The 72,089-nt window shown below is 44.5% G+C and overlaps 1 protein-coding gene across 1 annotated transcript; it reads right to left on the bottom strand.

Annotated features, from left to right (window-relative positions):
- Nucleotides 1-45,173: 45,173 nt before the first annotated feature.
- LOC138288234 (uncharacterized) lies at nt 45,174-48,886 on the bottom strand. The gene is made up of 2 exons (XM_069229622.1): nt 47,387-48,886; nt 45,174-46,860 (listed from the first exon to the last, which is right to left on the bottom strand). Exons 1-2 carry the CDS (start codon nt 48,490-48,492, stop codon nt 46,749-46,751), a joined length of 1,218 nt encoding a protein of 405 aa, XP_069085723.1. The 5' UTR covers nt 48,493-48,886; the 3' UTR covers nt 45,174-46,748.
- Nucleotides 48,887-72,089: the final 23,203 nt, after the last annotated feature.

Below are 72,089 nucleotides of genomic sequence, written 5' to 3'. Positions count from 1 at the left end.
GGGTACACTCTAAGATACTTTGGCATATTGTCATAAAAATAAAGTACCTTTATTTTTAGTATAACTGTGTATTGTGTTTTCTTATGATATTGTGCATATGACACTAAGTGGTACTGTAGTAGCTTCACACGTCTCCTAGTTCAGCCTAAGCTGCTCTGCTAAGCTACCATTATCTATCAGCCTAAGCTGCTAGACACCCTATACACTAATAAGGGATAACTGGGCCTGGTGCAAGGTGCAAGTACCCCTTGGTACTCACTACAAGCCAGTCCAGCCTCCTACACCTCATATCCCCTTGTCCCACCTTACAAGTCAGGCAGCCGCCATTTCAGGAGGCCACATGGGATGGATGTTAACTGTGTCACACCTATTTAGGCCGGGAATATAGACAGATACTGGCACATTGCGGATTAATTACATTCCTGAAAATAAGACATTGTGATACCTCAGTGTTGGATGACTCTCTGCTCGCTGTTCTCCTTCATAGGGCACGTCCGCTGGGGCAGGTGATGAGATGGCGGCATCCTCCGGTGTACAGACCACTGGTGGACCTGTCGACAATGGAAGAGAGACACATCCTGGTCACATACAGACTTGATCGTGCAACAATCCAGGAACTATGTGCCCAGTTGGAGCCGGACCTGATGTCAGCTATCGGCCATCCCACAGGAATTTTCCTTCTAGTGCAGGTCCTGTCTGTTTATTTCCTGGCCAGTAGGTCTTTTCAAACAACAGTGCCCATGGCATCAGGGATGTCCCAGCCAATGTTCTCTAACGTGTTGTTTAGAGTGTTATCTGCCCTTCTGAAACACATGAGCATCTACATCATTTTCCCTCAGGTGGAGGATTTGCCCACAGTGAAAGGTGACTTCTATGCCCTGGGACATATCCCCAACATCATTGGTGCCATTGATGGGACACATGTGGCATTTGTAACGCCCCGCAGAAATGAACAGGTGTACAGAAACCGGAAGAGCTACCATTCAATGAATGTGCAGATGGTGTGTTTGGAGACCAGTACATCTCCCATGTCAATGCCAAGTATCCTGGCTCTGTGCATAACACTTAAATTTTGAGGAATAGTAGCATCCCTTATGTGATGGGCCAACTCCGGAGGCACTGTGTGTGGCTAATAGGTAAGGGCAAGGTCCCAATACAGTTGACATAGGTTTCTGGATATGGGGCTGTCCCTAAGGGTTAGTGTGTGTCTAAGAGCTGTCCCTCGACATTTGCAGGTGACTCTGGTTACCCGAACCTGTCATGGCTACTGACCCCAGTGAGGAATCCCAGGACAAGGGCAGAGGAATGCTACAGTGAGGCACATGGGCGAACTAGGAGGGTGATCGAACGCACCTTCGGCCTCCTGAAGGCCAGATTCCGGTGCCTCCATCTGACAGGTGGCTCCCTATACTACTCACCGTAGAAGGTGTGCCAGATAATCGTGGCCTGCTGTATGCTGCACAACCTGGCTTTGCAACGCCAGGTGCCTTTTCTGTAGGAGCATGGGCCAGATGGTGGTCTTGTGGCAGCTGTAGAGCCTGTGGACAGTGAAGAAGAGGAGGGAGAAGAAGAGGATATCAACAACCGAAACAACATCATCATGCAATACTTTCAGTGAGACACACGTAAGAAGATGCCACTGCACATTTCATTCCTTTGTTGAAACTAGCATAAGTGTGTCATTTTCATTTAGTGTATGGACCCTGACTTGTCACTTCGACTTTCCATTTCACAGATTTGGGTCCCACTTTGTACCCTCTGCTATGTTTACTGCTGGCCTACAGCTGTGTTACATTGGTATGTGAACAAGTACATTGACATTGCTATATTCCATAGTTATTGCAATTACACATTTGTGAAAGCACAGACTGACTCCAGATTGTTTTGTGAGTGAAGTGTGTTTATTCCTGTGCTAATAAGTGGAGGGGGTTGTAAAATGGGCTGGGGGGATGGTGGAGGAATGTCCATGGCAGAGTCCAGTCTATTTGTTTCACAGGTGCATTTTCCAAAGGGGCTTAGGAAGTGGAGCAATTGCAGTTTAAGGATGGACAGGGTGTCAAAGTGGGACAGAAGGGTGACATTCAGAGGGGGTCTCATTTCCTGGTTTGGGTCTTGGCAATGTTCTCTGTCTTGTTCCTGGATCTCAGGGACCGTCTGCTGGGTGGTTCTCCATCTGCAGGAGGTGGGGTACTGGTGTCCTGTTGTTCCTGTGGCGGTGCCTCCTGTCCACTAGCGCCGGCGGAGGTGGAGGGCTGTTCATCGTCCAGGCTAGTATCAGGGGCTCCTTGTTGTGCCACTGTGCCCCTCCTGGTGTTGCCCAGGTCTGCCAGCACCCCTGCAGTGGTGACCAGGGTGGTGTTAATGGACTTCAAGTCCTCCCTGATCCCAAGGTAGTGTTCCTCCTGCAGCCGCTGGGTCTCCTGAAACTTGGTCAGTACCGTTGCCATCGTCTCCTGGGAATGATGGTAAGCTCCCATGATGTTGGAGATTGCCTCTTGGAGAGTGGGTTCCCTGGGCCTGTCCTCCCCCTGTCGCACAGCAGTCCTTCCAGTTTCCCTGTTATCCTGTGCCTCTGTCCCCTGAATCGTGTGCCCACTGCCCCCAGGTCCCTGATTTTCTTGGGTTGCTGGGTTTTCTTGGGTTCCCTGTAGTGGTGGACACACTGCTGATTGACGTGTCCTGGGGACAGAGGGATGGGCCCGCTGAGTGGGTGCTGTGCTGGTGTTTCCGGAGGGGGGAGGCTCTGTGGTGGCTTGTGACAGTGTCAGGGGAACCGACTGTCCCAAGGTCCCAGAATGGCCGTGCTGGTCATCTTGATCCAGTTGTGCAGAGCTGCTGTCATCACTTTGGGCCTCTTCTGTGGGGGGACTAGATATGTCTTGCACCTCCTGTCCGGTGACGTTGGGCATGGGTCCTGCTGGAGTGTAAGTGCATAATTATTGTATCTGTGTGTGGCATCGTGTGCAATGGGTGGTTGACCCTCTACTCCAGTGCTTGCATTATTGGCTTGGTCCTTGTGTGATTGGTGATTTTGGGGCATGAGTGAGTCTCTGTGGTGGACATGCTTGGGTGATGGGTGTCCATGCATTGGTGTCACATGCAGAGCTTGGTTTTGGGATGTGTGACTTGTGTTGGTGGGGTATCTGTGGGTTGTTGGGGTGATGGGTGTGAGGGTGAGGGTGGGAGTATGTCATGGCATGCAGATGGGGTGGGGGGATAAGGTAGTAAATATTTGCATTACCAGAGTACAGTTCTCCTGCTAGTCCTGCGAGGCCCTCAGGATGCAGTATTGCCAAGACTTGCTCCTCCCATGTTGTTAGTTGTGGGGGATGAGGTGGGGGTCCACCGCCAGTCCTCTGTACAGCAATCTGGTATCTGGAGACCACGGAACACACCTTCCCCGTAGGTCGTTCCATCTCTTTCTGATGTCATCCCTAGTTCTTGGATGCTGTCCCACTGCGTTGACCCTGTCGACAATTCTGCGCCATAGCTCCATCTTCCTTGCAATGGATGTCTGCTGCACCTGTGATCCGAATAGCTGTGGCTCTACCCGGACGATTTCCTCCACCATGAACCTGAGCCCCTCCTCAGAGAACCTGGGGTGTCGTTGAGGTGCCATGATGTGGTGTGGGTGATGTGTGAGGTGGTGTCTGTTGTGATGTGTGTGGGGGTGTGGTGGTGTGTGTTGTTTGAGGTGCGTGGATGTTGTGAAAGTGATGGTGTTGTGTGTCTGTGGATGCTGGTGTTGTTTTAGGTAGTGTCTTTCTCTGGCGTAGTTTCAGAATTCTGGTAGTAATAATTTGTGGGTGATGTGAGTGTGTGCTTTATATTGGATTGGGTGTGTGGGTGGGGTGTGTGTATGTGTATCAGGTGTGTGTATTGCGAATTGTGCAATGTGGTTGTGTTTTGTATATGTGTGTATTTTGAGTGTGGCGGTGTGTACCGCGGGTGAAAGACTGCCACGTTGATTTGTGGGTCGTGATACTGTGGCCGTATTCCTGTTGGCATGATGGTGTTGGTTTTGTTATCGCCAGTTTATTACTGACCTTTGGTGTGGCGGACTTGTGTGGGTGTCTGTATTGTGGCAGATTCCGGGCTGTGGGTCGTAATACCGGTATCGGAATTCCACGGCCGCAGCGGTATGTTGGCGGTCTTCTGCACGGCGGTAAGCAGGATTTACCGCCAAGGTGTTAATGAGGGCCAGTGTCCCCAATACCAAATCTGTTAGCAAAGTATGTGACATTGAAAACATACATCACAAAATAACCATACTTTGGGATCCATAGTAACCGTGAGTGGTGGGTGCCATGGATGGCCGAATCTTAGCTAAGTAGCTTTGGTGTAACTGCCAATGTAACAGCTCAGTTGGAATATGGTTGCAGCATGTGACACAAAAGCTAATACAAAATAGACACTGTTCACTCATGGCAAGGCCCTGATCTACAAGCATTTGACCTATACTGTAAAGGTTTACCTAGATATTTATTAAACAGTAAAAACAGAAGCTAAAACCAGGGGAAACACCTTACAATCAATCAATCAATAATTTATAAAGCGCGCTATGTACCCGTTAGGGTTTCGAGGCGCTGGCGGGGGGGTGCTGCGATCGTTCGAAGAGCCATGTCTTGAGGAGTCTCCTGAAGGTGAGGAGGTCCTGGGTCTGGCGTAGTGAGGTCGGGAGTGAGTTCCAGGTTTTAGCGGCGAGGTAGGAGAAGGATCTGCCGCCAGAGGTCTTGCGCTGGATTCGGGGGACGATGGCGAGGGCAAGGTTGGCAGAGCGTAGTTGTCGTGAGGGAATGTAGAAGTTGAGTTTGGTGTTCAGGTAGGCGGGTCCGGTGTCATGTAGAGCCTTGTGTGCGTGGGTGAGGAGTTTAAAGGTGATCCTCTTGTCCACGGGGAGCCAGTGGAGGTCCTTCAGGTGCGGGGAGATGTGACATCGGCGGGGTATGTCGAGGATCAGGCGGGCGGATGTGTTCTGGATGCGTTGGAGTCATTTGATGTCTTTTGTTGGGATGCCTGTGCAGAGTGCGTTGCCGTAGTCGAGTCTGCTACTGATGAGGGCTTGGGTCACTGTCTTTCTGGTTCCTGTTGGAATCCACTTGAAGATCCTGCGGAGCAATCGGAGGGTGTTAAAGCAGGAGGATGAGACTGCGTTGACCTGTTTGGACATGGTGAGGGTGGAGTCGAGGATGAAGCCGAGATTTCGTGCGTGGCTGGCTGGGGTGGGTGGGGGGCCCAGGGCGGTGGGCCACCACGAGTCGTTCCAGGCCGAGGGGGTGCGCCCGAGGATGAGGACTTCTGTCTTGTCGGAGTTGAGTTTCAGGTGGCTGTTGTTCATCCACTCGGCGATGGATTTCAGTCCCTCGTGGAGGTTGGCTTTGGCGGTGAGAGGATCTTTGGTCAGGGAGAGGACGAGTTGTGTGTCGTCGGCGTAGGTGAGGATGCTGAGGTTGTGCTGGCGGGCCAGTTGTGTGAGGGGGGCCATGTAGACGTTGAACAGCGTTGGGCTAAGTGATGAGCCTTGGGGTACGCCGCAGATGAGGTTGGTGGCATTGGAGCGGAAAGGTGAGAGTCGGACCCTCTGGGTTCTGTCGGAGAGAAAGGAGGAGATCCATTTGAGGGCCTTTTCTTGGATGCCGGCTTCGTGTAAGCGGGTTAGTAGGGTGCGGTGGCAGACTGTATCGAAGGCGGCTGATAGGTCGAGGAGGATCAGGGCTGAGGTTTCGCCGTTGTCCATTTGTAGTCTGATGTCATCTGTGGCAGTGAGGAGTGCAGTCTCTGTGCTGTGGTTTCGTCTGAATCCAGATTGGGAGGGGTCAAGGATGGAGTTGTCTTCTAGGTAGTTGGCGAGCTGTGCGTTGACGATCTTCTCGATGACTTTCGCTACCTAACCTAAACTACTCTAACTACACATTACCCACAACTGTCCCTAACTAACCTAAGCTAAACTTACTTATCACTTTTAACATAACGATATAAACATCAACCCACCAGCCCCCTTATAAGATGGGACACATGGAGGTTGATGGTCCAGCAAAGGTCCCTGCTACTATTGTTGCCACCTGGGTGGTAGTGGTGGTTCTGGTGGCTGTGGTGGACACGGAAGGGCCCTCTTAGGCAAATGCCCTCCACACTCCAGAGGCTCTTTCATGGCGATAACGTCTTGTCATGTTGTGGAACCCAGACTCCACATTCAGAATGTGGCAGTAACGCATTGCCCTGTGCTGAAACTCTCAAATCTGAATGGGAGTCATATTGGCAGCTGTTAAGACAAATAGAAAAACAAACATTAGGTACTTCATTGTGTGAAATGGCTCAAGAAGTAAATCAGACAAGACATCTAATGTACCTGAAACAGCCCATATCATAATACAGATCACTGATTGTCCCTGAGGAAGTACATGCCAAGCCAGCCTACACATGTCCTATCATCAAACACAACATCAAAACCCTAAAAGATGGGTAACAACTGGACTGACTTTGGCATCATTGTTCAGCCACTTGTCCGGTAAAAATCATGCTGCAAATCCTCCACCACTGACAGGCCAACAAATTACTATGGGGGTCACCTGGAGGGAACCGCCATTCGGCCGCTCCGCGGTCAAAAGACCGCTGGGGCCATTCTAACTTTCCCGCTGGGCCGGCGGGCGCTACCTAAGGTAGCGTCAGCCGGCCCAGCGGGAAAGGGGCCTGCAACACAGAAGCCGGCTCTGAATGGAGCCAGCGGTGTTGCAGGTGTGCGACGGGTGCAGTTGCACCCGTCGCACTTTTCACTGTCTGCTAGGCAGACAGTGAAAAGCAGGCTGGGGCCCTGTTAGGGGGCCCCTGCACTGCCCATGCCAGTGGCATGGGCAGTGCAGGGGCCCCCAGGGGCCCCTGGACACCCGTTCCCGCCAGCCTGTTCCTGGCGGTAAAAACCGCCAGAAACAGGCTGGCGGGAAGGGAGTCAGGGTCCCCATGGCGGCGCTGCTTGCAGCGCCGCCATGGAGGATTCGCCCAACCGGGGGAAATCCGTCAGGAAACCGCCGGACCCGGTTTTCCGACCACGGCTTTACAGCCGCGGTCGGAATGGGCAATGAAGCACCGCCAGCCTGTTGGCGGTGCTTCAGTCGTCCGTGGCACTGGCGGTCTTGGACCGCCAGGGACAGAATGAGGCCCTATGTTCTTGATGACAATCTAGGGCCAGAAGATCTGCGAGTTGTAAATGAAATGGCAGTATAGAATGCAGGTGCTAATCATGTGTGGGTATCCTAGGTTTGGACAAGTGATTTACAGATTTATATGTCTGTGTACTAAACTTGGATCAGCAGTTCTAGGTACACTATTCACAACCCTACGCCTGTGCCTGAAGGGGGGGGGGTGGACAAGTAACTAATAATTTCTAACAACAAGGACACCCAGGAAGCTTTGTACTTCTGTACATGGGTTTGGCCAGCACACCACAGATAAGGAGGAAGTCCAAATAGGATACACCCAAACCTTGGACAATCCCATTAACACATATCTTTGGAAATGCAGACCATTGTCAACATCATTTCCTACCAGTAACCCATTACTTACAACAAACAGATAGATGCAAGCACACCTCTGGCCATGAGGTGCATGCACACCTAAGCCATTGTACTCAAGTGCCTCATACTCGTAGCACAACATGTGGAGCTACATGCTGCTAGGAAGTTAAACATGCAGTCAAACATGTTCGTTAGTGAATAGGGGTCTGACTGGCTGACTAAATCACTAATATGGTCCGCTGCTACATTTTCTGATTTCAAGTTTTATCCACATAACTCATCCCTATTCACATTGCCGTGCCTACAGGACTGACCTACAATCCCAAATTATGACAATACGATAAGGATTGGCCAACTCAAAGATGGGGAAAAAATGATACTCCACTCAAGGAACAAAACCGATCATTGATCAGCGCATCACACCTTGCTATGTGTCCAAGACACAGGAGTCAATCACACATCCTCAGCAAACACAACAGAGAACAGAAATATCAACACTTACTGGAGATGTCTGGGTCCGCAAATCGAGCCACCTCTCCGATAGTGTAGGGTGCAGGTCTACCTGTAAGGCATAGAAGGGAGAAATGTGCTCAATGTCTGCGCACTGTACAACACTTCCAAATACAAATACTATGTGTAATATAAACTCAGAAAGTCAAGCCTCTCAGACATGATGATACTGCATCCTACATACCACTGCAAACATGTACAGACCCGGGGACTCCAGTGGGTGATACACAAATATCTGCACACATGCAGTGGCCCTAACTATCATGTGGTGGCAAACATTTTTCCTTCATTAGTGAGCAGACAAATTCATGGAGTGCATTCCTCTCATCATGTGTATCCATGAGAGACATGCAAAGCCACTTTCTGTGAGGACTGCAATACCAGTCACCCAGACATTGTGACAAAGACCAATTTTAGACACACAGGTACAATGTACAGAGGGCCAGGGACAGTTGTTAGCCCTCAATATGTATCATTTTCTTCATTTGATGTGCCACAGCTATGGTAAGTTGCACCAACCATAGAGATATGAACCCATGTGCACACCTTTTGCCAGGCATCCCTAATTTAAATGTGGCACTACAAACTCAAAATATAAGTCTAAGATGTTACCTGAGGTAAGCTATAACTTGTCACGTATGTGTCAGAATCCAGTTCAGACATGTATCCGAAAACAATTGAGGGACACAATTTTTCTTGAAAAATTCTGGATTTCAAAGATATGTTTCCTGATACACTCACAGACCACACATAAAACATATGTTAGAGCCACATTGCCATCATCAATTGAAGGCAGCACTAATTTACAGTCTCCTGTTGTGTTTTGAAAGTTAGTCTAGCTGTTGCGTCAACAAATGACAGGAATGTGTAGGAAATATTGTATACCTCACAGGCAACTGTGGCCCATATTTATACAAATTTTGCACCACATTTGTGTTGCTGTTTCACACAAAGGCGGCGCAAACTTACAAAATACAATTGTATTTTGTAAGTTTGCACAGCTCTTGCTTCAAAACAGGTCGCAATTGCGGTGCTAACAAAGTGGAAATATGGCCCTGTATGTTTCACTAGCATTCCACATGTTCAAAAACATTGCCGCCAGCATATGAACAAACCAGCTACTGTCACTACAGAGCATTTAAACGTGCACCTTACTCTGATTTGTACTCACCAACAGGGCCACCAATCACAATCCCCAGGTGGTCCAGCAGGTCTTGCTCCCTGGCAACAAGGTCAGCCCAGCAGTGCATGAGTTGGTGGTCATTGCGTGGTGTGTTGTATATTCTCTGCAGATGGTACAACACCTTTGCCCCCCGGAGCCTCCTTGCCTCTGTGTGATAGCCTTGGATCACAAGACCACCTGCCTCTATCATTAAGGGTAGGAAATGGCACACAAGCCAAATAAACCCACCCAGCTCCTCCTTGACAAGGCCTACCCAACATTATTGCACCAAAAAAAAGGGGATAAAGTGGTACAAAGGAGAATAGAGGGAATGTAGAACAGGGAAATGCAAAATAACTAAGAACACAGCCCAACTATACACATAGTACCACTACCCACAACAGACTCCGAACACAACAAAGACAAATGTTGACACCACAAATGACCAAAAAAACACTCAGACAGGATACCACAGACAGTTATGAAACACAAAAAGACAATTTGAAGACCACACTGGAGACAAAATCACAAAATGCACAGAAAGACAAGTCTAAACACAGCCACACAGTGAGGAAATATCACAGACTGCAAAGTGAAAGTGAAAGGACACCCACTATACCACTTCTGTAAACAGGATATCCTATTACATCACTTCCTGCCTCAAATGTGGTGCGTTTTTCTTGTTATGCGTCAAAATATTATGAAACTTACAGTCTGTGCGTCATTTTTTTTAACCCACATGATTAGAAATAACCCTGCATCCATATTGTTAAATATGTTTCATACTTAACCAATTTCCAGGGGTACAGTGTGGGAATTGCCACTCAGGGCCAATGGATGTTTCATGGCAATGTGCATCATATTTCGACGCATATGCAACATTTATTGACGCATGTGCATCTTTTTTTAACGCGTATGCGTCAAAATTTCGGTCATTAACTTGGTTTGGGTAATTTCTCATTTGTAATGGTACGTGACAGTTGTGACAATACAGAGATAGGCTGATTGCACCCACATTTGGCATTACGGTGTATGGGCACATGTGACAGATCATACTACTGCGGACCATGATGCTCTACTTGTTGTACCGGATTTGCACTCTTCACTGACGCAATAGATGGCCTAACGTGTGGGATACAATCATGTATTATCCAGTTTGGGCATGTTTTGCGTCAAGAGAGGATAGCATGGTGACCCAACTCAATACAGTAACTCAATGCCTATAGGTCAATGTGTGTGATTTGGCTACTACTATTGTTGTTGTCCCACTGTGAAACCATCACAAGATGCATTTTTGCAACTCTGCTTGTATGAATGTGGAGTCAATGTGTCCAACCCTCAGATGCAAGTCAGTGTGGAAATGAGAGAGGGCATGTGTTAGTCATACACATAGCAACAACTGCTGTGTGCACTTCCTAGCTTTTTTGGAACATAAACACCACCAATGACAAAGCATGCACTGGATAGATAGCAGACGGTTGTTTATGGCAATGTTCCAAAACTTAGCCATGAAATGTCCTGGAATGTTGGATACTACTTCCTCAGCACTTGTTTGTTTACCCACCATGAGTCAGGCATGGGATCATACTATGTGGATACCGTGTTTGTGACACCGAGTCCCAAATATAATACACAATTGTAATGTTACGCCACAGTTGGAGTCATATAACTGAGCCATGTCTCTCCTGTGGCAGTGGAGGACCAGCAGACCAAGCAGCTCGTGTTCACATATTTCCAGTGGTAAAATGCACAGAGGTGTCTGGTTCATGTGTGTGGGCCAATGTCGATCACCACGGTTTGATCACCAACATCGTGGCCAAGTATCCTGGAAGTGTACATGATTCATTCATCTTCCGTCACTGCACCGTCAATCAACACTTCCAGGATGGACAATATGAAAATGGCCTACTTGTTGGTAAGTACAGAAACCTACTTATATACACACTGCACAGCAACCCTCTAGGACACACAACACATACACCATGACATTGACACGTGGACAGGAACACACTGAGGTTGTGACATTGCTAGGCATGTTTGATATCCTCACCCAATGGGAGACACACCTTGGGACAAATGACCGTTCCAAATAACAACTGGTGCCACTCCACAGACACAAGGGAAAAATGTGAAACAACACAATGGCAAACACATGACCCCAACTGGCAGCACATCTGGGAAGATTAAACTTTCAATATCACATCAATAACACTCAATCCAACACCCTTCAAACCAATATGTACTGTGTAAGGGGTGTTGAATGTTTTTTGCTGCAGGTCAAACACCAGGACACACATAGTGTGATGATGACTACAATGAAGGTCATGTGCAATCATTGAGGCCGTACCAATATCTCATATCACTCCTGCTCTCACATTGCCCACTACCAAGAAGCAAGTGGACTGTGCGAAGAGCACATCTTGATGGAACAATATTGAGAGTGCACATTCCTACGCATATGCATGGCGACAAATTAACACACACACAACAGATGTACTGCCATACTGATATTCTGAAACTCAAAATTACAACCTCACAACCAAGTTAGCCATCAGAACCTGAACATGTTCAGTAGTATAGGAACACGTTACAACCTGAGTCGACTTGGCAAGGGCAGAGAAATAGGTCTGCAGTGAACTTGTCACACATGTGAAATTAGTGCATAGTCAATTGTTAACACCTCAGTGCTCACAACGTACGGAGAAGTTTTGCACATTGTCACCTTGCAAAATCTAAGGATCTCACTGATGCTTAAATTAATCTATTGCATATGTCAAATTGTATGGGATGTCCAGGGTACATAGATGCAAACGTGTTATCACCACTGTCGAATTGATTCTGTGTATGGAAGTATCATCTCACCCCCAGTTAAGACACAAGGACACCTGTTTCACAGGTCACAATGCAAGGAAGTACACACTGTACTGCAACTCTCCAAAAATACTGCTGACATCCGGTCAACAGCCAAACACCCATTCAGATAAGGAAACAACCCAATGCTGATGGTACATCCTAGAAGCCTAGGAATCCACACAATAACACAAACACTAATGAGTCACAGACAACACAAGAGAACTTCTGCCATGCAAAGTGATATTTGTGGGGCAAGCTACATCAACATGTTCTCACTCATTTTCTCTTTCAGCTGATCAGGGTATGGGATCCAGCCATGGAATATGACCCCATTTGCAAACCCAAGCACTGCAGCAGAGCATGCCTATAATGAGGCACATAGGAGGACATACACCATAGTCGAGAGGACCTTTGGCATCCTGAAGTCAAGATTCAGGTGCCTCAACATCACCGGAGGCAGCCTCATATACTGTCCAGAGATGGTGTGCAAAATAATTTTGACCTGTGCCATCCTGCACAAAATATGTGTAAGAAGGAACATTCCCCTATATGAACCTGACCCACAAATGCCTGAAGAGGAGGAAGAGGAAGATACTGGCCATCAACATGAGGGGGACCATTCAAACACAGCTGCAGGATTGCATCGGAGACAACATATTGCCCAAAATTTCTTTTAACCCTACTCACCCATCACCACTGTCTTACCATATGTAAATAAACACCTATGCTAAACACCATATCATGGTCTGGATAATCATTTTTGCATAACATTATCTCTAACTATCAGAATCAGAGTGTAGCCTCATGGAGCATGCTGAAAAAACAATTAGGACACAGATCTTTCCTAAACTAGTTAGATGCTTATGAATGTACAGGCACATTTACTCACACTGTAAATTACATATATCCTGTACATGTCACATTTGAAGGGCAATAGCAGAGGACCACACCTATTTCACACATACATGTTGGCAACATGGTTCATTGCAGCATATGGCACACAACTAAGACACCATCAGCCAATAATGGTAAACAAATGCCTCATACATGAGGCAGTGGATGTGCTATTGCATTAGTAACAGGAATGTATGACCAGACCCTTGACAGCAGTAAGTGTTACATCACCTATCTTTGCAAGGACTATGTGTGACTAGATTTCCATATAAGCAGCAAAGTCATAGCACAAGTGGCCCAGGTATGACTAGCATTGCTCACATGACATCCCCTGCACATGGCAGCCCATGTCCTATGTCCTGACACACACATGTTCCCGGTCTCACCACACCCTTTGTCAGAGGTTCCTGGAATGGTAATATGCGTCACCAGATAATCCCTCCTCTACACACTCCCAGACTCACTATTTAAATACAGTGTGCTACCCTCTTTAGTATGGTATGCCACAGTCATTAAACTTCTGTCTGCGTGGACGTCAGGTTAAATAATGCACTGGCTTGTAGTATCTAACCCTGTTATCACCTGTACATTGCTTCCCATGTGAAAGGTACTGTTGGCCATTTGAACGTGAATCTCACCTACAGCACTTGTGAGAGACTGATGCTGCACACACCTGTGAGCACCTCCATGGACACCAGCCATTTGAACATGCACTGCCCTTGCAGCTGCTTGGAACAGCATAGAAGCTGCCATTTCATCCATAACACTGTTATGCCTTTGCCTATAAATCAGCTGTGTAATACAGCCCTTGGGTTAATGTGTTACTTTCCAACACACAGGACAAACACACTTTTCCATTTCCACTGTCTTGTTCCTCCTTTGACCACTCTCAGTCTGACCACTGTGAATTTACCTTGTGAAATGTTTGGAACCTGATTGACCCTGCATCCTGTGAGCCTGACTGGCTCCTGTCTTAGCGTTACCCTAAAGGTTCCTTGGGCCTACATTTGTATCATAGTTGCTTTCCCAACCCTCATATTCCTCCTGGGGTATTGTGTCAGGTGGGTCTACAATGCATACTCAAATACAATGTATGGCATAATCAGTTTATTTATGGCACCATGGGGGGGAACTTGTCTCCAAATAGCCGAATCCTGGCCTATCCCTTGTCTGGGTCTCATGTACGCATGAGTGACAAATTGTGACAGTGTACCTTGGCTGTATGCATGGATTGGGTATGGTGCCTCCAGCACAACAAACAACGTCAGATATTGTGCATGAAATGTCTACACATGTTAGGACCCTGACAGTCCACATGCTAATTCACATTGCTCCCAACATATTGATGGGGCTTGTGTGGTGAATAGCTGTGAGAGTAATCAGCACAGAGGCACTGATGTTCCCAGATGCTGTGGGAATTTTAAAGGCCAACCTATGTACAAATGTTGTTAGGAAACCTGCCGGTATAAGATTCCTGAGACATTAACTTTGTCAGCACACCAAGGTTGCCCTGTTGACAGTCTCATAACACGTGTGCAGTGACAGGGTTGGACCATCCCCATGTGTGTTTTTAAAATCCCATTGGATTTCCCTCTATTGATCTGCGAAGGATACTTTGTAGATACAGGAAATAGCTCCACAGACTCATGACTGGACCTGCAAGTAACTGTGACAACATAGACCCCAATAATTATACAGGCTAAACATTGGCCTACACACATGAACCAGACACCTCTGTGCATTTTACCACTGGAAATATGTGAACAAGTGCTGCTTGGTCTGCTGGTCCTCCACTGCCACAGGAGAGACATGGCTCATTTATCTGACTCCAACTGTGGCGTAACATTACAATTGTGTATTATATTAGTGACTCCGTGTCACAAACACGGTACCCACATAGTATGATCCCATGCCTGACTCATGGTGGGTTAACAAACAAGTGCCTTGGAAGTAGTATCCAACATTCCAGTACATGTGATGGCTAAGTTGTAGAATATTAACATGAACAACCATCTGCTATCTATCCAGTGCATGCTTTGTCATTGGTGGTGTTTATGTTCCAAAAAATCTAGGAAGTGCACACAGCAGTTCTTGCTATGTGTATGACAAACACATGTCCTCTCTCATTTCCACACTGACTTACATCTGAGGGTTGGACACATTGACTCCACATGCATACCAGCAGGTTAGCAAAAATGCATCTTGTGATGTTCACACAGTGGGTCAACAACAATAGTAGTGGCCAAATCACACACATTGACCCATAGGCTTTGAATTATTGTAGTGAGTTGCGTCACCTTGCTATCCTCTCTTGACGCAAAACATGCCCAAACTGGGTGATGCATATTTGTATCCCACACGTTTGGCCAGTCAGTGATGCGTGAAAATCCAGTACACCAATGAGAGGATCATGGTCCGCAGTAGCATGATCAGTCACATGTGCCCATACACAGTAATGCCCAATGTGGGTGCAATCAGCCTATCTCTGTATTTTCACAACTGTCATGTCCCATCCAAAATGAGAAATGACCCAAATCGTGTTAATGACAGAAGTTTTGACAGATAGGCATAAAAAAAAGATGCAGATGCGTCTAAAAATGACGCATATGCATTGACATATGATGTACAATGCCCTGAAACATCCATTGGCCCTGGGCGGTAATTCCCGCACTGTCCCCCTGGAAATTGGTTAAGTATAACACATATTTAACAATATGAATGCGGGGTTATTTCTTATCATGTGCGTAAAAAAAATATGGCGTGCAGACTGTAAGCGTCATTTTATTTTGACGCATAACACGAAAAACGCACCGCATTTAAGGCAGGAAGGGATGTAATAGGATATCCTGTTTACAGAATTGGTACAGTGGGTGTACTTTCACTTTCCACTCTGTGATATTTCCTGACTGTGTGTCTGTGGATAGACCTGTCTCTTTGTGCATTTTGTGATTTTGTCTCCAGTGTGGTCTTTAAATTGTCTTTTTGTGTATAATAACTGTCTGTGGCATCCTGTCTGAGTGTTTTTGTGGTCTGTTGTGTTGTCAACATTTGTCTTTGTTGTGTTGGGAGTCTGTTGTGGGTAGTGGTAGTTTGGGTATAGTTGGGCTGTGTTTGTAGTTTTTTTGCATTTTCCTGTCCTACTTTCCCTCTATTCTCCTTTGTTCCCCTTTAGCCCCTCTTTTTTTTGGTACAATAATGTTGGGTAGGCCTTGTCTTATCAGGAAGGGAGAGGAGGAGCTGGGTGGGTTTATTTGGCTGGTGTGCCACTTTCTACCCCTGATGATAGAGGCAGGTGGTCGTGTGATTCAAGGCTATCACACAGAGGCAAGGAGGCTCCAGTGGGAAAAGGTGTTGTACCATCTGCAGAGAATATACAACACACCGTGAAATGACTACCAGCTGAAGCACCGCTGGACTGACCTTGTTGCCAGGGAGCAAGATCTGTTGGACCACCTGGGGATTGTAATTGGTGGCCTTGTTGGTGAGTACAAATCAGAGTAATGTGCACGTTTAAATGCTCTGTAGTGACAGTAGCTGATTTGTTCATATTCTGCCGGCAATGTTTTTGAACATGTGGAATGCTCGTGAAACATACAGGGCCATATTTCTACTTTGTTAGCACCGCAATTGCGACCTGTTTTGAAGCAAGAGCGGTGCAAACTTACAAAATACAATTGTATTTCAGAAGTTTGCACCGCCTTTGTGTCAAACAGCAACACAAATGAGGTTCAAATTAGGTATAGATATTATCCACAGTTGCCTGTGAGGTATACAACTTTCCTACACATTACCGTCATTTGTTGACACAACAGATAGACTCACTTTCTAAACACAACAGGAGCCTGAAAATTTGTGCTGGCTTCACGTCTATTGATGATGGCAATGTGGCTCAAACATATGTTTCAGGTGTGGTCGGTGAGTGTATCAGGAAACATATATTGGAAATCCAGATTTTTTTTCATAAATATTGTGTCCCTTAATTGTTTTCGGATACATGTCTGAACTGGATTCTGACACATGTGTAACAAGTAATAGCTTACCTCAGGTAACATCTAAGACTGATATTTTGAGTTTGTAGTGCCACTTTTCAATTAGGGATGGCTGGCAAAAGGTATGCACATGGGTTCATATCTCTATGGTTGGTGCAACTCACCATAGCTGTGACACATAAAATGAAGAAAATGATACAAGTTGAGGGCTATCAACTGTCCCTGGCCCTCTGTACATTGTACCTGTCTGTCTAAAATTGGTCATAGTCACAATGTCTGGGTGACTGGTATTGCTGTCCTCACGGAACGTGCCTTTGGATGTCTCTCATGGATACACATGATGAGAGGAATACACTCCATGAATTTGTCTGCTCACCAATGAAGGAGCATGTTTGCCACCACATGATAGTTAGGGCCACTGCATGTGTGCGGATATGTGTGTATCACTCACTGGAGTCCCTGGGTCTGTACATGTTTGCAGTAGTATGTAGGATGCAGTATCATCATGTCTGAGAGGCTTGACTTTCTGAGTTTATATTACACATAGTATTTTATTTGGAAGTGTTGTACAGTGCACAGAAATTGAGCACATTTCTCCCTTCCATGCCTTACAGGTAGACCTGCACCCTACACTATCGGAGAGGTGGCTCGATCTGCGGACCCAGACATCTCCAGTAAGTGTTGATATTTCTGTTCTGTGTTGTGTTTGCTGATGATGTGTGATTGACTCCTGTGTCTTGGACACATAGCAAGGTGTTATGCGCTGGTCAATCATCTGTTTTGTTCCTTGAGTGGAATATCATTATATCACCATCTTTGAGTTGGGAAATCCTTATCCTATTGGCATATTTTGGGATCCTAGGTCAGTCCTGCAGGCACGGCAATGTGAATAGGGATGAGTTATGTGGATAAAACTTTAAATCAGAAAATGTAGCATTGTACAATATTAGTTAATTAGTCAGCAAGTCAGACCCTGATTTTCACAGAATAGAGATGCCAAAGTCTTACCCACAGACTTCAGCTTCCATAATCGCTAATGAACATGTTGGACTGTATGTTTAACTTCCTAGCAGCATATAGCTCCACATGTTGTGCTACGAGTATGAGGCACTTGAGTACAATGGCTTAGGTGTCCATGCAGCTCATGGCCAGAAGTGTGCTTGCATCTATCTGTTTGTTGCAAGTCATGGCTTACTGGTAGGGAATGATGTAGACAATGGTCTGCATTTCCAAAGATGAGTGCTGATGGGATTGTCCAAGGTTTTGGTGTATCCTATTTGGAGTTCCTCCTTGCTTGTGGTGTGTTGACCAAACCCAAGTACACCTTTCCAAAGCTTCCTGGGTGTCCTTCTTGTTAGAAATGATTAGCTGCATGTCCACCCCACCCCTCCTCAGACACAGGCGTAGGGTTGTGAATAGTGTACCTAGGGCTGATGATCCAAGTTTGGTACACAGACATAGAAATCAGTAAATCACTTGTCCAAACCTAGGATACCCACTCATGATTAGCATATGCATTCTATACTGGCAAGTCTATTTAAAACTTGCAGATCTTGTGGCCCCAGATTGCCATCCAGAACATAGAAAGTTGTTGGTTTGTCAGTGGTGGAGGATATGCAGCATAATTTGTGCCTGACAACTGGCAAAACTATGATGCCAAAGTCATTCCAGTTGTTACCCATCTTGTAGGGTTTGGATGTGATATTTGATGATAGGACATTTGTAGGCTGGCTTGCCTTGTACTTACTCAGGGACTATCAGTGATCTGTATCATGATATGGGCTGTTACACGTACATTATATGTATTGTCTGATTGACTCTTTGAGCCATTGCACACAATGCAGTACCTAATGTTTGGTTTTCTACTTGTCTTAACAGCAGCCAATATGACTCCCATCCAGCTTCGAGAGTTTCAACACAGGGCAATGCGTTACCACCACATTCTGGATGTAGAGTCTGGGTACCGCAACATGGCAAGACGGTATCGCCATAAGAGAGCCTCCGGAGTGTGAGGGCATTTGTACATGGGGGCCCTTACGTGTCCACCACAGCCACCACCACCAGCACCACCACTACCACCCAGGTGGCCCCAACAGCAGCTGGGACCTTTGCTGGACCATCTACAGCAACAGCTCCAGTACCAGTCACAGCACCACCTGCACTTCAGCCTACGGACATGGCACCGACAAGGGCCCATACTTCATCGACTGGCACCCAGAACACCCCTACTGCAGCCATAGACCCTGCAGCTTTTGCCCAGATGCAAAGGAACTTGGACCGTGTCCTACGGAAAATGACCAGACTGCAGCAGGAGGTGGCACAAGTCAACCGGAAGTTGCCTGCCTTTAAAAAGACCCTGAGGAGGGCCAACTTGTAGGCTTCGACTCTGACATGATTCCCTCCCCTCCCTCCTCTTTCCTGGTTCTTTAACTTAGTGGGATTAGGGGGCTTAGTATTAAGTTAGTTTAGGCTGTTAGTTTAGTTAGTGGTAGTGGGTGGGGGGTTCATACTTTTTTCAACTTTTTTTTTATTATGTGTGTGGGTGGGTGGGTGTGTGTTGGCAATGTTGTTGTTTTGGTGTTTAAAAAAATGCAAAAAAAATATTTAAAAAATGTATATAATGATATATATCATTGTTTAGTATAAGATAGTATGTGTTTAGGTTAGTATCTGTTGTCCTCCATGTGTCCCGTCTTATAAGGGGGTTGATTTTTAGATTGTTTCATTAAATGTGATAAGTAAGTTTAGCTTAGGATAGTTAAGGACAGTTGTGGGTAATGTGTAGTTAGAGTAGAATAGGTTAGGTTAGGTGTTTCCCCTGGTTTTAGCTTCTGTTTTTACTGTTTAATAAATATCTAGGCAACCCTTTACAGTATGTGTCACATGCTTGTAGATCAGGGCCTTGCCATGAGTGAACAGTGTCTCTTTGGTATTTGCTTTTGTGTCCCATGCAGCAACCATATCCCAACTGAGCTGTTACATTGGCAGCTACACCAAAGCTACTTAGCTAAGATTCGGCCATCCATTACACCCACCTCTCACGGTTACTATGGATCCCAAAGTGTTATTGTTTTGTGCTGTATGTTTTCAAGGTCATGTACTTTGCTACCACATTTGGTATTGGGGACACTGTGTAAAGTCTGCCTGCAGCCTGATGTTCCAGCAACTCCTTATAAGGTGAGTGGTAGTATGCTCTCATGTAGTATGATATGCATAACTCACACCTATCATTTGTTACAATGTTCAGCATGGTTACCTTTTTGTACGGAAACTCATACATATCCCTTCATGCTGTTTGGTGTGTGTTAGGTAAAAGTTGGCAAATATGTCACATACATACATTTTGACTTTCAGTAACAATTGAAGGGGCTGTTTTCTGGCTTAGACATCCCTTGAGGAGGCGTTAGTCTGTAAAACACAGCATTTTGGTGCATAGTTTCTATTTTGGTATGAAATAACCCACAAGGAGGGCAGATGATGGTACAATCCAGGCCACTGTGGATAGTTATCAGCCAAGAATCGTTCAGGTCAGGTGTCTAGACAATCAATGCTCATTGAACTCAGGTTAGCATCACTGATGGCCATCACAGTTGAAGTGTCACATTACACAGAGACAAATTTGGTGTGTAAGTGCTATTTATTTAAAAGTGCTGTAGTGCTATAGGTACATTGTCCATGATTGTGAGTCCATTAGTGTGATATCTTCCATTGTGATGCTACATAAGTGCAAAAGGACATGTCATTGGACATGCTGGGGTTAAGTGTCAGACAGTGCAGAGGGACAGGATTTGCCAATCAGTTATTGAGAGACATTCACAGGGCAGGCTGACAAGATAAACAGTGGGTTGAAGAACAGTGCTTGAGTGCAGTTGTTGCAAGACTGGCATGTTATAAAGCACAGGACCCTGGTAATAGGTGGCCATGTGGCAGGGACTAGTGCTACCGGGTACTCTTACGGTTGAAGGTGATCTGCTCCACGTCTTCATCTTCTGATGTGTGTGTTGTCTCCTCTGCCCTTGGTGGTGGTGATTGTGACGGGGCAACACACACCTCAGTGTTTGAAGATGTGGAGTCAGACATCCTGGTAGCTGCTAACTGTGGGGGTCTTAAGGGCAGTACTGCAGCAAGAAGGAGCTGCTGGTACTTATGAATAGCAGCCACATCACAATGGTAGGCAGCCAGGTCGGCCCTGAGGGGTTCAATATTGCATTTGTGCACGCGTTGACAGGATTGTTGTTGTAGGTGTAACTCTATTACAGCTGTGCTGATTTCCTTCAACCTTTTTTTAACTTCCTGCATGATTGTTGTTCACCCTTGCATAGCTGCTGACTGTTCTTCAGTTGACATCGTGCACGAATGCATCCCCTCTAGGCTGGCTGCCATAGTTTGCATCCCCACCCACACCTCCTTGGCCAGCTGCCGCTGTACTCCAACTACAGTTTGCTCAAAGCTGGTACCAGGGTTTTCAGAGTCCTCAGCTGGGTTGGAGCTGGCAGGTCGTACAATTGGGGTGGTGGGTGGGTCCTCTGTGATGGCTGCTGTATCTGTGCTCCTCCTTGTGACTGAAGGTGGGCTCTGGAGGGTTTCAAGGACATCTTGGAGGGTCTGGTGGATGATGTTTGTCAGCTCGTCATCCATATCATCAGGGAAATCCATGACAGGCATATCTGCAGGAGAGCCATTGTCTTCTGCAATGAGTCACAGTACAAATAGTGTGTCTGTGTTGTGGGCTTTGTAATGTGACATGCTTGCCTTCCAATTATTTTAACATTGTGTTCTTCATTCCTGTTCATTGTTCCTGTCTTTCATATTAGCACTCTCCCAGGCCTATGCCCCACCTGCATGCCACATGTATTGTGGTCAGTTTGTGGACTTGTCTGCATCACATCCTCTAGGAGTTGGTTCTGGCCAGATTGTGAATTGCCACCTCCTTGTCCTACTCAACCCTCCGTCTACTTCCATTCTCATGGTGAGGCCTTTCACTGGCTGTGGGTGTTCTGATGGCACTTGCACCACACTTAACACTCTGGGACTGACCCAGTCTCAGATATTTCACATCCACCTATATGTTGCTGAGACCTAGCATGTACTATGTATTGCATTGGCATGGCACGATTCTTGTATCAGCATTGGTAGTGTGTACTGCTGATGTTGGGAAATGTGTGCTACATTGGATTGCACTGATGGTCCTAGCAGTGTTCCATTTCCTCCTCTGACTGTGCGGGTGTTTTTCACTAGCCAGTTACATATGTCCTCCTACTCAATGTTGTTGTCTGAGCAGTATAACATTTGGGATGTTGCATGGTATCATTGAAGCTATTGTGACCCAGGCATAGGGTGGACCCCGACATATGCAGCATGGGTATGACATTAGTGCTGTGTACCTCATAATGTTTATGACAATGGCTGATGTTTTTAGCAACTATGGCAATCAAATTTGTCAGGATTGGAACATTTGTATTGATTTCAGGGGATTGATAACATTGTCATCCTGAACCCTCTAATTTGGGTGTGTTTGATCCATGGGGACGTTACTGCCATTAGCTACTTGACCTGCACACACAGCAGAGGTGGTAGTGGCAACTGTTATCAATGTTAAAATTCCACTTGCAGATATGTCCTGAGATTGTTAATTGGGCCCTAGTTCATGTAGGGAGAATACTGGCTGACGTGTGACAGCAGGCCAGTTTAACGTTGTACCCTACACTCCTAGCCTGGCTTTACCTTTCCATCACCTTGGCATGGCATCATACCCCCATGCACAGGTTCTTGGTGTAGTGTAGTACTGTGCCCCAGGTTTCCTCTGAACGTGCCATGCCCCGTGCCATGCCCCTTTACCCATGCCACTCCCTGAATATCATGATTTACATGCATTGTGTAGTACGTATGTCCCCCCCCCCCGGTTGCAGTTAACAATTAGGCATTTTCGTTCCCCATGCGACTTACCCTGCATGTGTGTTGTCTCCTGGTAGTCTGCGCTGTCCTGTCCTTGAATCCCTGTGACCATCTCCTCAGGGATGACGGCTGCCACCATCTCCTCCATGTGGTCCAGGTCCTCCTGCGGTGCTGGACTCCCACCTCCAGTCTGCAGTGCTGCCTTCCTGTTCCTGGCCATCTTTTCCTTGGTCCTGCACTTGCAGTCATGCCAGCGTTTATTGCAGTCGATGACTGTTAGCCATACTTCTACCAACTGTTGATCTTGTCAACAATTTGTTGCCATATTGCCTCTCTCCTACTAATTGGCAACTTTGAGGTGACAAACAATTGGTGCTGGTGTTCCATCACCTCTTTCACCAATATGTCCTGCTCCTCTGCACTGAAGCGACACTTTCCTTTCTTCTTCTCCCTGTCCTGGGTCTTGTGTGGGTCCTCCTGGCTGGTTCCTGGTCTGTTGTCATCTTCCTGGGGTCTGGGCAACCATCTGGGATCCATTTTGGCTCTCCTATGCACATTTTGCAGTGTTTGCGGCGCCTTTTGACCCAATTGCGTCAAAAAACTGCATCGTAAACCGACTCACAGTCATTTTTGCTGCATTAACGTCGTTTTCCTTTATGACGTGACGCAGTGGTTTGAGTAAAATAAAATGACTCACATCAGTGGTTTGCGCTTCCGTGCGTCAAAGTATAAATTTGCAGTGTTTGCGGCGCCTTTTGACCAAATTGCGTAAAAAAAAGCGTGGATCCAGTTTGCGACTTCGTAAACCGGCTCACAGTAATTTTCGCCACGTTAACGTTGTTTTCCTTTATGACGTGACACAGTGGTTTGAGTAAAGTAAAATGACTCACACCAGTGGTTTGCACCGCCGTGCGTCAAAGTATAATTTTAATGCCCGCAAGGGCGCAAATAAATGGCGTTAGCCGGCTGTAATATTTTTGCGTCGGCACAGTTTTGCGTCACAAAGTATAATATGGCCCACAATTGTATTTTGTAAGGTTGCGCCACTTTTGCGTGAAAAAATGACACAAATGTGGCGCTAAAAATGTATAAATATGGGCTGCTGTCTTTTCAGCCCGTACTCGCTGATATAAGATACACTACAATAGAAATTATGCAATAGAGTTACAGTACATTAAGGAGATGAATATCCCACACAAAAGGTGGGGTGTTTGGGGTGTCTTGTCAGTTTGTGAACGCTTCCAAACTTGTACGTTTTTGAGCGTTTGCAAACTCCTTTCCCACCGTGGAGAATGTCAGAGTTTTATTCCAGAAAATGCCTGCAGTAACTGCTCTTCCAGGATAGGAACGGGGGTGTTTTTTTTTTTTTCTTACACTTCCTGCTGATCTAGGGGCAAAGATTCCTCAACAGTGAAAAATGTTTTCTCCTGGGAAATAAAGAATACAGTATGCATTTGTGCATTGGGCTGCCTTTCAACAGCACTAATTTGTACACTAGTTACAGATAAACATTTGGACCCAGATGTAGATCCTACCAAATGAGACTCCATAGTATATCATTCCACAGTCTTCGACTGTTAACAGAACGTTTTTGAATGGTGAATATATCTCCAAGGACAGTTATTGGCATTCACATATTTTTCATCCCCTCATAATCACTGATCACAGATTGATTTGGTTTCATTGTAGTGTTTCAACAGCCTTCAACTAGCAAGATGCTCAGTACAGAAATCTGGTACACAGTGCCCTATTTTTTCATTGAACACGGACATAAACTGAAGGTCCTTTTGTTAGGTAATGTCTTTGAGAAATATATTGATCCTTTGGGATATTCTGCTAATAGTTTGTCCATTTGATGACATCACATTCACAATTTTGCTGACTACAGTACTGTATACAAACCAGTAATTATGATCCTAGCAATGGAAGCTGTCATATTTAAGTGATTCTCACAGTACCAGCTAAACTCCAGCCATCCTGTGATCATTTTATCCAGGGCTATATCCTGATAGGGCCTGAATCACATTTAAAGACATTTATTTGTGATAATCCTACACATGATGTGGGGCGAAAGAAAAAGGAAAACTGTAAGACATTCTTAAATCACCATACACTTATGATGAAAACCTAGGATAACTCACCATTTTCTTTGCTAGAGGCATGTAAGCAATATCTTGCGGGGGTCACACATCTAGTATTTATTATAAGAAATTGGACCATTATTGTGGGAAGTGAGAACCCATCTCAATTAATAATTACAGTACTTGTAAGGACAAACTACTAACGTCAGTGAATTAACCCGAGCTCAACCCCCTGGTAGCTATGCTACGGCACAGAGTAGACAGGCATAACTTAAAGACAAAGTGTAAAGTATTTATGCAGTTCTCAAATAGCGATCAAGTGACAACAAAATACAAAAAAAAATCCAAACCAATTTAGAAAAATGTATAATATTTCAATAAATAAATTACACCAAACAAACAAAAATCCAATAAGTAGAACCAGCTATATGAATGTTGTAATGTTTGAATAAAAATTTGCTCCAAAAATCACCTACCGCAGGTATCTCTTCACACTGAACCTGGTCAAAGTCAAAAGTTAAGGCCGACTGTGATACAGGCACTAGGTTCGACCTGGGGCAAAGATCATCTTCTGACTTAGAAACTTTTGGTTATATGACGGAACACTGAATCCTAAACTACTACTAACCTTAACAACGAGGTCGGAACACCAACCTCGTCTTTACTACTTACGATTTTACCACGAATGCCTTAACAACGATATTTTGTTGTAAAGACATTCCTGATAAAATCATTAGCAATAGGTACCATTCACCCTACATCCCTCACCCCACCCCCCCAACCCCACCCCAAAACCTAAAACCCCCTGACCCCCCACCCACTCCCCAAAACCAAAAACGCCCCACCCCCCAACCCCACCCTAAAACCTAAAACCCCCTGACCCCCCACCCACTCCCCAAAACCAAAAACGCCCCACCCCCCCAACCCCACCCCAAAACCTAAAACCCCCTGACCCCCCCACCCACTCCCCAAAACCAAAAACACCCCACCCCCCCCAACCCCACCCTAAAACCTAAAACCCCCTGACCCCCCACCCACTCCCCAAAACCAAAAACGCCCCACCCCCCCAACCCCACCCTAAAACCTAAAACCCCCTGACCCCCCACCCACTCCCCAAAACCAAAAACGCCCCACCACCCCAACCCCACCCTAAAACCTAAAACCCCCTGACCCCCCACCCACTCCCCAAAACCAAAAACGCCCCACCCCCCAACCCCACACTAAAACCTAAAACCCCCTGACCCCCCACCCACTCCCCAAAACCAAAAACGCCCCACCCCCCCCAACCCCACCCTAAAACCTAAAACCCCCTGACCCCCCACCCCCTCCCCAAAACCTAAAACCCCCCACTTACCTGAGTCATCACCTTGTCATCTGCGTCGTCCTCCTCAGCCGACTCCCTTGTTTGTACCTTAACCATGCATGTTCGTTGTTCAGGACATGCGTGGTTAAGGCACAAAATAACGAAGTTGTGGTTAAAGAAAGCGTTGTTCCGCTTTCGTTAACCAGGACTTCGTTATAAAAAATTCTGCATAAAGGATGTTTACCGAAACTTTTACGAAGAAAAAATTGGTTGTCGACAACACATTGGTGAATGACGCAAGCTAGATCTGAAATAAGGCTTGACGTTGGAAGGGCTTCTGAAGATCGGGGACCCAGTGTAGTAGCTCCAACTAGGCAAAGTCTGAGAGGTCCATGCCTAGAAAGGCCTCGGCTTCAGTCCCAGTGAAGCCCTCTACGGTCAGACTTAGAAACCTTTCTGGTAGTGGCATCTCCTTCAGTGGGGTAAGTCGGCAAGTTGAGACAGACAAGTGATCCAATGTTAAGGGCTCTGAATTCGACTGCTACCTTGGTCTCATTTGGTTCTCAAGCACAAAATTGCCAGAAAGTGTCTACATGCCACTTCTAGCAGTTTGAGGACAGGGGGAGTGCACTCAAACACTAGTCAAGGGTCCAAGACCTGGGGATCACCACTTGTGGGGTAAGACTCACTCCAACAGAGTCCAGCAGCAAGTTCCAGGTCAAGTCCAGTTGGAATTGGTCAGAGGGAAATTTGTAGGTAGGGATGCCTGTGGAAGCTTGTTGTGTCATTGTAGCTCAAAGAAGAGGTCAGCCAACTGACCCTTGGAGTTCATTCTGGGGTCCTGGATTCAAGCCAAGTAGATCAGTCTTACTTTGGGTTTTTTTCAGACTGAAGGCCATTCCTTCTTCTCATTCTTTACAAGGTCCAGTAGTGTTCTGAGTAAAGGATTGTGGGGTCTATTTTTATGCTCCGTGTGGAGCGCAATTGTGTGTCCACCTCATAAACCAGTTCTGGTCTGTTCCTTTCACTGGATTTGGAGCCAGCCTTATGGTAGAGACAAAAGGGATGCGGGCACAGGTGTGAGCTTCATCTGCCAATGACAGGGTAGGCATCCTGTGAAGCTGAGGTGGGATCTGCGTATGACAGGGTAGGTATTCTTTGAAGCTCAGCAGGAGTTGGGCATAACCCACAGGCCTCTCTATCAAGGGCAGCCACCTCCTCCCTAAACCCAGCGACCCTCGTCCTAGGCCCAGGTGTTGAATTAATCCACCAGTGACAGAGTAGGCATTATTTGAAGCTGAGGTGGGATATGTCAGTGACAGCAAGGCATTCTTTGAAGCTCAGGAGGGGCTGGGCGCAACCCAGATGTTACCTTGTCAAGGACGGCCACCCTCTCCCCACACCCACAGCCCCTCATCCACTGTCTGGGACCAATACATGGCTCACCACAGAAGAGCCAACAGGGATCAGGTAACAGCTGGATACTGTCAGTCAAACCTTTTTGTTTTAAGAAGGAAAATGACAACTTTCTGAAGTGTAATTTCCAAAATATTAATACAAAGCCTGCTTGACCAATACGTTGGAGCTTAAATTACAATTAAAATGATTCCTTGAAATATTTTTCTAGTTATTTCTGAACTCAGTTTAGGATTTACTAAATGTAAACATGTAAACCAGGTTTACCCTATGAGAAAACCAGCCTTGCCAAATTGAAACTAACTTTAGAGGTTTCTCACTACGAGAACATGTAAAACACTTTAAATACCACACACCATGCTGTTGAGCTTTTATTGCTTAACATTCTAGTGCTTTCTAAGCATTATGAAGAAAAATTTAGACCACGGAAAATTGTGTATTTTGCCAGGTCAAAATGGCAGTTTAAAACCGCACACCCAGGCTGCAGTGGCAGGTCTGCAGACAGGTTCCGCAGGACTATTGCAGCGGGAGGCACAATGAGTGCTGCAACCTACTAATAGAATTTTCTTTGTCAGCCCTGGGTACAGGTAGTACCATATACCAGGGGCTTATAAATAAAGTGAATGTGCCAATAAGGTGTATCCCAGATTTAACATTTTTAAAAAGGAGATCACTCAAACTTTATCCCTGGTCAGCAGGGGAAAAATGCTCAGAGCTCTATGGCCAAGAAAAACTATCTCAGCAACAGATGGCAAGAATGTGGAAGAATACAATGCAATTTATGGTGATTTCGAAAATGTATTCTGTGCCCATCTGGTATTTATTCCAGCAGAATACTTTCATTGACTGGATTCATCCATTTCTTCTTTTACATGGGTGTCATTAGCAGGATGGGGTCACATTGTGATAACAACTACATCAGCTTATCAATGGAAGTCAGATGAGGTTTTACACATTTGACAGTTCCACTCAGATGCCATTTTCGATCAATGTTTAGAACATCCAACCTTTAGACAGGTGAACTGTAATGCTTTATGCACTTGCTGATATACATGGTGGAATATCATGAAAATGTAACCAGTGCAGCTGCTTGTGTTTGCCATGATTTTACAATAACCCAATTAGGCTGACCTCTTTAATAATAATGGGTACAAGCGTAAAATAAGCCACGTCTGTGCTTGAAAATGCAGTGTTTTGTCACATAATGTATGGCATTTTCAGTTGTATTCAAAAGGAATTCCCAATATTCTCAATACACTTTTCTTCCACTTTTTATTTAATTATATTCACATTGCAGACTTTACAAAATTATTTGTCTCTGGACACTAGAATGATCATATTGGAAGTCGGTAACTAAAACCTAGACATATGCTTGCTCAGTAATCCACTTGGACAGAGATGAGCTTTTAGTACTCCCTAGTACAATCATTGGAATGAGCACCATTTTTTCTTCAAATCCAAAGGCATTGCATTTTCTGGCGCCCATGACATTAATTATTTCTCCAATGTCAATAAGTACTTGGGGATATAAAGTGGCACCAACGTTGATGATCTGAGTGATGCAACAAGACTGTCTAATAATAAATGTATAGCTCAAATATAGGATCAGTTTAGGGATCGGTAGCCTTCATAGTGACCTGATTCCTTTTAAAATGCTCTACAACTTTTAGTAGCAGTTTAACGTCCAAATATAGCAAAAGGGGGTTCCACTATGGGGGAACCTGTCACTGCGTTGTTAGTTGCTTTGAAACCGTTTGAGCAAGAAGCAATTCTTTTTCGTCAAAATCTGCAGATTATGAAGCAGACATTGAATTTTATGGCAAACGCAAAAAATCCATAATTATGTGAAAAATGCCACAGCCACACAATTGCATAATTCCAGTTGTATTGCAGGTATCTGTGTAATTTGTAGACAATTGTTTGCATGGGATTGTACTTATTGACATGAAGTGACCTCTCATGACCATGACTCATATCCGTTATAATAAAACCCTAGACCTGTCTGCCATGTTTGATGCATCCTAGACTGGAAACTTTGTCACTGAATCAATTATACACTGCAAAAATCGATCTCTCAATCTTTTCGCAGGGAGCAGCTAAAGTTCTGTGTTCCAAAAAGATTGTTATTGATCATTAAATATGGGGCCTAACCTTTAGAAGGAAACCATTCTGAGATATGCAAAATCTCTGCCAGAGAGAAGCATCAGTTAGGAGTATGTGAAGTCAGAAATATTTCTGCTCACAAAGTACATGTAAATCTTGCAAGAACTGCAACTAATATATCATTACACAAAATTCGACTCCTCTGTGAACATTGGGCTTTTAGGATGATTTCAGAGTACCAATCTCACTTTCACCCTCAACTAGGTTTTATACCCCAAACTCATGGAATTCAATATATAACTGAATTCACAGTGAGAAAAAAACCCATAGCTTTTATCAGTTTGTTCTCTGTGAGTGACATTGAGTATATTTCTAGAGAATACGGGGAAGTAGAAATCGTACATACATCTGCTTTCTCGTTGCCCGCAAGACATTTCTGTCAAAATCCAAATGTTTTCTGTAAGTTGCAACTACATCGTAGCTCTCACAACATACATCGAGTTTAAATGTTCTGCTAAACATTTCTCCTTTTAAAAAGTCTTATGGCAAAAATGTTACACAGACAACCTAAGCATAGGAAAAATTGGAAAATGCATGAACTACAGGAAGCCCAATAATCAGGATCTAGGCAAGATTATGCTCATGTAATAAAAATGACATACACCCCTTGTCCCAGTTTACCACTCATGGTGTAAAACTAAAAACATTCCATTGGTAGGCCATCCCTGCTCCATGATGCATTTGCTAATTTTAATCAAACCATAGGACTGCCATTTCGTTTTATGTGCAGAGACTCCACAGTTGTGAAGATACTACTGGTAGAATACCTTTGTGAATAGCAAACAATCATAAACATACACATAAGTTGTTTACCTTTGTGAACCAGGCCCATAGACTGATTTAATGCAATTGTTTTTTAAACAAGCTTCTTATGATGTTTTGTGAATATATGTTAATTAGGCCACATTTCTATGTAAAACACAATTTTGACTTAAAATAAAAATAATTTCTGTCACTCGTTCAGTGCTTCCCCATCTGCATCCATCCTCTCCCCACAAGCTTCGCAGCACACAGTCAAGCTAAAATGCATTAGGATATTTCTAATGTTATTGATTATTATTGTTGTTCTGCTCATGGGGAGCTTTCACTAGTTGGGATGTAACTAGTAACATGTTGCCATATCTTCCCTTTCTTCATTGAGATCAATTTGTTCACATAGCGTGACTCTGTAAATACTTCTTGTTTTGTTCTAACATCTCCAGATGACCTTAGCATAGAGAGTGCTGAATAAAAATTCATGTAGTGGGCTAGTATTAGTTGGATGTTAATGTAATGTGCTACTTATTTTTATAGTACTCTGATTCCCTGAAGAAATTATACATTTGATCGCATTACAATGATTCTGCAAATATTAGCATTTTCTAAGCAAAATTGTGTATAAAAACCCACTATTTGACGGTAAGTCAGAAGTCTTTCTCATTCTACTGGGGATGCTGCCTGAGTATTTTCTGATTTTGCTGCCTCTATGTAACTCTTCATCAGAAAGCCTTAAAGCATTGACTCTGTACCACATATGTTTTCATTTTGTAAATAACCCCCTTTAAATTTTCATTGATCTTGAACTCACTTATTGATTTGGCTCATTTAATTCTAAATTTTTATTGTACTGAATGTTGCTTGATTGTGGTGTTATGGGATGTGCCTTATAGAAGGGAGACATTTCCTTATGAATTTGAGGTGGGCATAACACCATCTTCAGTACAGTAAATTGTGGGAATTATGACTGAGATAAATTTTGGTGTGTCTGAACTTTAGAGTACTCTTTTGCTCTCACAGTGATGACTCTGAGTTAATCCTTATTTTGTAGCTCACGGATCTGGATGGTCTACATCATGTAAAAAATGTAAAAGTCAAATTGTTGAATTAGAGCTTATTAAATTGTGATTTTGTCACCAAAACTAAAGAACTGCTCAACAAATTACAGACCACTCTGAAGTAACTGAAAACTCTAAAATGATATCAAAATATATAGAAAACAATGTACCCATATTTAAGAAAATACTTTTATGCAGTGACAATCACTGATACTGGGTCAAACCTTGAAAGTGAGCAATTAACATTCCAGATAGGTGAAATAGTCTTTTGTGACCACCCTTCTACCTACCACCTGTCTTTTTTACAATACGGTCCTCAAGATCCACCAATGCAGAGAGGATGAGGTAAGAACAAATGGTACAAGAATCAATACACACCAAGCTTCAGCCAGATATGAATCAGTGTTACAAATGGTAGAAAAAAACAAATATAAACCTAATTCCAGTCTCAATTTCTCTAAGCATGTTTTGAATACAACTCAAATAAATGTCCTCAGTGAGGCCTTCCATATTGTCCCAAATCATTGTATTGATTACTTCAACATCAAATTAGAACTTTCTCGATTCAGGCCATTACAATTGAAATATTTTTTCCCAATAGTGAATTTGTCCCACAGAATGATCAATCTGGATGATTTTGACCAACCTTTTTTGTTCCTCTGATGTCTTTGATGGGCAGGGATTATTTAATTACAAGAAATATGTCAAAAGTAACTTATGAAAGGATAAACACACAGAGCCGTATTAGGAGTTTAGTGGGTGGCAGATGCCCCCGCCAAACTCTTTGGGTCGGAAAACCACCACTCTTGTTTTACGCTCGCCGGCCCTATTTGAGTTTCCCACTGTGCCAGCGGGAAACAGGCCACAACATTGACGCCTGCTCATAATCGAGCCGGCTGCAATGTTGTGGTGCATCAGGTTTGACAGCACCCGTCGCGCTTTTTACTACCTGTAATTCAGGCAGTGAAAAGTGCGACAGGGCTATCCATGGGGCTCCTGGACTGCCCGTGCCAAGTGCATGGACAGTGCAGGGCCCCCATGGGGCCCCCATCACCCCTCTCTGCCAGCCTTTGCATGGTGGTGGAATTGCCAAAGCCAGCAGAAAGGGGACTCGGAATCCCCAGGGCAGTGCTGCCCTGGTGGATTAAGACTGCTGGCAATGCCAGGCTGTCGACCGGCAGCAACCTGGCGATGCTGGAGGACCGACCGTGGCAGTTTCACCAAGGTTCGGAATATGGCAGTCAGACTACCATTTTGGTGGCAGTCCGACCTCCATCAAGTGTGTCGGTCTCAAGACCGCCACACTCGTAATAAGATTGACAGACTATCAGTAGGAGTCTAAGGCAACTAAACAATGTGGATCATTAATTCACATATCATCTCAACAACTTTATGGGACATGGGTTGACTCCCTAGCTAGATGTAGCATGGATGTGAGCTGAATACGCAAAAAGGAATACTAGTACCTCAAGAGTCCAGATCTTTGAATAACGATGTTCTATTTGCTCCTTGAGTTACATCAAATGAATATGTGCTGTCAGGCAGACAGTATATGCCAACTGCTGTACTATACTATAGTCATTAGCTACATATGCTCACTTCTTCATGAAGCCATTTGCACCAAATCTTATGTAAGGGACAGTATGGCTGTAATTAACAGTTTAGAAGGGATGCAATTTGAAGAAAGCACTGATTAGCTTCTTTCATTAGCTATAGAAAGTCTGTACACTAATGGTCCTCATTCCGAGGCTTTTGAGATATTGACTGATGGCCTAGATGTTAAACCTCGCCCATTACTGAGTCATGTATCATAAAAACATGAAAATTGCTTTAGGTAAAAAATATTTAATGTTTGAAAATCAGTTCTTTAAACAAATAAAGGATACTGTGATCACAGTTGTTTTCCCTCCAAACATAGTAACTCCATGTGTACCAGCTTTAAGGACCAAGCTATATATCATAGCAATGATCAATTTGGTAAAATATTATTAAGTCGATTAGGTATAAACATGATGTGTTCTTGGTTTGCTAGGGCTCATCAGGATCCTTGTTGATCTTTCAGACAGAATTGAAGAGGCAAAAAAATGACTTTTCCTTTGGCATCCCATTTCATAAATCTAGGATCAATTTCTTGAGTCTCTGGATAAGAGCCGATCATGATGAACTTTATTCTGGTGTGCATTGAAAACCCACTGTAAGTAATACTCTTCTTCAATATAAACATCATCTTCCACATAATATCTGAGATAACCTCCCATTAGGACCATTTCTTCACATTTGATTAAATTGTTGCAGAATGGATGATGAAATCAGCAGATTTGGAGAGCTGATACTTTACAAATGGTTTGAATATAACTGTAGAATGTCATGCACTATCAATACGTTAATTTGTGAGTGATTTATCAATTTTTGAATATCCAGGTACATATCTAGATGACAATTCTAATTGAATAGTCTAGCAACGATTGCTCTCCTGCACTCTTCTAAGATGGTCATGCCTTCTTCATCTGAGGATCCAACTCTGACATGTTTTTGTCAGAAACATGCAGCCTTACACACAACTGCTGAATGTCAGTTGTTTCCTGGACTCAAAATACAATGATTCCTGCAGCTGCTGATGCTATAGTTTCTCTAGTGTGGCTAACATTTCTATTGCACATCATCAGTAAGAATATGCTACTGCTTTTCTGCTCCACTAGTCTGTGAATTGTGTTTTACATTTTGTAGCACACTTAGTAACTAGTGAGAATGTTAGACCGGTCAACCTTAGGGTGGGCTTCACCCCAATATTTTACCTACCATCCTCCATTTTGTAGAACTTAATTTTTGTTGGGTGTACTCTAAAGTCCCTTTGTAGAGTGGGACACTATATACACGGGAGCAGTAAATTAAATGCTACCAGTAGGATTGCACTGTGCCCCCCACTTAAGAAGCACCTTAAAATAGGTCAGAGGCTTGCCACTGCAATCTGAATGCAGTTTTAAACTGCTATGTTGATGTGGCATTAAACAACCCTTGTCAAGCCTTGTTTTCTTAAACTTAGGTCAACACTAAGGTAGGACATAGGCAGTCTATGAGGGAGGGTGCCTTGTCATTGAAAAGTTGGACATATACGGTTTAGTTTTTCATGTCCTCGTAGTTAAAAACTCCCAAATACATTTTTCCCTACTGTAAGACCTAGCCCTCCCATAGGATTACATTGGGGATTTCTTATTGCATTTAATAAGGTGTGATTTCCAATTAGGAGCAGGTAGTTCTATCCTAGTTAATGGGAAAGTCAGGTTTTTTATTACAAATTTGAAAATACCACTTTTAGAGTGTTCTTGCAGGGTTCTTGGCCAAATAAACAGTGTTGCTTCAGGAGAGGAACATAGTGGTTCTCCTTTGAGATTTATCTGGCTGATGTTGACCAACTTCCATTGTTGCTTGCAGTTTGGCTATTTGGTGCAATTGGCCTATGTACTTTGGTTAGGTCCATTTTGGGCCATTTCAACACTGGGTCCTGATGATGGTCTCAGAGATGGTTGGGCGACTAGAGATTGAAACATCGATGATCCCTCCTCATTAGCATTGCTCATGGTACCATACCAATGGTTAATCCTCTTAATTTCCTGTGCATAGGGAACTTTGACTTTGGACTGTGGTTTGGAGAACCCATTGTGTTAAGAGGAATTTATGCCTCTCGAAGGTCCTTAAATTTGACCAAACAATTTGCTGTTGTAGGATCTTTATGGAGGGGCAACAGTGTTAATCCATGGATATATTTTCATTGTTATATAATTGACTAAAGTAGGAAAACTGTGCTGATTGCAGAAGCCCTCTCACTTTTTTTCCCACATTTTTAGCCGATACTGGTGTTTTCTGTCTCTCACTGTGCCCTTGGCACTGCTAACCAATTTCAGGACCAGCACTGTGTTTAAAATAGTTTATGCAAATTAGGCCAATTACAACTGGCTCTGTCAACCTACCTATACGTCCCTAGTATATGGTAGGGCATGTAGGTTTAGGGACCCCAGAATAGTATAGCACCCATAGGTGCAATGCTGTGGCCTCCAGTGTCATTGTAAAGGACAGGCCTGTCTTGCTGGCTGCTTTTAAGTAAAAAAAAAAAACAAATTTGACTTTGGAATTATAAGTTCTTTCAAAGTCTCAAACAACCTTATTTATGCATATATGTCACATCTAAGGTCTGCCCTAGGTACCCCCAGGTTTGGGTGCAGGGTAAATATATGGCAGAGAGACTTTATAAAAGATGTTTTTTAAGCCCTGGTGAGGGAAAAACAGCCACATTTGTTTTTCCCCATTGTAGCCAATCTGTCGCGCCGCGAGCCGAATGTTCGGCACAAGCCGGGCGTTCGGCTGGGGCCGCACAGCGCGTTTCTAAAACGCGGCGCGCCCCCAGACTTTCATGCACTTTTCGAGGCCCCAGGCATTGCATGGGGCCTCGCTCTGTCGTTTTCCACCGCCTTGCTGGGGTCTCCTGACCCCCCTTACCTGTTCTTCTTTCTTCCTTCTTATCCTCTTTCTTTTCTTCTTTCTGGGGTCTTTTTTGTTGTACCTTTTTTATGTCTTCTTCCCTTCCCAGGTTACCTTTCTCTTCCCAGCATTCATTGTTCCCTATTCTCTATGGTTTCTATTCTGTTTTGTTCTATGTACCTCTCCCTGTCTAATATGGTGTCCTTTTACTTCCTGTGGGTCACTTCCTGTCCTTTGGTATATAAGGGCTGTGTTTTCTTCATTTCCTTGCGCTGCAACACTTTCAGCTCAGTTAGTGTCTTCGCTCCTGATTTCCTCCCCTTTTTGGTTCTGGATTTCAGCATTCTGTGTTTCCTGACTTTTGCTCCTTTTGGATTCTTGTTTGTTTGTTCTTGTTTTTTCCAGGAATCTTCCTGTTGGAGGTTTTCCCCCTTTTTCTAAGGGTTTTTTTCCCTCTGGCGCTATTTTCTGAAGGGTACGGTCTGTTCTTGGCGTCTCCATTGCCTACAGCACCGTGGCTACCAGAAAGAGTCGCCCCTTTTTGGGCCAAAGTCGAACATTGAAGATCCACGCCACCAGATCTGCAAATTCCAGGCGCAAGCAGCACGTGAGTCGTGACACAATCAGCTCCATAAGCTAACATTGCAAGACTTAATTAAAAAAAAAAAGGCCATTTCTGACAGAGAGAAGCTAAATAAATAAAATTGTATATCAAAGTAAATGTTATAATAAATCCGACAACTTGCCAAGGTTGATTTTATTATAACTATCACAGAGAAAGAGGTTTAGAACTCTTTCTGAAAGTTACCAAATTCGGCCCTGTAGTGTCCTTTCCTGCTTAGTCAGTCGCTAGAACCCTGAGCAAAGCTACCTTAATGATGTGTGAAGTGGCCTGGGCTGACACTAAGGAAGCATCTGGTGGGAGGAGAATTGCTGCAACAGATGGCAAAGCAGGATAGGGAAAGAGTAGCCAATCTGATCTTCACAGGAGGGAAAGCCAATTAGGACAGAAACTGGACCTCCTCCATTTCCTGCTCCCCCAGACAGATGGGATTCTCAATGATTAGATTAAGAGTGGGACTGCACTGTCCCCCTGCACTGATGCACAGTGGACATCTATACTCCAACGCAGGCACCCAAGCACCATGGTCGCAGGGACACCTTCCTGCCCAAAACACTATCATGAGAGGCACACCTTGAAAAGTACACATAGGAAAAAGAAAATGAGGAGAAATAAAGGTATTTCTCCTTGTTGACCTCCCTCACACTCCGCTGGGGAAGCACAGGCTTTTGATGCATTCCCAGTTTATAAAATCTCGGAAATCTAGGAATGTGTCAAATGCCATGGGTATTATGTGGGAACACCCACTGTTAAGCCCATGGCATGCCTCCCTGTCGCATGGCGAGGCAACACAGCAACTTGCACTGCAAAGCCTCAGCACATATTTAAAAGACCATGAAAAGCCACGCAGGGTGGCTTTACCTGGCCTTGTAAATATGGGCCTGCAGTGTGTGCTGCAGAACAGTCACTAAAAGTGATGTTTCTACTGTGCAGAAGGGCCTGTAAACATGCCCCAAAGCCCAAATGTGAAAACTTTGACCGGGACTTGCTGTATCCAACGTCAACTTCATTGCTCAAACCATTCGATGACAGTTTACTTTTTCTGTGTGCTTTTTGCCTTAAAATTATAACACGTCATATATTTGATTTCACATAATTTATTTTAATAAATATTGTGTTTCTTTGCTCATTTTTCTCTATTTGTCTAAATAGGTATGGAAATTTTGCTGTGTTGTGTTTTTGCTTTATAATTGTTGCCACTGCTTGAACTTAGCTCGTACCTCACTGCACATTGCCTGCTTGCCCTATAGCTGCCTGGAGTTAAGCAGGGATTCTCTCAGAACTGTGTTTTGACCAAGCCAGCTATTGTTCAAAAAGTTGCCATGTATCTCACCGCCAAAATTAATAACCCGAATTCTGACACAAACTTTGCGACATTGTAGACTGTAATGTTTTGTATTTTCAAAAAAGAACAATGTAGTAGTTAGGAGCTCGCGAGGGGAGACGCAGTGTGACCGGTATGTTAAATTAAATTTCCCAAAAATTACAAAATAACATCTCAATCTGTTCGAAAACTTACCAGTGGTTATGTAAATACATTGTAGCAGCGTACCCTCAGTTGCTATCTGCCCATTAGCACATTTCGTTTTTTTATATGCCCATTTCAGGGTCCAATTTCCTAATTCCATGAAAAGGATCAATAGATCTGAACGGTTGGGTGAGTGTTCAAACCAATAGGAAAATTATAGAAAATTAAATAATTTTTCACAGTTTGTTTAGTGTTAACAACCAAAATCAAATTAATCAAAGAACGTGATGCTGAAAATGCCTTGTTCTCCAACACATTCCTCCTGTAATTAGCAGCAGAGTTTATGTGGAAACTATCACTTCACCTCACACTGCACGCTTTATTTTGACACGAATTGTAATATTGTGCCACTTTGGAAAGGACTTCGAGACTGAAAATGTCATATCCATTACGTTCCTGCCGGAGATGTGTAAATGTTGTGTCAGAAGGGTGGGATAACTAATTGGTGTTTTTATCTGTAGCTCCCCTCGATGAGCAGTCACCTTGAAAAATGAAAGATGTACATAGAGTCTTAACACAGAGTCCTCTTTCCTAGCTCCGTTCATAATCCGACATCCGCAGAAAAGAAGAAACCCTGGAGCCCCCATTGTAAAAGAAAATTGCAATTTGTTTGGAATTTATTTCAGGAAATATTGTGCTTGATATAATTAAAGCCAGGCGTGGGCGCCCAATGCAACAACTAGCAGCAAAACACCAGAATCTCTCAATTGAATTAGGCGCATATTTAAATGACTTCCTTTATTGAGGTGTTTCGACAATGTTGATTTAACAAAGGCTTTTGTGCTCAATAATTGGGAAAATCAAGGCAGGATCAAGAAAGGTAATCCACCTCTCTAGACTTTAGTACAAGGCCCTTTGTAAGAGGAGGCAAATGGGATTTTAAGAAGACGAAATCAAAAAGAAATAACTGTACATGAAATTGAGCTGTTCACAGGGACAGCGGAGTTAGGGATGAGAGTTAGAAAATGAATAAGAGATAATAAATATTCAGCCAGCTGCCAGTACCATCTGAATAACACACTTTTCACGCAGTTTACCTGACTAAGAATACAGCATGCGACCAGCATGTCAAGTAACAGCCTGGGCGTGCAAAAGCTCACAAATTGGGAGTGAGTGGGGGAGGAGTAGATGAAGATGAGAGAGTAAAATTAGAGCAACAAGCATATTGGACCTAAAGTGGGCAGAATTAAAAGAAAGTAAGCAGGCCAAATGGAAAGTGAGTAGGTTTGGGTACGAAAAGTAGTAAGCTTGAAGAAAAAGGGCAATAAGTCCAACAGAAAACTACGTAGATTTGGTGGAGTGGCCACTGGGTTAATTGATGGCAAAGAAGCAAGATTTGAGAAGAGAATGGGCAAACTGGAGGAAAAGCAGGCCGGCTGAGAGGAAAGTGCACAGATTCAGGGTGTGGAGTCTACTGCAACAAACATAAGGTGATGGTAGAAATGTCTGAATTAATCACAACTCAGGGTGATCGCTCAAAAATCATTTGAATCCATTGTTCACCCACCACACCATTCTATGCAGTGGCCTTCAATATCCACATAAGTCTTGGTTCTGTAGTAATAGGAAATTGTCCAGATGGAAGCAGCTCCAGACTGAATTTATATTTTCATCAATGAGGTTTAGCATGGATCTAGTGACTCAGTGAGGAAGGAACCCATGTCTGGACATACTTGTTGCACTTTGGGCATCTTCTGCAACAACCAGCAAGGTGATGGGAGCATTGCTTGAATTAATCTAGTTGTTGGAGTCAGTGGCGGCTTGCAGGAGGGAAAAAGGGCAGAGTGATGAGGCGTGCAGTGGAGGAGTAAAAAAAAGAAAATATAAAATGTTTAAAACAACTTGCCTTTTTTGTAGCTCTTCACTGATCCTCGGTCCTCGACTACAGGCACAAGCTCCCAGCCTGCCCTGCGTCCAATACTAACGCTGCTTCCATGCTGGCAGCATGAAAACAGCTTTAGGAATGGATAGAGCACCCAGCCAGGGCTCTCTGAGGCAGAGTGAAAGTCTTTGCCTGCTGTCTCTAACTGGCCTGCGTTGACGGGTTGGAGAGAGCCTAGTGCGCTTGTGTATTTGGCTGGGCCAAGACGGCAGGCCAAACATACATAAATACATGCACACTAAGGGGGAGTGCTATGTACTCCCCCTCCATGCCTGTGCCCTCCATGCCCATCAAGGTCCGTGGCCCTACCCCTTTTACAAGAAAACAATTATAAACACAGGGGCATATTTAAGATCCGCTAGTGCCACCTTTGCGCCACCATCGTGTAATTTTGTTGATGCTAAGGCAGACAGTAATGTGGCATTTCCCCCGCACCATATTTACAAAGTGGCATAATGCATGCATGTGTCACTTTGTAAGCCCTTAAGCCACATTATGCCTGTGCCAGGAATACTGTATGGAAAGTGGGCATTCCCCGAATATGGCACAAGGAAATCTAAGAGATTGCCTTGCGCCATTTTTTTCTGGCACTTTTGAGGTCTGCTCAGAACAGGCATTAAAAGAGGGCATACCATTATTTATAATGAGCCCCTAGGTACTCTGCAGGAGTAGTGCCAAAATGTTGGCGCTACTCCTACAGAGTAAATCAATAGTCTGAAAAAAATGATGCAATTGCCCCCTACCTTTCACCATGATGTGCTGTATTTTAATTGCGACGCACACATGGTGATGGTAGGGGGGTGCTAACGGGTGTAAGGAAAGTAATGGTGCACTGGGTGCAGCGCTACGTTTCCTAACTATGCCTCATAGTCTATTATTGTTTTCTTGTAAAAGTTTTTCAGCTGCTGGTGCGGCGTGAGGGTGTGATGCTCCTCCGCCATAGCAGAGGAGCTGCCCCTGATTGTTGTTGGGGTGGAGAGTGAACAGACTGCAGGAAAGTGCAAAGCTGAAGGGAAGCAGACAGACTTTGTTAGAGAACACACAAACTGAGGTAAGTGAGTACAATGAGGAAAGGGGCCGGCTAATAGGAAACTGGACCAACATTTATTAGAACAGGGCAGACTCTAATAGTATCTAGCAGACTGAGGGCAAGAAACCAAGTAGGGTAGGGGAAGGCAGATGTCAGAGTAATATGGGCAAACTACTGGAAAGTGTTTAGACTTTCTGAAAGCCAACATCCTCAGGGAAAAGTGGTCAAACTCGGGGAGAATGAGTAGACTGACGGAAAGTGGACAGGTCATAGAGGAAGAGGCAGACTTGGATGGAGATTGGTAAGATGGAGGGGATGTGGGCAAATGGAGTGGATGTAGAAACACACTGGGAAATGATAAGCACACTGAGAAAAAGTGGACAGACTGGGAGAAAACAGGCTGAGGGAAAAAGTGCAGACTGGGTGAAAACAGGCAGAGTAAAGGGATAACAGGCAGACTGTGGAAAGCAAGTAAATGTGGGCAGAATAGAGAAGAAGTAGGCAGACTAGGGAAAGTGGCTAGACCCAGGAGGAGAATGGGGAAACTAGGGTAAAATAACAGATAATGTGGGGTACAGGCAAAGGTGAGCAGCATTTTAGAGATCAAAAAGAGCTGCACACAGGGGGAATAGTTGTACTAGGCCTGGGGTGAGAGTGACCAAACATAAGGGCAATGTTGAGAATGCTTCAAACCTGCTTATGTGACATTAACTTGGAGACCACCAGGAGAAAAGTATGTGTCCGCTGAAATTCCACTTGGCACCAAATCATCCAGTAAGGGTAACTTAGGCTCCTAAATACTAACAGATCATGCAAACGATCAGTGGAACATGTTTTTGGTCAGACCTTCATGCTCCTGAGTTAAATGAAACTTTGTTTATCAGATGAGGGACAATTGTTGTGAGGGTGGAAGCCATGTTGGACTTGGTGCCAGTTAAACCACAGCTCAAAATTTAAATGTGCTTGTAATTCAGAACCTTACCTAAGGAGAAGTTCTGCATGTCGCAATCACTGGGGACAGATCCCTGCACTCATTGATCTTCAGTGAAATTGCTGCAGCACCTTGCCAAAAACTTTGTTGGGCAACCACTCATAAGACAATCTTCAAAACTGCAGGGAAAAGAAAAGGGAACTGTTATTTCCACCCAGTTACAGTGGTAACAAAGTGAATGCTAACTAGAATTAATGCCTGCAAGGTCTCTGGCCTTTAATAAATCAGAAGAGTTTTTGGTAACAAAGAGTTAGAGCTTGAAGCACAGACGTTTCAGCCATTTATTTTAAGAAGAAAAGAAGTCATTGTTGATTGTGCACGTCTGTACTATTTTATGATTTGTTAATCATTCAGTCACATAAACAACCACTATCTTTTTCAATGTACCCATAAAACTTCAGTGGTACATTTGTATATGCATGCAGAAGTACCCTTGTATTAGCCAGGATGCTCTTTGGGGGCTTGTTGCCTTCAATGTGTTCATGAACCAATGCCAGTTGCATGCTCTGTGTCACCCCACATACTTCTGAATGAACAATACAAGGCAGCATTTTCCCTTTTCCAAATTGCCGATAGAGCCACTTCATGGTGCATCTCTTCCAAAGTGGAATGTGATTATCCAAGTTTCTACAACTACCAGAATTTTAAGATTTAAATGAAAAAGTTGTTGGATAAACATAAATTCATGAAATTGATAGATTCCATATTGCTAGACCTAAAACATTGTAACAAAGAATTACTTACCTATTTGATTTCATTTAGTCAGCATAGGTTGAGCAGAAATAAACATCCACTGCCGCAGTCTGAGTGATGAATGAAAGGATTTGTTGGTGCAAGTATAGAGCTACTCGAATCCTGTGAGAATCCCATTGACTTAGTAATCAAGTTAATTCAACAACTGTCAAAAACATCAAAGTGACAATGATGTCAGAAGCTAAGATGGTTAATGATTTATAAGAAATTGTAGACCAATAGGCTCTGTGCAGAAGGGAATCTATACAAATAAGAAGGATGAGAGGACTATTAGCTGAAGAGGAGCAGCAAATAAATAGAAATCAAATGTTGTGCCTTTGGGACGGGTGAGAGTTATGTTTTTTAAAGACTACACCTGTACCCCTAAGCATACATCCTGTAGTAGCTGCAAAAGTAAATAAGGGGAGTGCAAAACAAGTAGGCCTCGCAGCTTAGTAGACCAATCTTCCAGACGTTTCAGTTTTTGTGGTCTTCCATGGATTAGCTGAAACCAATCAAAAAAGCAAACATTTTCAAATTCCAGTAATTTTGTCATGGCTAGATTGCAAGGGAGTTTGGAAAGAATGCTGTACTCTGGTGCCACATGGATTGTCATGGACATTGTGTTTGCAACAAACATTTGGGAGTTCATATATTAAGTAAGAATAGGTCAGATTACTGAGCCCTGACCCACCTTATCTTTAAGATCTGGTACATATTGCCTTTAATCTCAATACTTTCAGACAAGGGAAAAAGGCAACAATTTACACCAAGTACGGGAACCCTTCCAGTACAAAATGTATACTAGAATCACACACACACACACACACCCTTGCACTATGGCCAAAGTTGTGTGCATTGAGCTTAGCAGCAAAATTATCTGCAGGCACGAAGAAGAGGGGTGGAGAGTGACATGTCTCTGCACAAAAGGTGCTCTCATGCTCTCTCACTGTCACCCAATGCATCTCAGTACCTTTCAGTGCCTTAAGGTGGTTTCACTGAATAGGAGGAGGAAGCTAAACAAGCTTTTTAGTGTTTAACAAAAGAAATTCATTAGTGTTCCATTACTGTTACATTCACAGTCAAAACTGATTTTCTTTTTAGAAGTGGACACCTCACAGGTGGCGAATGGAGGAATTAGATTTCAATGCTTCTTAGTGACTGTAGGAAAGCACACATTTTGACAAGGATTTGCCACCACCTTTTGCCTGGTTTCTTATGTGGCTTCAAATGTTAGTGGACAGGGTCCCTGCTAACCACATCCCCAGGGCCAGATCTCTTCCCTCAAAACTCCACAGTTGTTTTGCACAATTGGCAAACTCTTTAGCTACCACTGTAATTCACTAGTAAAGGGTGCCCCTGGTACCCAGGGGCCTGTGGTACTAAGGAAGATCCCTGAGGGCTGCAGCACCAGTTGTGCCACCCCCAGGGACCCCTCACCAAACCCACACAGAATTGTCCTTGCAGACTGCATTTGTTGGTGCAGGATACATTGAAAACACAACCTGTCACACACCTCTGTGTGCAGGTCCCCTATCACTGCACGTGCCAAGTGTACGTCACCTCTAAAGCAGGGTGCATCAAGGCACATGTGAGGGCATATATGCATGAGCAGGTATCCCCCTGCCATGCCTCTGTCAATTCTGAGACATAGTAAGTGAACAGGGATGCCATTTTAAATGCATTTGCTTGCCAATGGTTATTACGAGTTTCCCAGCTACATGATGCCTTCTTTGAATCCTGGGATGTTTGGCATCACAAATCTCAGAATAATAAACCCTCACTGACCCCAGTAATGGATGAATGAATAAATGCACACAGGTGCCCCTCAGAAAACCTTCCAGATACTAGTGTGCTGACTGACTGGTCCTAACCAGTTCAGCCACCACAGATGCGTTTCTGGCCCCCAAGGTAAGAGCCAGCACTCTTGAGGGCCTGAGACAAAAGCCTGCACTGGAAAGAGGTGTTACTACCTCACCCAGGCAGGATGGACATTCTAAGGCGGGAAGCCTCCAAGAAACCCAGGAAGACTGCCCGCCTTCAACAAAGACTTAGGCCCATATTTATACTTTTTTAGCGCCACATTTGCGTCATTTTTTGCCGCAAAAACGGCGCAACCTTGCAAAATACAATTGTATTTGGTAAGTTTGCGTTGTTTTTGCGTCAAAAAGCGGCGCAAATGCGGCGCTAAAAAAGTATAAATATGGGCCTTAGACTCCTGTGAGCAGCAGAACTGGTCTGCAACAAAGTTTCAAGAAAGGACTGTAGTGCTTTCCTCTTATTTAATTTCTAAGCACTAACATAACACAACAGAAATGCACTTCTGAGGTCAAAGAAGACTTTTATTGTTGTTAATTCTTCCCCAACCACAATGTTTATGAATGAATGACGAATTAGTAGCTTTCAAGTCCGCGTTAATCAAACAAAATATATCAGTTTGCAATATACACAGCAGGTTATATTTATAAGATATTGAATGCAAAGCAAAACAAATACTTCACCGTGTAGGAACTATTTACAGCTACATCTTTCTAAGGTCTGCAAGCTGAGACCCCTGTCAGCCGCGAGAAAGAGTGTCATCTACCCACACGGGATGCTGGCAACTGGCGCCAAGCTCCAGCACGAGGTCCGGCAGATTCGAATCTGACTCTCTGCAGCCTGTTACATTCGTTACAAAGGTGTGCCCCCTCCTCTCAGACCTGGGAAACTGAGCAAGCCTTTTGGAGACTGGCCAGGTCTCCAAGACTACTCCTGTTCCCAAGCTCAAGGGAAGAGAAACGACGCCCATGTACTCTCTCTTATCAGGTCTAGTCTACTGTGAGAGCAAAACATCTTGGTTCTCTGGTGCAAAAACACAGCTTGGAAAAATACAGAACTCCACGTTAAAGGCAATGGGCAGCTAACCTAAATATCAAATGCAATGTCATGTTAAAGGCAATAGGCAGCTAACCTAAATATCAAATGCAATGTCTAGTGTCATGTCAAAGCCAATAGGCATCTAAGCTGAATACAAAATGCAATATATAATATCATGTCAAAGCCCATAGGCAGAATATCTAATAGCATGTCAAAGTCAATAGGCAGCTAAATTGAATACATCATGTCAAAGTCAATAGGCATGCAATGTCAAAGCCAATAGGCGGCTAGACTGGATACAGCATGTCAAAGCCAATAGGCAGAATACAGAATGTAATGACTAATGCAATGTCAAAGCCCATAGGCGGCTAAACTGAATACAGAAAGCAATGGCTAATGCCATGTCAAAGCCAATAGGCACAATACAGAATGTAATGACTAATGCAATGTCAAAGCCCATAGACAGCTAAACTGAATACAGAAAGTAATGGCTAATGCCATGTCAAAGCCAATAGGCGGCTCAACTGAACAAAACATACCATGTGCTACTGGTGAACATTGAGCAACTAATATGCGCAGTGGTGAAACACAAAGTCATTGGTCAAAACAAAACTCCATCAAATAGCAGGACATTCCGCCCTTTGACCAATGAATTTTTGCTTCACATATCTCATATTTCAAACAAACAAAAAAAAAAAAAAACATCAGCACAAAAAAAACATTATGATCAAAGCAATCCCTGTAAAGCAATAGAAGTGAATTAACATTGATTTCATAACCTTTCACATCAGATACATCTACATAAAAAAAGACTGGGCAATTTTTTTCTGAATGAGTCTCTAATTCAACAGTGTTAGCAATTTGATGTGGCATGAGTTCTACTCATGTAAAGGTGCACGGTCCACCTGAAAGGTTTGCTGGAAGATAAGCAAAAGTCAGAGTTCCATACGAGAGGGGAAAAAAAAAAAAAAACACAGCAAACAAGTTGAACTTGAACTGAAGGCGCAGTTTGCGCAAAATGGATCCATGGTGCTGGCACTTTACTCAGCCCGGTTCAGGTTGGGGATTCGGTCCCTTCCCCGACCCCACACGCACACACCGGAAGGGGGACCACACAGCACACTCAGGGACAGTGGCGAAACGTGGTCGGATCTGCAAAAGAAACAAGTATGACTTTTCTTGCAAATAACATTTTTCATTTAAACTGCACCCTTCCTCTTTCTTTCCCTGTTTTATAATCAGCAGGACGTTTTTGGGGCCCTTTGTTATATTCACTGCAGGTTCTGGAGGATCACTTGGGGCGTCAGCCCACACATCAGCACTGAGGTTTTTATCTGCTGCGCCACAGCTCCCCTTTTCTTGCACTGTCAGAAGGGCTGGGGCAGACTCCTTCTTTACCAAACCTCCATTCACTGCATTTTCGCCAATTTGGGCCATTCTGTCTCCAATTTGTATGAATAAATCAGATTCTTTTCTAGGTATCAGCATAATTTCGATTTTTCCTTGGTAATTTGCAACAATCACTTTCCCTAAAACCTGATCAATTTGCCATTTCTGTTCTGGTAACTTTCCTCTCCCCAACTGCTCTGTGACTGCTTGCATGACAGATTGCTTTTGTGCATGCTGCACAGTTTTTATCAAATCTAGGGGAATGTGCATCTCTCTCATCTCTGCCCACCTGTAAGTGGCTTTTTCACATTTCTGGTGCACCCACATAGCCATCCCCACTAAGGCAGAATTCTGGGTGAACACTTCTCTCTCTGCATTTTTCTCATTAACATCTGCAAGGTAATTGAACCAGTTAGGTGCTAAAACATTATCAAAGAACCAAAAATCAGCATAAAAATGACACATCTCACGTAGCTCTTGCTTTAAAATCTGACACACATTATACAACTCCATTCCTTCTACGGTGCCAGAAAACAACATTTCAGTCAATGAATCATCAGTAAAACAAACATGCTTTTTATCTTCAGTAGACACGAATTCAAATGGTGCACACAATTTCATTGGTAACTCTTTTATCTGTGGTACTCTAGCCCTGTCTTGCAAGTACCAGATCCATTGTATGATTCTAGCTAGGGGCACTATTTTCTTCCCTTGTTCATGATTTAAATGTACATAAGTATTTCCTTCTTGCACTGCGCAGAAACCTAAAGTCTGCATTATTTCATTTGCCAAATCACAAGCGCGCAGCTGCATATTATTTTTCACAGTGACCATATACAAAAGTGTTAGGATTTCTCTCAAATGAGGGCTATTCTTTTTCCAAAAATCAAACAAGCTAATGAAACTCGGGGTGTCTTGCTCTAAAATCCTTCGTTTTACTTGTGCATTTTGCAACGGTAACTCGTCGTCCGTGTTATCAGTTAAGGAATGCACTTTGGCTGCCAAAAACCCTGGCTCACACGGAAACTCAGTGCAGCTCGGAGCTGTCTTAACCCCCTCATTACTGGAATGGGACAAGAAAGATTCTTCAAAAACAGCCTTTTTATAACTTTCAGTCGGGCTAATTTGCTCACGTAAATTCCTATTTTCATGTTCCAACTTCCTACATTTCTCCTGCATTTCTCTGTAAGCAGATAAAGGTATCCAGACCTTTCTGTCATCATTACTTCCAAAACACACGTTTTCTACATATATACAACAGGAATTATTTCTCAAAACATTATCAGGCCTTTTAGCTACACATGCATTTTCTTCTGTAATTCCCCAAACAGAAAACAATTCACAGTTTTTCTTAGCACCATCAGGCAGTTCATCAACACATGTATTCTCAGACATGGTCTGCCGTGCTACTGTGATTCTCCAAACAGAAAACAATTTCTGTAATTCTCCAAACAACAAAAAACAATTACACTTTTAAAGTGTGCACTTAGAAATCTACTAACTCGTCAAACCCCTTCTTAATCACCTCTTAATGACCGACCCCACTCCTGGTACCAATTGTAGTGCTTTCCTCTTATTTAATTTCTAAGCACTAACATAACACAACAGAAATGCACTTCTGAGGTCAAAGAAGACTTTTATTGTTGTTAATTCTTCCCCAACCACAATGTTTATGAATGAATGACGAATTAGTAGCTTTCAAGTCCGCGTTAATCAAACAAAATATATCAGTTTGCAATATACACAGCAGGTTATATTTATAAGATATTGAATGCAAAGCAAAACAAATACTTCACCGTGTAGGAACTATTTACAGCTACATCTTTCTAAGGTCTGCAAGCTGAGACCCCTGTCAGCCGCGAGAAAGAGTGTCATCTACCCACACGGGATGCTGGCAACTGGCGCCAAGCTCCAGCACGAGGTCCGGCAGATTCGAATCTGACTCTCTGCAGCCTGTTACATTCGTTACAAAGGTGTGCCCCCTCCTCTCAGACCTGGGAAACTGAGCAAGCCTTTTGGAGACTGGCCAGGTCTCCAAGACTACTCCTGTTCCCAAGCTCAAGGGAAGAGAAACGACGCCCATGTACTCTCTCTTATCAGGTCTAGTCTACTGTGAGAGCAAAACATCTTGGTTCTCTGGTGCAAAAACACAGCTTGGAAAAATACAGAACTCCACGTTAAAGGCAATGGGCAGCTAACCTAAATATCAAATGCAATGTCATGTTAAAGGCAATAGGCAGCTAACCTAAATATCAAATGCAATGTCTAGTGTCATGTCAAAGCCAATAGGCATCTAAGCTGAATACAAAATGCAATATATAATATCATGTCAAAGCCCATAGGCAGAATATCTAATAGCATGTCAAAGTCAATAGGCAGCTAAATTGAATACATCATGTCAAAGTCAATAGGCATGCAATGTCAAAGCCAATAGGCGGCTAGACTGGATACAGCATGTCAAAGCCAATAGGCAGAATACAGAATGTAATGACTAATGCAATGTCAAAGCCCATAGGCGGCTAAACTGAATACAGAAAGCAATGGCTAATGCCATGTCAAAGCCAATAGGCACAATACAGAATGTAATGACTAATGCAATGTCAAAGCCCATAGACGGCTAAACTGAATACAGAAAGTAATGGCTAATGCCATGTCAAAGCCAATAGGCGGCTCAACTGAACAAAACATACCATGTGCTACTGGTGAACATTGAGCAACTAATATGCGCAGTGGTGAAACACAAAGTCATTGGTCAAAACAAAACTCCATCAAATAGCAGGACAAGGACTCAGAAGCCCCCGGAACAGCAAGAACTGACACCCAAAGTGACCTCTGCACCCCACAACCATGCCTCAAGGTAAAGCCAACCAACAGTGCCAACCCAGTTCCCCAGCTGTCTAGACTCTCAGTCCACTCAGGTATCACCCCTATTGGGCTCTCCCAAGTTGCTTGCAGCCTCTGTACACAGGCCCCCCTCTCCTGCAGACTTGTGGTGAGAGGAAACTTGACATCTCCAGCGACCACTGCACCCATCACCCCTGACCCCTTCTGAGGTGGGTCACTGGTGGCAATGACTTCCCCAGCTCCCTTGAGCGTGAATCTTCCCTGGGTCCACCCCTGCTGGATTAGCTGATGACACCTGCAGCCTCAACACACAGGACCCCCTCACCATTAGTTCTCCCAGATGAGGAAACCCAGCACCTAAAGACACCCCTGCATCTGTTGCCCCTGGGCACAGGAGAAGAGGACCAAAGGTGCACCTACGTCCTGAGCACCCTAAGTCTACTTACTACCTGCTTGCTGTCCCTCACTGGCTTCCTAGCCAGAGCCTGCAGCCTCTTTGTCATGAGGTCCAACTTTCATAGAGGACCATTGGGCACCCAATGCCTTTCTGCACCCATGCACCCTGCCGCCCCAGTGCTGCCCGGTGTGACCTGTTGGTGTGGTTCTGATCAGTGCACAGTACTTACATTTGCTCCCTGAGCTCGACCTCATAAGTTGTTGTTAACCTTGTAATTGCTGAACGTTGTTTTCCTCTATAGCATAACATTGAGAGAACTTTGAAAATTGTTGATTTCTGAAACTGTGAAGTATTTATGCCTAAAATTCGACTTATCTGAATACGAAGTTCTTGGGATTGAAAATATATACTATTTGTTTTACTTTTCTAAATTGATCTCAGATTTATTCTTTGAGTGTGTGTCCCATTTATTGCCTCTGTTAGTACAACAAATGTTTAGCACTACCCTCTGATAAGCCTAACTGATCGCTCACACTACCATAAAATTGAATATTAGTCCTATCTTTTTTTGCCTCTGCAAAAACAACTGTGAATCCACTGGACTCTCTACACAGTGTACTTTATTTTAGTGCACTATATAGAGAGCTGGCTTTCTACAGTGGCTGAAGAAATGCACTACATAGCCTATTTCTCATGACAAATCCGTCCTGCAATGATTAATTATGCTGGGCTCATAGAGGATTGTTTATCATAAAGGTTGCATCCAAGGAGTGGGTACATTTCCTCCCTGAAGCCATTTTACAGTAACTATTCTGAAAGACAGCAGAAACTGAAATGTTTGGAATCCACTCAAGCATGTGGAAACTATGCTGGAACCATTTCTTAAGTGGTAGGATTTTTTTTTTTAATACAGTTTTATCCTGGTAAAAGAAATGGGAGGGCGGATTCCTTTTTCATGTATGTGTAAGTTGCAATGGACAAATATCAAAGCAACCTCTAACTGTTTAACCTAAAAAGGCTCTAGGAGCTATATCAGTATGTCAGTATCTGGATTCTCATCCCAGTTACATGAAACCAGCAGGTGAGTGAAAATCAGCAAACTGTGGAAAAGCGGGGAGGTAGAGTTTAAAAAGATGTAAGTTATATCACAAATACAATCTACCATCCTACTGAGGCGTTAAAAAACATACAGTAAAACGGTACACCTCAAGCCCATTAGCAGGACACCCTGACGAAATTAAACCTTTAGAGCTATTACAACAACATTTCTGATAGCCATCAATTTAAATTGATGCAAAGAGTTTTGTTTTTGCAATTTCTGGTCAGGGCAACAGTTAATATTGGGCCAGGTGAAGTTCCTCCACCCAATTCCAGTACTACCCAAGCCTTGGCATACAGTATCCTTAGAATGTAGTGAGGAGTTTCCCCAGGTTTATGAAGGAACGGACTTAATCTCAGTTGATCATCTTACCAAAATGGCTCGTTTCACCCCCCTTAAAAGCATTACCATCCTCTCAGAAACTCATCATGATATTTTTACAAGTGGTTGTTTGATTACATGGAATTTCATTAGTTCTAATTTTGGGTAGATGTCTGTAATTTCTTCCCTATGTTTGTACATTTATTTTTACCCAACTGGAAGTTGATGCAAAATGTCTATCCAGTCACCATCCTCAGACAGATGAGCAGACTGAACATGTTAAACAGTGCTTAGCATAGTATTTGCTTTGCCAGTTGCTTAAAAATAGTCAGAACTGAGCATTAACTTTGCTGGAAGCTGAGGTTGCGTACAATAACACGGTAAGCCCGTCATTAGGGTATTCACCATCCTTGTCCACAAACAGTGATCTTTAAAGCATGATACGTTTAGACATGAATCAAGCACAACAGGGACCAGAGGTTTCGGAGCTTCATGAACAATTCATGAACACTTAGATATCAAAAATAATCATAGCCAAACACAAACACAAACTATGTGCTGATAAACATTGCCTTAGGGGTGTAGAATTTCAATCTAGTTTGGTTACACGTCAGATATTTAAGTTTAAAGGGCTGAAATAAATTCCAGTCCATGATCATACGCCCATTTAAGTAACAAAGCAAGAAGATACTGTAGCCATTACTTTAGAATAGTCCACCACTTTACCAGTACACGCAGTGCTACATATTTCCTTATAAAAAAATGTGATAACGTCAACGCAATTATCTAGTCCACTTATCTAGTCCTGCACCCAGTACAAGTAGTAACGATCCAAAATGTGATGTAAAGGCAAACCTAGATTCAACAACGGTGCTGGAAAAATTGTTTTATCTTCTAGATTAGAAAGAGAACAGCCCTGAATGAAGTACCCACTTGCCATCTCCATGCCCTACTGTAACTATGTGCTTTTCACTTGGGGAATCCAAACACAGCAAAACTTTTGGGAACGTTGCTGAGAGGAGTATGCTTCAAGACTGCTCTGAGCCTGCTCATATGGCATTAACATACAATACCAGAAGCAAGGTAAGTGCCCTCTGAATTGCCAATTGAGACTAAGGCATCTGATAATCGTAAATTGTGCCTCCCAAGACTAACAGATCATGCAAAAATAAGTCGAGCATGGTTTTGTCCAGTGCGTTCACCCACCTAAGATTCACGAACCTTTGTTTAACTGTCGCTATCATTTGAGTGCCAACGCTTTGAAGAGTGCCAGCTATTATGGGATTGATTATTTCAAAAGCAAATGTGCTTGCTATTAAGGACCTAACCTGAGAAGGAGTTCCAGGCCTTGGAATCCATCTGGACAGTTCCCTGCAGTCTTCAATCTTCGGCAGAATAGATTCAGAAATGGACAGCAGCCACTAGCCCTCATCACAGCAGTTACTCATTGGAATATCGTCAAAACTACACAGAAAGTATAAGAAAACAAATATCTTTAAACCAATTGCAGCATTAACACGCAAACACTAACTAGAATTAAGGCTAGAAATGATCTTGGTTTATAAGCATTGAGTGAGAAATGAGAAGAGTTTCTGGAGACTGAAATTAGCTCTTCAAGACAGGACAGTTGGTTGTTTTGTGATGTTTTAGTGATTCAGTTGAATATAGAATCAGAGTTGTCAGTAGCAGCACCGAGAACCAAATATTAGGGGTGATGCATGATTGGCAGTTCTGGGAGTCATTTAAGTGGCTGAGAACACTAGGAGTAATAGTAACAGTTGTGTGTTGCATTGCAGGAAATAATGTAGTACTTCTAGTACTTTGGCAGGATACTCAGCAAGGAAAACTTGGAGAGATTCTTGAGAGGGAATGAGGGAATATCATGGAAAAAACTAAGAATGTGGCAAAAGGTCCCTTTGATGAAACATACCCAGAGACAGAGAAAACTTAGCTAATAGGTATCTTTTATTTCAGCTAGCCAGATAAAAAATCACTAATAGAGAAGCAGTCACTAGAAGGACACCAAGCAGAATATCAGGTGACACCCTGTAAGACGTCAGCAGCTGGAGTATTTACTCCTTCTGTTTCTTTCATCTGATTCTCCTTTCTACCCTTGGGCAACATGTGAGTACTGTTTTCCAAGCAGAAAATTCCAGAGCGGAAATGGGAGCTAGCAGTTTAAGGGTTCACCTCACATTTGGAGGATCAGGCATCACAGGTTAGTGCTTATCCACAGCTGACAGAATAACAAGCCCACAAAAACAAACCTTTCCTATCGAGATGGATCCACAAGATATAGCACTAGCCGACTTGGTGAACATTTTAGTGCACTTCAGAATGATCTCAGAAGCTGTCACAAAATGTAAGTTGTTTACAGACATCAAGACCTTCTGCACCAGAAAGACCTTGGAATCTGCACTGCGATTTAAGTTCCAGATCCAAGACATTCATGAAGTCTGCAGTTTTCTCAAATTCTCCTCTCAACGCTTCAATGTCGCATACAACCTAATCAGGGGAATGGAAAGCAATCATCAGTTGTACATGTAATTGTGCATGCAGCAGTGCTAATGAGTCTGCCAGAGTGCTTTCTTGTGATGCCTGTAAAGTTTGCTGTATGAACCAATGGCAATGCATTTCATGTGTCGCCCCACATACTTTCAGGGCAAACAATCCAAGTTAGAGTTTGTCTTATCTTTTAATGGACTTGTGACTCTGTGCACTGGGATACTGCTAACCTGGCCCAATTGATGTGCTCTGACCCGTAAAAAATGTTGAATTGGCTTCCACCTAACTGATATACTTAACATTTGTATAAGCCCATAATGCACTGTCCCCAAAAGATTCCCATGGCATGGAAAGTTAAATGTCACCAATGGAATACAGCACTACCATGTCATCCATTAGCGTGACCAGGCAAGCATAACCCAAAGTCTACCACTTTAGTCTGTCAACTGCATATTTAAAGCCTGCAACCTGACTTGTCAAAGTAACCCTGTTGACAGAAGAACACCTTCATTTTAAATATTAATGTTAACCCTATATAGGCCTTGCTCTCTTCAAAGCAAGGTTCATGGTATTTTAAAGTAGAATGTGTAGAATTTAAAGTTAACACGTCCTTACAGTGACTTGCCCCCAAAGTTATTTTTGCTGTATCAGGGCTGGCTAGCACATAGAGAAAGTCTACAAAGCAATATTAATTATTAAGTATGCTACCTCTGGCTTAAGATTGGCTAGAAATTTGATTAAACAACTACTTATAATCTTTATTAAAAACCCAAACAAACGGTGAAGTTGGTAAATATTAAGGAAAGTAACTTGTTAAAAGTTACCTTTTCCCCACCCGATGCTCCTGAAGGCTAATTTGTATTGGCTCTCTGGCAGTTTTCCAATGTGTTTTTAGCCACAATGAGATGTGAAAGCTGCTCCCAGAGAAAGACAATCGTTTTGGTGTGGAGAGGTATTTTCCCTTTCACCAGCAGGAAGACCAGTTGAGGGGGACGGGGGAATTTAATTTTTCTAGAATAGGCCTTCACTGTCACAAGGAAATGATAGATGACACCTGGAAAGGCCTCAGCTTTTGCCCTTCAGTCAGGCAGGTGCCCCACCCATTTGAGGGAGAGCTGGCACCAGAACTAGTTTGACATGGCCAAGGAGGAGGGATGTGCTCATTACCCTAGCCACAACTCTGAGTGGGCACACAGGCTCTGCATAAATGGAAAGCGCTTTCTCCATCCTAGATTTTAGCAGTGAGTGGACTGTGGGATTATTTGCCACAGAGCAAATAGAAACTGCTGAAACAAGTGGATAGGGTTGCTTCTTGGAGCTTTTAACCCATTGTTAAGGAAGGGATCAGGAGTCATCCTCACTGACTGGGTAGTGTTAGATATAAATATGCCACCCCCTACCAACCTACTCAGAACACTGTCTGGACCTGTGCAAGAACAGAAGATGGCTAGACCTACTGCCTGTGGCATGAGAGGAACCCTGAAGGACTGAACCTTCTCCACCACATACAGAGGACAGAAAAGTGGACTCCAAAGGTTAGTTGGTTGACCTTCTTTATAGTTACAGCTAAAGCTCCAAGATGCCTTTTCCTTTGGTTCCCGGCCGACCAGTACCAACTGTTCCTGGGTTTCTGCTAGAGTGAGTCTTCATGACAAAGTGCTGTTCCTAAGGTCCTGGGACTCTTCTTTTTTTAAAACTATTTTTATTTGTATTGTGAAACAAAACACTCTTGGGAGCAGCTCAAAGAAATAAAATACAGTACATATTATCAAGAATATTTTTTATGGGGGCAATGGACCAGCTGATAATCCTACATGCTCGTCACCCCAGGGTGTTAGCTGGTATAGTATTGTCCTATAGTTAATTTTGGCTTATGTGCCGAGCTTCCTACCATGGGACCCAAATCTTTGTGTGTTTCAGGAGGCAACAGTAGGCTCTGTAGATCGACTCTTTGGCACAAAGACACCAGTCGATGTTTTGCGACCATTCCATCACTGATGCCAGTGTATCAGACCCACACAGTTTTATGATTTCCCTCTCGGCCACCATTAAGGCTATAGTACAAAATACTAAGGGGTATATTTATACTCTGTTTGCGCCGGAATTGCGTCTTTTTTTTTAAGCAAGTCCGACGCAAAACTAACTCCATATTTATACTTTGGCGTTAGACGCGTCTAGCGCCAAAGTCCATGGAGTTTGCGTCATTTTTTTGCGTGGACTCCTACTTTGCGTTAATGATATGCAAGGTAGGCGTTCCCGTCTAAAAAATTGACTCCGAGGCATGTGCGCCGTATTTACACTCCCGGGCAAAATTCACGCCCGGGAGTGAGCGGGTCAAAAGAAATGACGTACGCCCGCTTTTGCGCCGTTTTTTTGCACCTGCTCAGGGCAGGCGTTAAGGGACCTGTGGGCTCGGAAGGAGCCCAGAGGTGCCCTCCCATGCCCCCAGGGACCCCCCCTGTCACCCTTGCCCACCCCAGGAGGACGCCTAAGGATGGAGGGACCCATCCCAGGGACATTAAGGTAAGTTCAGGTAAGTATTTTTTTATTTATTTTTTTGTGGCATAGGGGGGCCTGATTTGTGCCCCCCTATATGCCACTATGCCCAATGACCATGCTCAGGGGACAGAAGTCCCCTGGGCATGGCCATTGGGCAAGGGGGCATGACTCCTGTCTTTGCTAAGACAGGAGTCATTTCTATGGGGGTTGGGAGTCGAAAAAAATGGCGCAAATCGGGTTGAGGCGAAAAATTTGCCTCAGCCTGACTTGCCCCATTTTTTGGCGCCCAAGCTCCATATCCCCCTACGCCGGCGCTGCCTGGTGTACGTCGTTTTTTTTCCCGCACACCAGGCAGCGCCGGCGGCTAACGCCGGCTAACGTCATTGAATAAATACGGCGCCTGCATGGTGCTTCAGAATGGCGTTAGCCGGCGCTAATTTTTTTGACGCAAAACTGCGTTAGCGCAGTTTTGCGTCAAAAAGTATAAATATGGCCCTAAGGAGTATCTAATTATTGTCCATTCATCTCAGATTCCAAGTAGTACAACCTGGGTGTCCAGTTTTATCTCCAGGTACATGAGAGCCCTCACTTTATGTAGTATGGTGTCCCAGAATGTGGCAATCTCGTACAGTAAGAAGCAGTGTTACCAGGAGTAGTGCCCCAGTAGGCACCTGTCACTCTCTATTTTCCCCAACTTTACCAGTTTTAGTTCCAGTATAATATGCCCTGTGGAGATTTTAAGCTGCACCAGCTGAAAGTCAGAGCGTATGCCCACTTACCTCTAATATTTACATGAATTTGTCCAGTACGTGTCATCTAGACCTCCCAGGACTTGTTCCTACCATTCCCAAAGATGTTTAGGGGCTGCTTACAGTTGCTAAGGTGTGTACAGTTGACCTCTTAGATAGCATAGTGGTGGAGGGGGCCCATCAACACCCTGAGAGGGGATTCCTTAGCCACATTAATCGAGTTTAGTTTGTAACCAACCAGTGCTTGAGTCAGCTGTATATAGTTGAAGTATTGGGCATCCACCAGGTCATACTGGGATTACTGTGACAGCAGACCATTTTGGTCCCTTATCTATCCCTGTTTAGAGATGCAAATCATATTCCACCCACAAAAACCTACTAATTTGCCTACCTCATAGAGCGCCAGTGAGTCCAACAGGGATGTCTCAAGTATAAAAGTACTCGCCCCCCTAGGCAGTCATTGCCTTGTGCCAGATGTTGCCTACTGTGTTGGCACGGGAGTCCCTCTGGGTTGTGTTTTGTTACCCATACAGGGCCATTGGATAGCCAATTGGCTCAAGAGGCCATCTGTCTGCCATCACTGATGGCTCCTGTTGACTTGCAAACCCCCAATCATTTCCCATTATTAGTTGGGGTGCCCAGTAGTACAACTTCAGATTTTGAGGGTGCTATACCCCCTTTGTCCGAGCTATGTTTAAGGGTTTTGAGTGTTTTTCTAGGCAGCTTCCCATCCCACAAGAGCGACCAATGCTTGTTGTCAAGATAACTTCTGAACATTTGGGCCTCACCCATGTAATCCAGGAAGCACATGTCAACTGTCTACAACCACCTGGGCCTCACCCAGGTATTCCAGGATGCACATGTTAACTCTGGACAATTGTCGGTTCTTTATCCCCTTCGCTGCCAGGCCTTTTCCCCCTCCTGTGCCAGGCCTTTTTATGAGTATTTGGGGCAGTTCGCGCTTAGGCCCTCATAACTTTTTGTCCACATAAGCTAGCCAAGCCAAATTTACGTCCTTTTTCCAACATCCTAGGGATTCTAGAGGTACCCAGACTTTGTGGGTTCCCCTGAAGGAGGCCAAGACATTAGCCAAAATACAGTGAAAATGTTGTTTTTTTAATTAAAAAAATGGGAAAAAGTGGCTGCAGAAGAAGGCTTGTGGTTTTTTCCCTGAAAATGGCATCAACAAAGGGTTTGTGGTGCTAAAATCACCAGCTTCCCAGCTTTCAGGAACAGGCAGACTTGAATCAGAAAACCCAATTTTTCAACACAAATTCGGCATTTTACTGGACATACCCCATTTTTACAAATTTTTTTGCTTTCAGCCTCCTTCCAGTCAGTGACAGAAATGAGCATGAAACCAATGCTGGATCCCAGAAACCTTAACATTTCTGAAAAGTAGACAAAGTTCTGAATTCAGCAAGGGGTCATTTGTGTAAATCCTACAAGGGTTTCCTACAGAAAATAACAACTGAAAAAGAAAAAATATTGAAATTGAGGTGAAAAAAACATCAATTTTTCTCTATGTTTTACTCTGTAACTTTTCCCTTCAATGTCAGATTTTCGAAAGCAATATACCATTACGTCTGCTGGACTCCTCTGGTTGCGGAGATATATAGCGCTTGTAGGTTCATCAAGAACCCTAGGTACCCAGAGCCAATAAATGAGCTGCACCCTGCTGTGCGTTTTCATTCTATACCGGGTATACAGCAATTAATTTGCTGAAATATAAAGAGTAAAAAATAGCTATCAAGAAAACCTTTGTATTTCCAAAATGGGCACAAGATAAGGTGTTGAGGAGCAGTGGTTATTTGCACATCTCTAAATTCCGGGGTGACCATACTAGCATGTGAATTACAGGGCATTTCTCAAATAGATGTCTTTTTTACACACTCTCTTATATTTGGAAGGAAAAAATGTAGAGAAAGACAAAAGGCAATAACACTTGTTTTGCTAATCTATGTTCCCCCAAGTCTCCCGATAAAAATGATACCTCACTTGTGTGGGTAGGCCTAGCGCCCGTGACAGGAAACGCCCCAAAACACAGCGTGGACACATCACATTGTTTTAAAGAGGGTTTTTTTTGCAAAGTGCCTACCTGAAGATTTTGGCCTCTAGCTCAGCCGGCACCTAGGGAAACCTACCAAACCTGTGCATTTCTGAAAACTAGAGACCTAGGGGAATCCAAGATGGGGTGACTTGTGGGGCTCTGACCAGGTTCTAGTACCCAGAATCCTTTGCAAACATCAAAATGTGGTAAAAAAAACACTTTTTCCTCTCATTTCGGTGACAGAAAGTTCTGGAATCTGAGAGGAGCCACAAATTTCCTTCCACCCAGCGTTCCCCTCAGTCTCTCGATAAAAATGGTACCTCACTTGTGTGGGTAGGCCTAGCGCCCACGAAAGGAAATGGCCCAAAACACAGCATGGACACATCACATTTTTTCACAGAAAACAGAGTTGTTTTTTGCAAAGTGTCTACCTGTGAATTTTGGCCTCTAGCTCAGCCAGCCCCAGGGGGAGCAGAAATGGTCTAAAATAAATTTGCCACCCAAACCCCCCCCCCCAGGGAGCGACCCTTGCTTACGGGATCGCTCCCCCGCGTGACATTGGCGCCAAAGAAAAAGTCCCCGGTGCCTAGTGGTTTCTGCCCCCTTGGGGGTAGATTGACCTAAAATCCCCCAATCTGCCCTTGCCTAATGGGTCGCACCCCATCTCTAAAAAAACAAACAAACAAATAAAAATGTGCCCTGGCGCCTAGAAGTTTTTGCCCCCGGGGGCAGATCGGCCTAATAACAATGGGCCGATCTGCCCACAGGGGGGCAGAAATGGCCTAAAATAAATTTGCCCCCCCAAACCCCCTCCCCGGGAGCGACCTTTGCCTACGGGGTCGCTCCCCCTGCGTGACATTGGCGCCCAAAAAAAAAATCCCCAGTGCCTAGTGGTTTCTGCCCCCAGATTTACCTAAAATCGGCCAATCTGCCCCCAAGGGGGGGCAGAAATGGTCTAAATACAATTTTCCCCCCAGGGGAGCGACCCTTGCCTAATGGGTCGCACCCCATCTCTAAAAAAACAAACAAACAAACAAAAATTTGCCCTGGCGCCTTGAGGTATCTGCCCCCCCCGGGGGCAGATCGGCCTAATAACAATAGGCCGATCTGCCCCAGGGGGGCAGAAGTGGTCTAAAATAAATTTCCCCCCCCAACCCTCCCCCGGGAGCGACCCTTGCCTACGTGGTCGCTCCCCCTGCGTGACATTGGCGCCAAAAAAAAAATCCCCGGTGCCTAGTGGTTTCTGCCGCCCTTGGGGGCAGATTGGCATAGCAAAAATCGGCCGATCTGCCCCCAAAGGGGGCAGAAATGGCCTAAATACAATTTTCCCCTCCAGGGGAGCGACCCTTGTCCAAGGGGTGACTCCCCATCTGTAAAACAAAAACAAAAAAAAAATCCCCGGTGCCTAGTGGTTTCTGCTCCCCTAGAAATCTGGCAGATCGGCCTAATCAAAATAGGCTGATCTACCCCCCGGGGGGGCAGAAATGGCCTAAAATAATTTCCCCGCCCAGGGGAGTGACCCTTGCCTAAGAGGTGGCTCTCCTTGCGTGAAATTCCCGAAAACAAAAAAAACTCCCAGGTGTCTAATGGTTTCTGCCCCCCTTGGGGGCAGATTGGCCTCATCAAAATAGGCCAATCTGCCCTTAAGGGGGGGCACAAATGGCCTAACTATAATTTGCCACCTAGGGCAGCGACCCTTGCCTAAGGGGTCGCTCCCCACCTAAAAAAAAAAAAAAACTAAAAAAAAAAAAAAAAACAAAAAAAAATAATTATTCCTGGTCCCTAGATGTTTCTGCCCTCCGTGGGCAGATCGGCCTAATAATAGGCCAGTCTGCCCCCAGGGGGGGGCAGAAAAGGCCTTCCTAAAAAATGCCCCCCATTGGGAGTGACCCTTGCCCAAGGGGTCGCTCCCTTATGCCAGTTTAAAAAAAAAAAATCCCTGGTGTCTAGTGGCCGTTTCAAAAGCCGGATTGCAAGCAATCCCGCTTTTGAAACGCTCGGAGAGACTTCAAAGGGAAGGAAATACATTTCCTTCCCTTTGAAGCCTCTCCGGGCCTCCCCCACGTGATCGAAAGAGCCCTGTGACAAATCAGGGCGCTTGCGCGCTGATGTCATGGGGGGGGTGGGGGAGGTTGGGGGTGGAAGGGGAAGGGCTTCCCCTTCCATCCCCGCCTTTTATTGCACATGGGGGGAGCGCTAGCGCTCCCACCAGTTCCCGTGCCTTGAACGGGTCACCTCGTCCAAGGCACACGGGAACCGCTGCTTTGGACGAGATCACCTCGTCCAAGGCATGCGAGTGGTTAAGTGATGGTCCTAATTGAAAAAAGGCAGTTGAGAAACATGTGCAATTACTATAATGACTAACAAATTTCTCTGTTTTCCTGATGTGTTCTCTTGCAACTGGTTCAGGCCGGCTATAAGAGCTGGTGTTTCGGACGAAATCCTGCTGAGCCTTTTTTAACTCAGAAGCAACGCTTACCTTTTTCCAGTCTTCTACAGGCTTCCCTTTGCAGCAACAGTCCTCTCTTTGCATCAGCATCCATAACTCCTCAGCAACAGGCTTCTACTCACGGTGATGTGCTTCCTGATTTCCAACCTAGTATTACAGTAGAAGACTGGAGCTTGCATGGATACAGATGACACACTGGAGGAAAACTAAAACTCTTGAAGAATAATGAAATAGCCTTTTCGAAAGTTATAGTACCTCAGGTTTGTTAATATGTGACTAATTTTATAAATTGAGTCCCAGGACCCATAACCATCAGAATAACTTTCATTCTATCTCCACAAAAAGGCATAATCTTCCTGTTCTCATTCACACTGGGACCGCTGGAAAATTTCTTGATCTATCCCTGGAATAAAAATCGTGTATCTCTCAAGTAACACAGTCTGAACTAGAACTTGTGAGAGCAGTTGATGGTTCAGCTCTTTCCTCCGGACTGATAAAGTTTAATACCACACCACTAACCTTGGTAGGGCATAATGGTCACACAGAATATGTAATCTTTGATCTTATCGACACACAAACTTTTGGTGTGATTCTAGGCATCCCCTGGTTAGAGCATCATAATCCAAAATTAGCTTGGGGCCTGAGAACTGTACCCTTGGATTCCCCCTTTTGTGGGACACCATGTTATTAAGAAGCTCAGGACCCAGGTGCACCAAATCACTGTGTGGTTGCACATCATTCTCACTCTAACACATTACCACAGGATTATCATGACTTTTCAGATGTCTTTAATCCTATCAAACCTACCCTGTTAAGACTTTACAGGGTGTGTAATTGTAGAAGCAATCTCATTCCTAGGGCACTAATCCCATGCAGTAGACTTTATGTTCTTACTGAGTCCGAAACCCAACATTCACATAAATATTTGGACAAATTGATGGAACTAGGATTCATAAAGCATTCCACCCATCTTTTTCCTCTTTTTCATCCCAAAATAGAATGGGAAATTATGGGCTTCCATTGACTTTTGCGCAGTTAACATGACCGCGATTAAAAAATCACTACCCATTACCACTCATGCCCATGCTATGAGATCAAGTATGTGGCTGCACTATCTATACACGGTGCTTACCACCTCATACGTGTTAAAGCTGGAGATGAATGGAAAACGGCTTTCAGAATGGAATTTGGCTTATTTGAGTAAACTGTAATGCCTTTTGTTATCTGTAATGCCTCAGCGGCATTTCAGTATTTTATCAACAAAGTTCGCTATGACTTCTTGAACGCGTGTGCAATTGTCTACATAGACAATATTTTTCTTTTCTCAACGACTGAGCAGGATCATGTCCTACACGTAAGCACTATTCTTCAGTATTTGAGAGAGCATTGTCTGTATGCCAAATTAGATAAATGTACATTTCACTCTAGGTCAGTGGAATTTTTGGGTTACTATCTGTCCCTGGAAGGTATTACAATGTCCCCAAAAAAGGTTGAAGCCAATCTTTCTTTGCCGCCTACTTCTGTTGAAAAGATTCAAAGTGTTCTTGGTTTGCCAACTTGTTTCAGAGATTTATTGCAGGTTTTTCAGATATTGTGGTACCAATTACTCAATTAATAAAGAAAGGGTAAACATTCTTCTGGTCAGAAGCGGCTTAACAGGTCTTTCAAACTTTACAGTGGAAAATTACAACAGCTTCAATTCTGTCACATCCATATCCTGATCAGTCATTATTTGTTGAGGCGGACGCTTCACAAAAAGCCATTGATGGGTTGTTATCCCAGAATATTGCCAATACCGGCCATCTACACCCTTTAGCATATTATTCTCAAAAGCTGCGACCTTCGGAACAAAACTACACAGTGGCAGAAAGAGAGCTATTGGCCATTAAGGCGTTTTTTCAAAATCGTAACATCACCTATTGGGGGCAAAACACACCATTACAATTTTCACAGATCAGAAGAACTTACATTTCTTTACCTCAATAAAGGCTCTCACACCTCACCAAATGTGGTGGCTACACTTTTTTAGTGAGTTAGATTTCCTTATCACTTATTGTCTTGGAACAAAGCTATTACAATCAGACATTGTGTCTAGGTTAGGGCAAAGGGAAGACTAGGAGAACTTTACACCACCCCCAGTATTGTACACTCTGAAAATATTGTGACAGTGACAATAGCCAACACGTTCTTGACTGAAATTAAGAAGGCACTACAAACATCCCAAAACACAGCGTAAAAGAAGGTTACATTTTTCAAGACCAAAAGATGTTGATACCACAAGGGAGATTTGAGACACCAAATCATAGAATGGCACCATGACTCAGCCTTAGCTGGGCACCTGGGTATCCAGAAGACACTAGTAAAAATATGATGACATTTCTGGTGGGAAAATATTTGAAAAGAGTTTCAGATTTATGTAAACTCTTGCCCTGTATGTGCTCGTAATAAGACTCAGCACTTAGCATCCCCAGGCCTTCTACAGCCATAACCCATTCCATCAGCTTCTTGGCATACGATCAGTTTGAATTTTGTCACTGATTTACCAGAATCTAACAAATTTACCACCATTCTGGTAGTGGTAGATATGTTATCCAAAATGGCCCACTTCATTCCCTTCACAAAGATACCCTCTACTATGATGTTTAGTCATATATTCATACAACAAATTAGGTTACATGGATTACTAACTAAGATTATTTCAGATCATGATTCCTGGAAAGTCCTATGTACTACATTAAGAATTGAGTTGGCTCTTTCAACATCCTATCATCCCCAAACAGATGGTCAAATGGAGAGAGACAACCAATCTTTAGAACAGATACTTAAGTGTTTAACCTCCACTCTTATTAGCCACTGGGACCAAACCCTACCATTTGCTAAGTTCTGATATAATAATAGTGTTTATACTTTCTTCTTCCGGACCAGTTATCATCCACGGTCCCTTCCAGTGATATTACCCAACACACCAGAGCCAATTCCTTCAGTCTCTGAAAGGTTGTTGACATTACAAGACACACAAGAACAAGCCCATAAATGTTTAGCACCAAACAAACTAATCATGAAAGCACAAGCCAATAAATGTAGAACTCCTGAACCTAAATATAAGAAAGGATACATGGTATGGTTGTCGACTCGCAACATCAAATTTGAGGGCCCAAGATACCTTCAACCATGATTCATAGTGTCAGAGTACGGTTACACTTACCAGATGAATATGCTATACATACAGTGTTTCATGATTCTCTTTTCAAGCCAAGTCATCCACACACACAAAAGGATATACCTCTTCTCCCTCCTCCCCCAGTTGTAGTAGGCAATCATAAAGAATATGAAGCACAACATATCCTAGATGCAAAATGCATTTGAGGAAAAAATTATTTTTTGATTGAATGGAAGGGTTGCACCCCTTCTGAATGCTCTTGGGAACCAGCCTCCTTTGTCCATGCCTATCCTCTGATCCAACGTTTCTATGCTCTTGCCATGGTCCTAGCTGTGAGCAGGGCTACTCATGCCTTAATCATGCCTTACTCACCCCCTCATGAGTGATATAAGAGATGCTGTTATTTTCTTTTTATCACAGTACCAGTTTGAATCATTTTATGCCTTTGAAACCTTCTGTATCTTGGCAACTCAGTTATTAACATAATGGCAAAGTTTTGAGCGCTCTAGACCAATGCTTGCTGTCAAGATAACTTCTGAACACGTGGGCCTCACCTATGTAATCCAGGAAGCACATGCCAACTGTCTACAACCACAGGTACCTCAACCAGATAATCCAGGAAGCACATGTCAATTTTTGACGACTGCTGGTTCATTAAGTGATCCTCCTAATGGAAAAAAGACAGTTGAGATACATATGCAATTACAATAATGACTAACAAGTTCCCCTGTTTTTCCCATGTGTTTCCTTGCACCTGGTTTGGGCCAGCTATAAAAGCCGACGTTTCAGTTTAAATCCTGCTTAGCCTCATTTAACATGGAAGCGACGCTTATCTGTCTGCAGTCTTCGGCAGCCTTCCCTTCACAGCAGCAGCCATCTCTTCACAGCGGCATACATACCTTCACAATGACAGGCTTCTTCTTGAAGTGACACACTTTGTGAGTTCCGACCTGGTATTTTCAATATTCTCAGCAGTTACCATGATACCTGTAAAAGGCAGACAGCTTACAATTCATCTCCCGCATCACGCTTTCCTGCGCTGGCAAAAAGACAAAAGTCATTCCAAATGAGGTAACACAAGTTTTTCTGTTTAGTTTGGGATCTGTTTAGTTTGGGAACCCTTACTCTAGCTATGGGGTCTTTGTATAGCAACTGGACTCAAGACATGAACTCTGGTACAAATCCCAATACACAAAGAATCACCATCAGATGTGGCCATTTAAGTGAATCAAAGGCCTTTTCGGCATCTATAAAGAGTATCACTATGTGCTCCCTTTTCTCTGAGGCTTGGCATAAGATAAATTTTAGGCACGAAGTTTGAGCCATGTCGGTCTATCCAGCGTGAAATCTGACTAGTCTGGAGTTATTAGTTTGTCAGTAACCTCTTAGAGTCTGTTAGCCAATATTTTGGCCAAGATTTTCATCTCAATGGTCAGTAAGGAAATAGGTCTATAAACCTCTTCCGCTAGTTTTCCAGCTTTGTGTAGGAGAACAATATTAGTGCAATAGCATGATGAATCTTTGGGGGGGGCCTGCAAAGTGCACGGAGGACCCTTGCTAGAAATGGGGTTTCTGGTTGGCTAGGGTACGCACCTCAGCCAGGCAGAACTTACCCACTCTAGTCAGGGCAAGGGAGTTACACGTTCAAGATAACCCCTGCTCACCCCCTTGGTAGCTTGGCACGAGCAGTCAGGCTTATCCCAGAGGCAATGTGTAAAGCATTTGCACAACACACACAACACACATGATGCAATATCCCCACCACAAAGGAAACACAACACCAGATTATATGAAAATATACTGTATTGTACACAACGCAATTATCAGACCAAACATCACATATCAGTACTATCCTGCTACCTTAGCAGTTGTCAGAACGTTACATATTAGTTACTCTGCAAATTAGCAGTAGTCACACCTAACACACAGGTTACTCAGTATTCTGCAACATAAGCAGTAGTCAGGGAACACGTTATCACATTAGAGCACTTGTCATAAGAATTTCATGAAACGCCCATAGTAGGAACATTAGAAAACATATGGCAAGTTGGAAAAACATATTAGCATGTCATGCCCATAACAGGAACATTTGCATACACATATGTAAAAAAAATCATAAAACAGGTAGGCAATATATCAATCAGCCAAAGTCTGTAGGAAGAACTTTAGATTATATATACGGACCCCTTTTAGGGAGTACCTGTTTGGATGGTAAAGGCACCTCCAGTGCCTGAGGAACGAAGAAGGTGCAAAATGGGGCCCCTGGCGCTCCTGTGATCAAAACGGGGAGGGCTGCACGCCTGTCTGCTTCTTTGTGCACGGGCCCCTCCGGGGACCCGTGATTACTAGGGGCCCCCTGAGCCTCAACGGGCTCTCACAGGGGCCAACATCCTCGCAATAAGGGCGGGGTGGGGGGTGTCATGCACCTCCTCCGACTTTGTTGCGGGCCCTGGACCTCTGCTGTGAGGGGGAGACCTCGACTGCAAAGGCTAGCCCTCGCAGGGGCCCTGAAGGATCCAGGGTGCGGTGAGCCTCCGATGAGGCTGCTGCCCGCCCGCAGGACAACTGAAGCCTTCCGAGGCTTCACCAGACGAGGGAGAGGCGTCCTCCTCTCCTCTCGTCTCTCTGACGACTCTCCGGCCCAAGGCAGGGCCTTCCGGTGCCCCGGGGGAGCTTTAACGAGCGGGCCTCACCCCGGGGCACCCATAGGAGCGCTTTTGCTCCGTGTTTACTTGAAGCAGGATTCTCTCCATGCCCCGGGGGCACTAGTCAGCACGTTTTCCTCGCGCTGTGTAAACACAGCTTCCCCAGGTTGCAGCGGTAATCTTCGTCAGAAACAGCGATTTCAAGCGCAAAAACGGGCACCAGGAGAAGTGCTCCTCTTGTGCCCAGCACTAATTTTAGCAAAGCGCCCTCCAGGCATTCTACAGTAAAAGAAGGAGCAATCCTCGCCCTGTAGGTGGATGCAGGGGTCAGGGGCCACAGCACCCTGCCCCCTGGGGAGCAGAGTCTTAAGAAAAGGTCCTCAGGTAGAGGGCCCAGCAACAGGCCAGCACAAGGGAAAGGCAGCTAGTGGCAAGTCCTTCACAGTGACCAGGCAGGTCACAGGTCAGCACAGCAGCAGCAGTCCATGACGGTTCCTGGTGAGTCCCTTCAGCCTTTGGGGTCCAGGTCCAAGATGATTCCAAGAGTCTCCAAATTGTGGGGAAAATTCCCCTATACTTATACTCAGTCCTTACAATGTTTTGCAATGGTAGGGAGAGGAGGTTCCAGCCAGTTACAACTGGTCCTGGGAGTGCCCCCTCTCTCCTTTCAGTACAGGCTCCAAACATCAGTGGGGGGTTAACGACCCTATTGTGTGAGGCCAGGGCACAGCCTTTACAAATCTAGGTGTAACCCGCCTCTCCCTTCTCTCAGCCTAGGAAGACTATTCAGTATGCAGATGCACCTCTGTGACACCTCCACCCTCCCTGTGTACAGGCTGTCTGAAAAGTATTACAAGGCACAAAGCCCCAACTGTCACTCTGCCCAGACGTGTATTGGAGTCAAGCTGCAAAACACCAGAGTCATAAGCACAGATAAATGCGCACTTTCTAGATAGTAATAAAAAATACACCTACACCAGTAAGCAACATTTATTGTCACCATCACAACCATACCAAACACGCCTACGCTACCCCTCATAAATCGGACAATACCCCTTACACATAAGGCATGGCATTTATAATGCAATCCTATGAGAAGGCAGCACTCACAGCAGTGAGACACCATGTTAGGCTGTTTGTCACTACCAGGACAGGCCATGCAATATGGCACATGTCCTGCCTTTCTACATACATGGCACCCTGCCCATAAGGCTAGCTAGGGCGTACCTTAGGGGTATCTTACATGTAGTAAAAGGGGAGTTCTGGGCCTGGCAAGTAAGTTTAGATGCCAGGTCCTGTGGCAGAAAACTGCGCACACAGGCCCTGCGCTAACAGGCCTGAGACAGGTTTGAAAGTCTACCTCAGTGGGTGGCGCAAGCAGCGCTGCAGGCCAACTAGTAGTATTTAATTTACAGGACCTGGGTATAGAGATACCACTGTACAAGGGACTTATAGATAAATTAAATATGCCAATTAGGTATAAGCCAATCATACCAACTTCAGATGGGAGAGCACCTGCACTTTAGCACTGGTCAGCAGTGATAAAGTGCTCAGAGTCCTAGAGCCAACAGCGAGAGGTCAGAAAAACCAGGAGGAAGGAAGCAAAAAGACTGTGGATGGCCCTGCGTAAGGCAAAAAGTCCAACAACCCTTCATACCTAGTCAAGAGCTCTTAGGCCATGGGCCAGATACAGTCATTGTACTGTGCTGAGGCTCCCATCTGGAGCCCGGGAGTCTCTCGGCAATGTGGGGACTGCAGGTACTGCAGGGCCTAAAGTTATACCACTGTATAAGTCATACAGAGATGCTCTGCGAGGGGACCCTCCTATCTGGCCTCATAGAACATGTGTGTGAGAAGCTTACAGAGAAACTGGCTGATGCATTTAAAAATTTCAGGTGGCAGGCCATTTGAGCCAGAAGTTCTGCCACTTTCAAGTTGCTTGATGGCCTCAGACAGTGCAAATGATTCAATCTTTTTCCCATGTTTTCCGCTGTCTTCCAAGCGAATGGTAAAGTGTGTCAGGTCTTCCGCAAATGTTTCAGCAATGTCTGTGGTGGTGAAGACCAATATTCCCTGGGTAGTATACACACCCCATGCCAACCTCTGTCCTTCCTCTCTTTGTGTCAGTAATGCCTTATTGCTCACTTTGTATGGGTTGTATTGGCAGGCTCAAATTTGTGCGCTTGTATCTTCTTCAGCAGGCTGTCTATATTCCTATTTGGCAAAGGCTATTGTATGTGCAGCTTCCATCCTTAGGTCATGTAGATATTCAGCTTCCCACTTTGTGAGTCACTGCTCGATATCTTGCATTGCTTGAGTTTCTTTTTATGTCTCCTGAGTGAGGCAGCCATCAGAGGTACTGGGACTCTTGGCTGTTCCTAACTGCACTTCTCCTATCACCCCTGAAACCTGGGACTTAGAAAATGTTTGGGCTTCCACACCTCTGGAGGATGTGGACAAAGCCCCCTCCCATCCTAGCTTATTTGACCAAGACGCAACTGCAACCTTGCCTGCGCTAAGAAATCAGGTTACTCTTACCCAAAGCTTTTCCACAGTGGCGAATCCAATGCATCAGACCCTCTTGGAATCCAACATCAGATATGACTGTGGTCATGCCCTGCTGAAGGATTCTGAGCTCCAATAAAAAGACTAAGGGAGTCATTACAACCCTGGCGGTCTTTGACGGCCAGGGCTGTTTTGGAGGAAGCACCGCCAACAGTCTGGCGGTGCTTCCATGGGGGATTACGACCACGGCGGAAGCGCTGCGTTCGCACCGCCGGGACCGGCGGTTTTCCGCCACTTTTGTCCCAGCGGTTTTCCACCACTTTTGTCCCGGCGTAAGTAATGCTCCAGGGCAGCGCTGCTTGCAGCGCTGCCCTGGGGATTACGAGTCCCCCTCCCGCCAGCCTTTTCATGGCGGTAAGAACCGCCATGAAAAGGCTGGCAAAAAGGGGAGTCGTGGGGCCCCTGGGGGCCCCTGCACTGCCCATGCCACTGTGGCATGGGTAGTGCAGGGGCCCCCTGCCATGGCCCGTGCAGGTTTTCACTGTCTGCACAGCAGACAGTGAAAAGCGCGACGGGTGCAACTGCACCCGTCGCACAGCCGCAACACCGCCAGCTCCTGTGTTGCGGCTGAGACTGAGATCCCCGCTGGGCCAGCGGGCGGAAACCAGTTTTCCGCCCGCCGGCCCAGGGGGATCTCATAATGGCGGCGGCGGGAGTGCGGCTGCATTGGTGGCTGCCCGGCGGTCCAACATTGCCGCCCACCAAGGTTGTAATGAGGGCCTAAGACCCTAATTATGACTTTGGCAGTCTTTTCATATGACCACCGCAACCATGGGCGCTGGAAGACCTCCAGTGCTGGATGGTCCATATTATGGGTACTGCTGGATTCACTCCACACTATAAGCAGAAATCCGGCATTAACCATGCTGGCAGTCAAAGGCGCCTGGGTGGTGCTACCACCTGCACCGCATCGTCAGAAGGATGCCGCCAGCCATATTATGACCATTCATACGCCCCTTCCCGTTCTCTGCCAGACAACCTCCTCGCTGGACAAGGTAAGTCAGGCATCTGACAGGGGAGGGGGGTGTTGTGTGTGGTGTCTGCCTGTGTGTATGAATGCGTGTGAATGCGTCTGTGAGTGTTGTGGTGTATGCATGGTTGTATGCCTGTGAGTATGTTAGTGTGGATCTGTGACTGAATTCGTGTGAGTATGTGTGAGTGGATGCATTTATGGATGTGTTTGAGTGGATGTGTGTAAGGATGTGTATGAGTGGATGTGTGTCTGGAAGTGGAGGTGAATGGCTGCATGTGTGGTGCGTGTGGGTGTGTGTGTGCATGTATGCATGCGTAAGGGGGGTGAGGTGCTGTGACAATAGGGGGGATGTGGTCAGGTGATTGCTGGAGGGGTGGTGCACTATGACTCTAGGGAGGGTGGGGGGTGAGGTGATTGCTGGGGGGTAGGGGGTGCTGTGACTGTGGGGGGTGGGAGGGTCAGGTGATTGCTGGGGGTTGGGGGCACTGTGACTCTAATGGGTGGGTGGTCAGGTGATTGCTCGTGGTGGGGGATCCATCTACCAGTGACAGGGAAAGAATTCCCTGTCACCTGTAGTCCTACCACTGTTGTTTTTGTGGCAGTGCTTCTGTTGTAATTTAGCAGTGATTAGATTAAGCATTAGCGGAAGACATCTTGTCTTTAGTAACTATTATGAACATTTTGCGGAATCCATTTGTATTCATGGCAGCCATTTTTTTTGCTACATGCTGCCATG

The sequence above is a fragment of the Pleurodeles waltl genome, chromosome 4_1, assembly GCF_031143425.1.
Source record: "Pleurodeles waltl isolate 20211129_DDA chromosome 4_1, aPleWal1.hap1.20221129, whole genome shotgun sequence".
Classification (NCBI taxonomy): domain Eukaryota; kingdom Metazoa; phylum Chordata; class Amphibia; order Caudata; family Salamandridae; genus Pleurodeles; species Pleurodeles waltl.
Note: the sequence above shows the minus strand (reverse complement) of the source record. Positions and strands in the feature narration are given on the sequence as shown.

Excerpts from the sequence above, each read along its gene's own strand:
- LOC138288234 (XM_069229622.1), bottom strand. The coding sequence starts at position 48,492 with ATGTCTGAGAATACATGTGTTGATGAACTGCCTGATGGTGCTAAGAAA. Across the intron at positions 46,861-47,386 it reads TGTGAAAAAGCCACTTACAG|ATCCGACCACGTTTCGCCAC; the intron begins GTGGGCAGAGAT and ends TTTCTTTTGCAG.